The following is a 72,089-nucleotide window of genomic DNA, read 5'->3' as shown; positions in this document are numbered from 1 at the left end:
GATATGTCAAATTGTTTCCAAAAATCATTTATAAAATTAAAATTCTATTTGAACTGTTAAATTCAACTACACTTACTCTCTCAGCCCTCACCATGTCTTTTCCATTATCTCCTACTGCACTTATCACATGCCCAGATGTTGTTCTACCTCACAGAGACTCAGAAACTAAAGAGAGAGAGCGTCATCAGTGGCTTAATAAATACATCAGGAAGACAATGAAACAGAGCCATCCAAATTAGAATTGTCAGTTGATGAAGACAACACAGCTGCAGATCATCCCTTTTCCACCAGCAAACTTACAGATTACTAAGTGGTCAAATTGCTGGCCTATCTCTTAATTAATACCAGAATGTGAAAAGTCATTATTGGAAGTTATTAACTTACAAAATAGAATAATAAAGAAGGTTTTCACTATTTGGATTTCATGTGAATCCTAAGATTAGAGTAGACATAACTGGCTTTTATTAGAGCAAAAGGTTTGAGGATACACAGTATGGAAATTACTTGACTGGCCATTATAAGGGAGTGTTTGCCAGGTGAGAACCTCCTTTGTTAAAACAGGGTCCGGTCCTTCAGTAGAAAAGCCCTGAGCACAACTTTCTAAATGAGAAAGGATGTTTACAAGTGTAGCTCAATCCAACACCCTCAAGTGCCCCATTCCTTTTGAGTTTTCACTTTGATTAATATTGCTTTTATCACTGTTGGCTCCCAGTGAGATGTTGCCCTACTTTTTATAAATCTAGCCATTCATTAGCTACCATTATCCCAGCAAGATAGGCTAGAATTGTCAAGGTGATTATTAGGTAATACTAAGAAAAAAATATACTAGGAAAATATAAAAAGCATTTATCACAAAACGTAAATGTAAAATAAGACTTTGTCCTTGTTTGTCACAGTTTTAGCCAAAGCTTCATAACTGAGGGTTATGAAGACTCTGAAAGACTCTATAAAGCTACCAGAGACTCCCCATCTCTTCAACCAAACATGCTATGAGGTAGGAGAACTAGTCCTTCTACCTCTATTGTCACCCAGGGGATCCTTTTAAAACAAATGCTATGCCTTTCTCCCTCAGCTTGCTATGGACTTGTTGCTTATTACACCCATACTTCCACCTGGTGAAAGGAGAGCCTCCAAGGAAAGACACCACAGATGGTAAACCTTTGCTCAACTGTGACAATCTCTAGGCTTAATATGGTGCCTTTTCCAGAGTAGTGTAGAAACAACTGTCATGTTTCCTCCAGAGTGTGGGGGGTATATTTGAATCAAGAGACCATATTATATTTCTTGCATGAATAATTCTGAATGTTGGAGAATACCTGGATCGCCTCATGATTACAGAGCAGGGACAAAGGGCAGCAGTAGGATAAGTCTCCTTGGTGTAATAAAGATACCCAAGTTTCCTAATGACAAAGCAGATGCCACAGAAGACAACAAATCTGAGCCATTTTGAAGGTATCCCAGCCGAGAAGGGAATCTGCTAAATGAAGGTAGCTCCCAGTGGGAGACTGAGAAAACTTCACAGATTGTCCCCCTGAGAGAAGGTCACCTATGTTACAAGATTGAATTGCGGTGGTCTGTGCAAGGGCTCTGAGGAATGTACATCTGAATCCATAAGAGACCCAGAGATTTAGTATTATCCTCACAGAGGAAATTGAGTAAAGAAAAATACATAAGAATAGCTTAGTGAATGATTGTACTTTTCTTCTAAGTCCTCCTGCCAGTGCTAAAACCCTTGAGAATCTAAGAACACAGGAGGAGGAAGAAGAGAAGTTAAACCACAGTCCACATTCCTTTTCCCCATGGAAGTTTCCCAATACATGGGTCAGGCTTATTGAGGATAAGGGAAGATGTTTTGAGGTTGGAATGGGGTTTAAATTTTCATTAAGATTGGCATGGACCTTTATCACTTTGGAAACGGCTTTATTTATCAAAACCAGACTGTCCTTATAGTTGAATGTGACTGAAAGCTTTGACATCTGTATGGAACCCAGGTTTTCAAGGGAAGAGAAAGGGAAATTTAAGAGAATATTTTTATTTTTTGGAGAAAGAGAGAGAGAGAGAGAGCCAGGGAGAGGGGCAGAGGGATATAGAGAGAATCTTAAGCAGACTACGTGCTCATCACAGAGCCCTATGCGGGGCTCGAGCCCACAATCCTGGGATCATGACCTGAGCCAACAGGCTCAGGTCATGATCTCACAGTTCGTGAGTTCGAGCCGCGCGTTGGGCTCTGTGCTGACAGCTCAGAGCCTGAAGCCTGCTTCAGATTCTGTGTCTCCCTCTGTCTGCCCCTTCCCTGCTCATGCTCTGTCTCTCTGTCTCTCAAAAATGAATAAACATTAAAATTTTTTTTAAAAAAAGGTTGAGAGACTAAAGAAAAGTAAATTCACTGCTTATAGCCCATCTAACTCATCTTAACTAGTTAACTTATTATACATATAAACAAACTTGCCTGTCCCTCTAGTCCTTCATGGCATATTCTGTATGAACAAAACATGCAATCTATTTAGAATACTCAAGTATTCCACACTGAGCCTAGCACTGAAAACAAACTTATCAGACAAATTAATACCATTGAGCTGGACCCAGAAAAAACTTCACTTCAATCTCCTTATCTTAATGATAAAAGTGAAAAAATTTCCTAATAAGCCATAAAAGACAGAAGGTTCTTCACTATCTCATCTCAGTTTACTCTCCTTTCCTATCTACCCTCACTTACCTTGAAGGCTGACCCCTTATGTCTGATCTTAAAAGAACTTGTTATTTTCTTTGCCATTCACAACAGACTATCTTTATATATCTCTGAATTTGTGTGTTCACCTTTCTCTGCTCTTAGAAGTCCCTCTCTAACCTGCTCTGCCTTTTTAGTCCCTAGTGACCCAGGATAAATGTCTCCTCCATTGCAAAGCTTAACTAAATCCCACAAGCCAGAATCTGGCTTGTCTCCCAGTACACCTTCTTCAGATTGCTAGGAAATATAGCATTTATTCCACTACAGTTCCATTAGTTACTTTAATGAAGATGTCCTCAGCCAAACCATGAGGAGAAAGATTTGCCTCATTCATCTGTGTACCCCTAAGTACAGTTTCTGCACACATAGAAGACATGCATTACACACTTAATTCAACATAGGAATTAATAAATAAACACAGACAAAATTACTACAGTATTAAAGCCATTTTCCTTTATGCTAAAGGTGCCTAGGGCTACCAGATGCATTACCAGGATACTGGTGTAAACCAAAAACAAAGAAAAAAACAAAAAATATTTACAAGCAGCCTACAGAACAACAGTATCTGTTTTGATTCTTTCATTTTACAAACAACAAGAAAGAAGTCCACAGCAATCTGGGAATAGACCAAGGCCACTTAATAATGCAGTATAAATATCAACACTGGAACCTAGTCTCCTAATCACTAACTGTAATCAGACTCTTAGACTTCTCTACAACTTCCCTCCAGGTGTATGTATATGAAAGACTTTTGTGAATATGGTTAATGGATGTCCCTTCAGTGCCTAGAAGGTACATATAGGCAATCCATAAATATTTACTTCCTAGATGAATAAACATAAATGTTGTATCTAGTAGACCTTCAAGCTATGTCCAAATTTAAAAAAAAATAATGAGAATGAAGAGGTAACACTACAATTCCAACTGCAAGGTGTCAGTTAAGCCTCAGCTATATTTAAAGATTAATTTCAGTTCAAACACTATTTTACTTCTTATTTTGGAGTGTGTGTGTGTGTATGTATGCGTAATTTTGCTGTCATAGGACAAAGAACTTGAGATCAATTAACCCTAAGAAATTTGTATCTCAAGGACTCAAGATGAGCTTATGTATAAAAGGCAAGACTAGTAATGCAATTACTTTGGAGATGTTTTTCCCAAGTATCACTTGTAAAAAGCATACACATGACTAACTGAAGAATAAAAGAAAACATGGCACAAGTTTGCAAACTTTCATTCTCAAGTATGGAATTAATGTTAACACTTAAATCCAAAATGTCTGTGGGCCCTTGGAGTGGGTCCTTGTGACAGCATCAGAGCTGGAGCCTCTGTCAGCATTATGTGCTGTGGGGCCTGGGCCACCTGCCCTGCCCTTCAGAGCAGGAAATTATGAGAAATAGTCATGGGTTAGAAGAATTTGTGGGGGTGGCATCCTTGGAAGGATACCGAGACAGCACCAGTTGCCATAGCACTATGATCTGGCATTTCCAGTAAGAAAAAAACTGAAATCTCTCTGCCATGCCAGAAAGTGGAGGCGGGAAGAAAATAGGTACAATTCATGAAGCAAAAAAATTGGAAAGCATTAAATCAGACTTTAACAAGTAAGGAAGGGCTACTTTTTAACACTACAAATAAATTAGCTTCTTGACATGTGATCTGATGTCGACCAACTTTTAAAAGGCAAGTCAAGTGTCAGGTAAGCAGCAAAACTTCTCTTGAGTAACTGCATTACTATTATTTTTGTCTGATTTTTTTTTAATTTCCCAACTTATACTGTAGGCCACTTGAAGTTTTTCTTCACTCTTAAGATGCACATCTTGTTCAGCTTGAACCAGAAATATAGAGGGTAGTGAGAGGATATCAGAGAACTTCTCATGTATTAAATTCTTAATCTGCTTGTGGAAAAAAGTCCCAAGACCATGTTTTCTCTGAATATATTTTCAGGAGAGATAAAGTAGCTGGTGTTGCCTCCCTGCTGAATATCTCATGCCAAAACAGAAAACTTTTCTGTATAGTTGGTCTCAATCCCCAAAGAAATTGAGGACAGAGCTAGCTTGGAGATTTAACAACCTGTAATTATACACACCTCCAGCATGAGATCTGGGATCTCTTTACTTAAAATGAAAGTCTGTGCTTTCTCATTTTAATTTTGAGATTATTAATCCCTTTTGTGCTGCATTCATGAATATCCTAGTCTCACTTTCACTTAGGACAAACTTCATATCTTCCCCTAGCCAGCTGCGCATTATAGAATACATAGGGCAAAGAGTTACACTTCACACACTGTATAGTACTTTATTGTCTCTTTAACACTATGAACTCTTGGGGCCCAAAAAATAAAGGTTTAAATAATCATGGTGTGGGTGGAACCCAGGCAACATGATAATTTGGCATAGGAAGAAGTGAAGACAAATAGTGCTATGAGGCGTGCGGATATAGGAGGATCAGGATCCAAATGATTTAACCAATAGCAGCAGGATAGTCGAATTTAGTGAGCAGAAGCAATTGCTTAAATTTTTCTCTTTTTCTTTTTTCTTCTGACATTCTTTCTTCCTATAAAATAAGTGGCAAGAGACAACATCCAGAAAGGAGGATATCTGAGACATGGGTAATGTGGCAGCAATCTACTGGCTGTCATTCAGATATCTGCCAGATGAGTAAGTGTTGCAGACTCTTGTCTGATAGGACATTTGGATATTAACTTAACAGGATTACAAAGAGCACTCCAAAACGCACATTTCTATAATTAGTTCTTTCAACCGAATTTGCTTTATGTTGTCTCTCTGATTTTTGATCAACTGGAAGTAAATATTTTCATAGATACTTCCTGATGTTGAGTAAAATAAAGTATAAATATCTTCCAGTCCAATAAGCATGTAACTCTTGAGCATTGACAAACTCATCTTTTAGTCAAAAGACTTAGACTGAAAAGTAGTAAGTTCTCTCTTAAGCTGAAATTTAAAGGCAGTAACTAAAGTAAAAGAGCTTCTATTAAATAAAATTACTTATGGGGTGGGAGGGAGGTGAGGGTGGGTGATGGGTATTAGGAGGGCACCTTTTGGGATGAGCACTGGGTGTTGTATGGAAACCAATTTGACAATAAAATTGATATAAAAAATAAATTTACTTCAAAAAATTTTTTTCTAATGATTATTTTTGAGAGAGACAGAGTGTGAGCAGGGGAGGGGCAGAGAGAGGGAGGGAGACACAGAATCCGAAGCAGGCTCCAGACTCTGAGCTGTCAGCACAGAGCCTGATGTGGGGCTCAAACCCACAAGCCAGATCATGACCTGAGCTGAAGTCTGACGCTTAAGTGACTGAGCCACCCAGGCACCCTAAATACAATTAATTTTTACAGAATGTACACATCAAGTTAAAGTGTGGATTCTATTTGGACTCTCCAAGAATTAAGTTTGTATTTATCTTTAACTATGCTCCCAAAGACTTTGTGATTTAGGTTATAAAACCTGAGTTTGGCATATAAGGACCCTCAGTATTTGTCCCACACACCTTTCCAGATTTATGCCTTCATAACCTCAGGTCTTCTCAGCCTCTTTCCTCATCCCCTTGGGCCCTTTGTTCTAGCCCAGCAAACTTCTACTCTTCTTTCATTTAACAGGGTCTTTTGTGTATGTTAATTCCTCTGCTCTGAATTGCAGCCTCCTTCTGCTCCAATGGGAAGGAAATTTGTACTTCTAGAATATTCCCGATTTTTCTCAGACAGTACCTCTCTTCCTCTTAACAGAATTTTGTTCTTACCTCAATTTATGTATGCATATGCATTTGTATCCAAGCCATTATAGCACAAAAGAACCCCAAGCTGGGAAGAAAGTTCCTGTGGGGAAAGTCCTGTATCTGAATCATGCCTGTTATCTCCATTATATGGAAACTAGTACAGAAGAGGAGTCCCAACAATGGCTTAACTGGGCAAGTCACTTTAGCTCTCCAAGCCTCAGTGTCCCCAAATGTAAATTCAACTAAATCACTAAATGATGAAGTTTCAAGAATGAAATAATATGTGCAAATGCACATTGTTTAGTCAAAAGTGTCATGTGAACGTGAAGAATTGAAGACCAGTTAACTGTTTCCATGTAATTACTTCTCAAATATGTCCTGAATATTAACACCTTAGTCGCTTAAAACACATGCTGGTTTTCTCTTTGGCATTCTTTTCTTGAAGAAAGTAAGAATCAAAGTTTAAAAAGCAATTCCTTTCTCATCTTTCAGACTAAAAAGGCTGTTTGCATTTTCAAGTTTATAAATATTTCTATCTTCTCCTGATATTTCCAAAATATCAGCCACCCTTATTTTAAAAGCCTTTTGACATTTGTAACAATCTCTTAAGAGTCATGAAATAACGACCAGTAAATAACCTAAAGATTTTAAGTTTTCCCTCTCTTCCATGGCTGGTCATGGAGTCTCAGCTCCTGAGGACTGAGGTCATGCCCTAATCAATCTATTTGCCTTTAAAAATAAGTTGAGTTCCTTTTAGATTTATATAATATCTCCTCTTCAGTATGGAGGTCCTAGGGTCCTTATTTTACAATTCTTAGGAATATTCTATTAGCTCTGTGAGCTTTGCTCTTGTTGGAACAGAGGAAAAGTCCTGTTTGGCACTATCTATAAAGTCATTTGTTTTTAAAGAAAAAGCATGTTATAAGGTTTGTTTTTATTTCACTGCTTCTTTTACATTACTTTTACCTATGTGAGCATTATTAACAGGACTGTAAGAAGGCAGTATCCTCCCATTTGGAGGAATACTTCTGGGTATTCTAAAGACACTCTTTTTAATAGTATCAAATAAATCTCTGTAAAGAGTCTTAGTCCCATTTTCTCCAATGTGGTATGTTTTTACCTTTAAACTAATCAAAGGATTACTTCATCTTTAAAACCATATTTTCTAATTCAGGAATAAAATACAAAATAAAACATTGCTAATGTAGAGGAATTACGCTGTATACCAAGTATGGAAAACACTAAACAGTGTCAATGAATTCACCCAAATGCCCAACAGCTAGTTCCCATAACTGACTTGAAACAAGTCTGTCAACTAAATGAAGATTAATTGACCTTTACTACCTGTACCCAAATTACCTCACTTCGTTTAAAGCCTTTAAGATCTTGGGTGTTCTAAAATCCTTAAGTATACAATAGTAGATGGGCCGTTGGCTAAAAAAAAAAAAAAAAAACTATCTGTGGTAGTCAGCTTTATAGAAAATCAATATAATTCAATTTACTGGCAATATTAAACATAAAGAATTTCTCAACTTAAGCAAGGTTGGCCTTAACCCAGTGATTCTGAGCACTATTTTGTCCTTCCCTCCAAAGTATTGAATGAAGAGAGAGACAGAGAGAAAACGTTGGTGTTCCACCCGGCTTTATCCTCTTTGTTTTTAAATCAGCAAAATGAAAAGCTTTCAAACTGTAACACTGTGATTGAAATTGGCCCCGAGTACCCTATAAATGCTCCACTGTTACTACTGTTCCTTCATTGCTTAACCTCAGAAGAGCTATCATGGGCCAATCTCAAATAAAATACTAATACAAACAATAAGAAGGCTGTGAAAAAGCAAGAGAAACATCTCCATAAGATGCCCACAGAGCAGAAGTGTTTCCAAGATTAATACATTTGTGGAGTCAATTTTAACAGATTTTTGTTTGGGAGTTACTTTTTCTTTGGTTTAATGTTATGGTTTATGTATCATTTTTGTTTTGTAGATTAGAAAATAAATAACTAGTTTCCAGGTAGGCTATGTTAAGAATTACATAAATCATTTCATTACACACATTTGTCCTGCATCAATTTGGGCCCTCAATAAAGTCAATAATCCTGTTAAATTTGTAGGTTAGTTGACAAAGAGTTGAAAAAGGGGAGGTCTCGAAGTTGTCATAATCTGAAAAGGATGTACTGGGCATTTTATACATCATTAAGCCACAGCCTACTTCCAGGAAGTTTCTGTTTACTTAGGTGCCCAAGTAATACTTTAAAATTTACCATTTATGTAAACTACCTGTATATTTACTTTCTAAAAGAACCTATTCTTTAGGACAGAGAATCCTGTAGTACACAACATACATATGCAATTTGCCATCAACATGCAATTTACCTATCTTCACTTTATCTACCATTCACACTACTAACAGGACTGGCATTTTCTCCATTTTGTTGGCATAGTAATTTAATAATCAGTATAGGAAAAGTGAAAATATAAATGAAATAATATTTGAAGAGTACAGACAAGTTGTTCTGTAGAATACATCACTTTGAAATTTTTTAAATACTCCCTCGTAATTAGATTCAATTTTTGCATTCTTCCCAAGAATATTACATGACTGATATGTGTCCTTCTAAGTACAGCAGATCTAGAGGTACATGAGTTCAATTTGTTTGATGTAACAGGTTTGATTCCCTAAGAAGCAGGCTCTGATAGGGAGGCTATATGAAGAAATTTTATCAAGAAGTCCTCTTGGGATCACCACTGGGGAAACGAAGGAAAGAAAGATGGATTCAGCACAGAGAGGTTAGGCTGTGTTGCAATCTGAACAAAAGTCTCAGCCAACCCTATGGGGAGATGTCAAACTGATAGAGCAAGGAGACCAGGCCTGTAGGCACCTGCCTCAACCATTCATTGGATAAGGGCCACACTGGGAAGAGGATGTGCCTATGGGTGAAATGACCTCCTCACCGAAGCAACTCCAAAGAGAGCTGACAGCTAGCTATCTGACAGAAATACTCTAGCTGTGGGAATGCATCCTTCAGTCCTGAAGGGGGATTTGAGTGGCACACTCCAGTATCCACTGCATCCATTTAGTGGTAATGTTAACTTTGATCACTATTTGCTACAGTATTGCTCCATTGTAAAGGTACCTTATTCCCCTTTATAATTAACAAGTAATAATATGGGAGGAGGCTTTGGCATTAAATTGTCTGCTCCCCCCACAAACTTTCACCAAATCATTTTAGTGCCCATTAAGGATTTCTGCCTCAGTCTATCCTCAAAACTATGAAGGATTAAAATGTGATTTTCTACTTGCTTTTTTTTTTTTTTTTATTAATTGGCATTCCACTATAAAGGTCATTCCTTTTCTTGTTATTTTATTAATTCATTCACCTTTATTAGTATAAACTCAAATTGTATTTTAATATAATGAGCTATAATCCAATAGTATTATTATTTATTTTGATGCTTAAGGTGTCTTATATTTGGCCAAGAGGGTATTCATTAGTCTGGCATTGTGTCCAGTTGCAATAGTTAACTGTTATCAGAGAAGATTTATGTAGTCTTTATTACAAATAAAATATATTTAATTCACAGTATTATTTTTAATTTTTTTTAATATTTATTTTTGAGATAGACAGAGACAGAGCATCAGCAGGGAAGGGGCAGAGAGAGAGGGGGACACCGAATTTGAAGCAGGCTCCAGGCTCTGACCTCTCAGCACAGAGCCCGACCTGGGGCTCAAACTCCTCAACTGTGAGATCATGACCTGAGCCGAAGTCAGACACTCAAGTGACTGAGCCACCCAGGCGCCAAAAATTCACAGTATTTTTAAGACATAACACATGCCAATTTTACAAGAATTCAAACTACGCAAGAGTTACCTGTAAAGAACCCATAAAATTATACTTAAGCCTCCAATTTTTCAGTGTCTGATTATAATTGAAAACTGTTTAACTGAGCATTATTCAGTTATTAATATATCAAATAAGAAAAAATACTTGTAATTTTCATATCTCAATATTTTACACATTTTTATTATATCCTATTAATTGTATTTTGTATAATTTTTACATTTTGTGTCTCTTATTAAATATATCTAAATTTAATCTTTATTTAAAAAGTACTTGATGTATTGAAAGTGACAGTGATACTGATACAGTTTCAAGAACTTCTGGATTTTTTCTTGCAATTCTGCCAACATTTATTATGATTGTGATTACGTAACTTAGGTGTTTAGATCTTATTTTCCTTATCAGTAAAATGGAAATGTTTACAATTAGTGTCAAATATGATACCAACATGAAAGCACTTTGCGTATTATAAATATATATAAGCTTTAGACCTTTGCGATGACTACAAATATTTTGTGGAATCATATTTATGGGGAAAAAATGCTGTGGTACACTGAGATTTCTTTTGACATTAACTGTGGATTAAAAAAAAAAAGAAAGAAAAAACATATGAAGAAGTTTCTCCTCACAATACTAGGCTACACATGACAAATAAATCTAAGCATTCCAGGCTAATCTCTATCCCTTGTCTTATTTATCTTACCTATGTTGAAGATGTAATTATTAAGTTACTTTGACTAACTTTTATGATGCCTATCATGTGTTAATCCTGTGCTGAGTGCCTCAAATACAAAAATAGATAAGGCAAGAACTCTGAACTCAAGGAATTTATCTAGTGGGAAGACAGGAAACCACTACAATTTACAACACAGAGTGTGGTGAATGCTATCAGTGATTTGACTGTGAAAACAGGAAACTCAGATAACAGTGGCTTAACAGAATGAGCTTCGTATTTTTACATAACAAAGAATATAGAGGAAGTCAACTCAGGGCTAGTGGAGTAACACCACAACAAGATCAAGGTCAAATCTATGTGATTGTTTTTTATCTTTCATGGTTGGTGGTAATATGGTGGCATAGTTCTAGTGATTGCTTTTCATTTCAGGCAGTAAGTAGGCCAAAAAAAAAAAAAAAAAAAAGTCATCTGAATCTGTGTCCTTTTTAAGTTTTCCTAGAAGCCCCATCCAACAGTGCTCTTACCTCATTGACCAGATTTGTTACCTCTTCTATGGTCACCTCTACTCATGGGAGGCAAGGAAACCAAGTTTTATCTGAACACACTGCTGCCATCAACAAAATTAGGATTCTGTTGTAAAGGGGAAAAAAATAACAGGACAGGCAATTACAAATTTATTTCACAACAGAAGAAAAATTATGCTTACCATGGAAGTATTAACGAAGGTCACCTAAACCATCATCTGATAGTATGTTAATAGGTGTGGACCTTAACTCCTCATCAAAAATACCCAAAAAACTTACTACTTTATCTAGAGATCCTCATACCTGTCAATAGCCCTGCAATCCCACCATCCCTTCCATTAACAAAGTCAGAAATCTAGGAATCATTGTTAACTGCCCCTGTCACTCTCCTAAAAGCCACTTTATTATTCTACTTTTAGATATTATCAATTTGCCAATTTCTCTATTCCAGAGTCATCCCACAACTCTCAACTTTTAATAGGAGCATCCTAATTTGCCTGCTACTTCCACTCTTGCTCCTGACCAATCCATCCTCTGCTCACACAGTAGTAATAATGGTCTCTTTTAAAAATATAAACCAAATCATGTCACTTTGTTATTTAAAATTTCTCCAGATGGGTGCCTGGGTGGCTCAGTATGTTAATCATTCAACTACTGATTTCGGCTCAGGTCATCATCTCATGGTTTATGGGGCTTAGCCCCACATTTAGGCTCTGCACTGACAGCGCAGAGCTTGCTTGGGATTCTCTCCCTCCTCTCTCTCTGCCCCTCCTCCCCCTCAAAATAAATAACATTTAAAATAGTAATAATAATGAAATTCCTCCAGAGGCTTCCAATTGCACTCAGAATAAATGCAAATGCATATAAATATAATAGTATGTAGTATAGTAGTATAAGATTTGCCAAAGAGATCAATTTTCCTATTTAGCAACTATGAGTCCAAGAATGAATTCTCTAACTTGTCTGAGCTACCTTATGTATGATTAAAAAGTTAACTTGATTAATATTAACAGCTCTAACATCCTTTGAAGAGCAAAAGCAGTCTGGGTTGCTATTAATACATTTCTTGTACTTTTAGTTGTGCATATGTCTGTTCCTTTAGAAGGTAAAGATTAGTCACAATAGGATATCAATTTTTTTTTTAGAGTTGCACCTGTAGGCAACCCTGTTTCATAAAGCTTTTCATCAGGGGAGGCAGATGATAGGTTAGCTCTGGAAACATACATATGTATGTAATGTAATCCAAATGTAATATTGGATCTTCTTATGTTCAGAAACTCTTAACTATGTTCATTCCAAGGATACAAGGTACCAAACAAATTAATAAAATTTTAAGTTCTGAAATGCAAACTAAATTTTCTTGATAAAGTTTATTTCTCATTCTTATTCAGAAAACAAATACAAACTGGCTTAATTATCATAGGACTAAAGTTGGTAAACTGTGCCTCCATTTCTTCTGTGCTCCATTTCTTCTATGAAGAAATTAGAACATATTTCAGAACCACTAATTAGCTCTAAAAATTTATGAAAAATAGAAAATAAGAGAATATTCACATTATTTATCCATCCAATAAATATTTGTGCAATATTTTTATACCATGTACATAAAATAAAAATATTCATAACTTTGTGCACTCTATTCTCAATGTTCTTTTATATGTATAGTCTAACCTGTGCAAAACACATTGTGCCAAAAAAAAAAAAAATCCATATGTATTAAATCCCTCAGGCTCTAAGAATAATATGTACCCTGAATCAGTAACTCTGTTTCTTTCCTGACTTGTAGTCTTGTCATCTGATAAAAACAGTGCTTTGTCTCCAAAATCCTTGCCATCCTTTAAGCTTCTATTTGCCATAATTGAAGATGTAATCAGCAGAAATGACTGTTCTTAACAAACATTTATATCAAGTCCTGTCACTGCTCCAAAGGAGCCATTATAATGAATAATTTTAGGAGTAGGTTGGACCCAAAGAAGTCTAAAAGACCATTACAGCCTATTGTGTCAAACAGACTTGCAAGAGAAGAGGTCCTCAATTTGACTTTTAAATGTAGAGTGAAATCAACTCTAGGATCCATAGTATGTATGTTAAGAGTCTCTCAATACACAAAGATGAGTCATTTTATTATAGTTTATCAATGACTCATCTTGTCCAAAAGTGCCTTAATCAGCACCAGGAACAGTCCATCGTTGATTTATACAGCCACTGTCCCTCCAGCCTTTAAAAATGCAAAACTTTATGTTCAGTCATTTGTCAAGAACTATTTTATTTGTGGCACCCTAAAGATGTTCTCTGGCTTTATCTACTATGCCTCAAATTGCTCCAAGTTTCTAGTACAATAAAAGCAGCCCGTTGGCTCAAAAGAGTTATGTATTTTCTCGGTACTACCCTCAATGAAACAACTTAGTTTATCAACTAAACAAAATTGATGCCTTACAAATCTTGAGAAGATTATATAGAAGAATATGATAATGAGAGAAAGAGAGGGTTTTTACTGATAAGGGCAACTGTAGGAAAATTTATCTTTTTTATCCATCCCTCATCACTATGTGGTATGACAAAGACTGACACACCACAGCTTCAGGGATGGACTCTGATATATCTGAACCATTAGGGTCATTTTTAGAATTAGGTATGATAAAATAACTAAGGCCTAAGCCAATCACAACATGAGATTCCACTGGTAATACTTAATGGTTTACAAGTGGGCATGGAACCAAATCACTCCTGCCAAAGAAAGGCTCAGGATGTTTATTTTAGGCTTAGAAGAGGAAAATCCCCTTTCCTCCCCTAGATCTATGCAAACACTGGTAGTCATGGATGCTACAGCTGACAATCTTGTGGCAACAATGACGTAAGCCAGAACAAGTTGAAAATGTAGAGGGCAGCACTTAGAGACCATAGAGACAAGGACCTGCCACCTCAATGACATGATCCAAGTCATACATATTTGGATCCAATCAACCCTAAAACTTGCATTCTCACAAGATTTTCAAGTTATATAAGTGACTAATACCTTATATATTGAACCAAGTTTTAAAGTACTAAATTTTTAATAAGCACCAGTCAATGGGATATCTAGACAGGGGCTTAAGAAATGGAACAAAAAGTATACAAAATATTGGTTTTGTTTTTAATGTTTATTTTTGAGAGGGAGAGAGAGACAGAGCACGAGTGGGGGAGGGGCAGAAAGAGAGAGAGAGAGAGAGAGAGAGAGAGAGAGAGAGAGAGGAAGACAGGCAGAATTCTAATCAGGCTCCAGGCTCTGACCTGTCAGTCCAGAGCCAGATGCCAGGCTCAAACTCACAAACCATGAGATCATGACCTTAGCTGAGGTTGGATGCTTAACTGACTAACCCACCCAGGCACCCCCAAAATATTATTTACTTACATGTGAAGAATAAATTGAGAGCTAAAGAAGCTTTCCTGATAAACTAATTTTTCCTAGGACCTCCATGATGCTATACTTAAAACTTCAATGATTTCTCAAAATTAAAGATGTACAATATGGTTAGACCATAACTGTATGAACACCAAAGATTATAAAGTAATACAGTTTAATCTCTATTTTGAGCCTCCATTCTGCCCAATGTCAGAAAACTTAATCCCAGCTAATGTTAGCCATTTCAAATATCTATTCAAGTCAATTCAAGTTTTTCCTTCCTATTCCTTTTAAAGAGGAACCAAATTCCTGGAAAGCTTACATGGTATTGATGGAGGGCATTGGATTCCTGGTCATCACTTTTCCATGTTGACAACCATTGCATGAACACAATCCTATCTGTCCTCACAGTGGTCATACCTCTCAACTGGCACACTGGTGTCAGATCATTGTTTAAGTTACTCTGTATGCTCTACTCATGAGACCCATATGAATTAGTTCACCTTCTCTCAGCCACATCTAAGTACCTCTGTGTATCAGAGAGAACTCACAGGTGCTCTCCTCTCCACCCTAAGGACACTGGAGAATCAAGAGTGATAGTGCAGTTTATACATCTAAGCCTAAAATACCAATTCATTCTTTAGTACTGCAATAAGCTAATGCAGAAAATCTTGTTTGCTTTCTTGGGCTCTTCTCAAGATCTGAGAACAAATATCCTCTATCCTCATATGCCCAGGTATATTAACTTGAAAGGGGCAAAGAGTAGAGTTTTCTTGAAGACACACCAACACCAAACTCTCTTGAGTTCCTACTGACTCTCCTTTACCAGCTGAAAGGTTTTATCAATGGTAGATGAGTAGATAGGATAATGGCTTCCCAAAGATGTTCACATCCTAGTCCCTGGAACCTACTAATATGCTACCTTACATGGAAAGGGGATTTTAAAATGTGATTAAGGATTATGAGAGGAAGAGATTATCCATCTAAAGATGCTATGTTACTGACTATGAAGATAGAAAAAGGGGCCTTGAGACAAGGAACCAGCTTCTAGATAATTTAAATGTCAAGGAAACAGATTTTCCCATACAGACTCCAGATAAAATGCAGCCCTGAAGACCCATTTTTGGACTTCTGAGCCCCAGGACTATAAAATAATAAGTTTGTTTTGTTTTTGTTTTTAAATTTTTTAATGTTTATTTATTTTTAAGAGGGAGAGAGAGACAGCACGAGTGGGAGAGGCAGAGAGAGAGAAAGATAAAATCTGAAGCAGGCTCCAGGCTCTGAGCTGTCAGCACAGAGCCGGATGCAGGGCTTGAACCCACAAACCCTGAGGTTGTGACCTGAGCCGAAGTCGGACGCTTAACCGACTGAGCCACTCAGGCACCCCAGTTTGTTTTGTTTTAAGCCACCAAGTTTGTGGTAATTTGTTATAGCAGCAATAACATGGCAATGAGTCCTCAAGAATTCTTCTAAAATCTTCTAATTTATGTCTGAAATTGATGTCTTCTGACTGTGATAGCAGTTCCTTGTACTACCAAGGCTTTGTATCTAGGAGTCAAATAGGGATAAGTCTCAGAGACTACTACAAATGTGTCAGTGGAGAAAAATGGGGGTGCAGATTAGTTAATATTCCGTAATAGCATCCCATCACAATGGGTAACAGTGAATAAAATCACACAAGATAGGTATCAGTGATAGGAAATTTATTATGTTTGTTATAATCCACAACACAGTTGTGGACTAATAATCAGTAAAACTCTGGAGCATTATAAGGTTTAAATAACAAACACAGAACACAAGACTAAAACTTTCATGTAGATATTTTGTGTATTTATATCAGTTCCTCATCCAAAGTAACATTCTATTTTAAGGTATTAGGTACATGACTTATCCTAGAAAGTTGTTAATTAAAGCTATGGTCCAACATTGATCTTAGTATTTCTTTGCATCTGTCTCTTCAAAGGAGAACAAAAGCAAAAACAAAACTAAACAAAAAACCAAACTAAAAAAAAAAAAAAATTAGGATACATCAGACTAAAAAGCTTTTGCACAGCAAAAAGAAACCATCAATAAAACAAAAAGACAACCTACTGAACTGTAAAAGATATGTGCAAATGATCTATCTGATAAGGGGCTAGTATCCAAACTATATAAAGAACTCCTACAACTGAACACCAAAAATAAAAATAATAATAAGTAATAATAATAATCCAATTTTAAAATGGGCCTGGGTAGACATTTCTCCAAAGAAGACATACAGAGGACAATAGACACATGAAAAGATGCTCCTCACTAATCCTGAGGGAAGGGCAAATCTAAACCGCAATGAGATATCATCTTACAACTGTTAGAATGTCTATTATCAAAAGAAGAAGAAGAAGAAGAAGAAGAAGAAGAAGAAGAAGAAGAGAAAAAAGACAAAAGAAATAACAAATGTGAGCAATATGTGGAGTAAAAGGGAATGTCATGCATTGCTGGTGGGAAGGTAAATTGGTGCAGCCATTGTGAAAAGCATTAGGGAGGTTCCTCAAGATATTAAAAATAAAAATACCATACAATTCAGTAGTTTCATGTCTTATTATTTACCTGAAGTGAAACTGCTAATTTGAAAAGATATATGCACCCGTATGTTTACTGCAGCATTGCTTACAATAGACAAGACTGGGCCCCTCCCGAAGCAGATCACTGAAGGAGAAGCAAGCTGAGCCTGCCCATCTCGCCCCCATGCACCTTGCCTATCCACCCCAGCTAATACACCAGATCCCCAGCACCACAAGCCTGGCAGTGTGCAAGTAGCCCAGGTGGGCCACGCCACCCCACAGTGAATCCCACCCCTAGGAGAGGGTAAGAGAAGGCACACACCAGTCTGACTGTGGCCCCAGCGGTGGGCTGGGGGCAGACATCAGGTCTGACTGCGGCCCCACCCACCAAAGTGAGTTATTCCAGACAGCACAGGGGAAGTGCCCTGCAGTTCCGCACCACTCCAGGAACTATCCAAAATGACCAAACGGAAGAATTCCCCTCAAAAGAATCTCCAGGAAATAACAACAGCTAAAGAATTGATCAAAAAGGATTTAAACAACAGAAAGTGAATTTATAATAATAGTCATAAAATTAATCGCTGGGCTTGAAAACAGTATAAAGGACAGCAGAGAATCTATTGCTACAGAGATCAAGGGACTAAGGAATAGTCAGCTATTTTAGGAGCTAAAAAAAAAAGCGATAAATGAGTTGCAAAATAAAATGGAAACGACCACGGCTTGGATTGAAGAGGCAGAGGAGAGAATAGGTGAACTAGAAGATAAAATTATGGAAAAAGAAGAAGCTGAGAAAAAGAGAAAAAATCCAGGAGTATGAGGGGAAAATTAGAGAACTAAGTGATGCACTAAAGAGAAATAATCTATGCATAATTGGTATTCCAGAGGAGGAAGAGAGAGGGAAAGGTGCTGAACGGGTACTTGAAGAAATAATAGCTGAGAACTTCCCTGATCTGGGGAAGGAAAAAGGCATTGAAATCCAAGAGGCACAGAGAACTCCCTTCAGACGTAACCTGAATCGATCTTCTGCATGACATATCATAGTGAAACTGGCAAAATACGAGGATAAAGAGAAAATTCTGAAAGCAGCTAGAGATAAACGTGCTCTAACATATAAAGGGAGACCTGTAAGACTCGTGACCAATTTCTCTACTGAAACTTGGCAGGCTAGAAAGGAATGGCAGGAGATCTTCAATGTGATGAACAGAAAAATATGCAGCCGAGAATCCTTTATCCAGCACATCTGTCATTTAGAATAGAAGGAGAGATAAAGGTCTTCCCAAACAAACAAAAACTGAAGGAATTCGTCACCACTAAACCAGCCCTACAAGAGATCCTAAGGGGGATCCTGTGAGACAAAGTACCAGAGACATCGCTACAAGCATAAAACATAAAGACATCACAATGACTCTAAACCCATATCTTTCTATAATAACACTGAATGTAAATGGACTAAATGCGCCAAACAAAAGACATAGGGTATCAGAATGGATAAAAAAGCAAGACCCATCTATTTGCTGTCTACAAGAGACTCATTTTATAACTGAGGACACCTTCAGATTGAGAGTGAGGGGATGGAGAACTATTTATCATGCTAGTGGAAGTCAAAAGAAAGCTGGAGTAGCTATACTTATATCAGACAAACTAGACTTTAAATTAAAGGCTGTAACAAGAGATGAAGAAGGGCATTATATAATAATCACAGGGTCTATCCATCAGGAAGAGTTAACAATTATAAATGTCTATGCACTGAATACAGGAGCCCCCAAATATATAAAACAATTACTCACAAACATAAGCAACCTTATTGATAAGAATGTGGTAATTGCAGGGGACTTTAACACCCCACTTACAGAAATGGATAGATCATCTAGACACACGGTCAATAAAGAAACAAGGGCACTGAATGATACATTGGATCAGATGGACTTGACAGATATATTTAGAACCCTGTATCCCAAAGCAACAGAAGACTCTTTCTTCTCAAGTGCACATGGAACATTCTCCAAGATAGATCACATACTGGGTCACAAAACAGCCCTTCATAAGTTTACAAGAATTAAAATTATACCATGCATACTTTCAGACCACAATACTATGAACCTTGAAATCAACCACAAGAAAAAGTCTGGAAAACCTCCAAAAGCATGGAGGTTAAAGAACACCCTACTAAAGAATGAGTGGGTCAACCAGGCAATTAGAGAAGAAATTTAAAAATTTTGGAAACAAATGAAAATGAAAATACAACAATCCAAATGCTTTGGGATGCAGCAAAGGCAGTCCTGAGAGGAAAATACATTGCAATCCAGGCCTATCTCAAGAAACAAGAAAAATCCCAAATACAAAATCTAACAGCACACCTAAAGGAAATCGAAGCAGAACAGCAAAGACACCCTAAACCCAGCAGAAGAAGAGAAATAATAAAGATTAGAGCAGAAATAAACAATATAGAATCTAAAAAAACTGTAGAGCAGATCAACGAAACCAAAAGTTGTTTTTTCAAAAAAATGAACAAAATTGATAAACCTCTAGCCAGGCTTCTTAAAAAGAAAAGGGAGATGACCCAAATAGACAAAGTCGTGAATGAAAATGGAATTATTACAACCAATCCCTCAGAGATACAGGGAATACTATGAAAAATTATATGCCAACAAATTGGACAACCTGGAAGAAATGGACAAATTCCTAAACACCCACACACTTCCAAAACTCAATCAGGAGGAAATAGAAAGCTTGAACAGATCCATAACCAGCGAAGAAATTGAATTGGTTATCAAAAATCTCCCAACAAATAACAGTCCAGGACCAGATGGCTTCCCAGGGGAGTTCTAACAGACATTTAAAGCAGAAACAATACCTATCCTTCACAAGCTATTCCAAAAATAGAAAGGGAAGGAAAACTTCCAGACTCATTCTATGAAGCCAGTATTACTTTTATTCCCAAACCAGACAGAGACCCAATTAAAAATGAGAACTACAGGCCAATATCCCTGATGAATATGGATGCAAAAATTCTCAATAAGATAATAGCAAATCGAATTCAACAGCATATAAAAAGAATTATTCACCATGATCAAGTGGGATTCATTCCTGGGATGCAGGGCTGGTTCCACATTCACAAATCAATCAAGGTGATACATCACATTAATAAAAGAAAAGATAAGAACCATATGATCCTGTCAATTGATGCAGAAAAGGCATTTGACAATATTCAGCACCCTTTCTTAATAAAAACCCTCGAGTAAGTCGGGATAGAAGGAACATACTTAAAGATCATAAAAGCCATTTATGAAAAGCCCACAGCTAACATCATCCTCAATGAGGAAAAACTGAGAGCTTTTTCCCTGAGATAAGGAACACTACAGGGATGTCCTCTCTCACCGCTGTTGCTTAACATAGTGTTGGAAGTTCTACCATCAGCAGTCAAACAACAAAAGGAAATCAAAGGCATCAAAACTGGCAAAGATGAAGTCAAGCTTTCACTTTTTGCAGATGACATGATATTATACATGGAAAATCCCATAGACTCCACCAAAAGTCTGCTAGAACTGATACATGAATTCAGCAAAGTTGCAGGATACAAAATCAATGTACAGAAATCAGTTGCATTCTTATACACTAACAATGAAGCAACAGAAAGACAAAGAAACTGATCCCATTCACAATTGCACCAAGAAGCATAAAATACCTAGGGATAAATCTAACCAAAGATGTAAAAGATCTGTATGCTGAAAACTATAGAAAGCTTATGAAGGAAATTGAAGAAGATATAAAGAAATGGAAAGACATTCCCTGCTCATGGATTGGAAGAATAAATATTGCCAAAATGTCAATACTACCCAAAGCTATCTACACATTCAATGCAATGCCAATCAAAATTGCACCAGCATTCTTCTTGAAGCTAGAACAAGCAATCCTAAAATTCATGTGGAACCACAAAAGGGCCCGAATAGCCAAAGTAATTTTGAAGAAGAAGACCAAAGCAGGAGGCATCACAATCCCAGACTTTAGCCTCTACTACAAAGCTGTCATCATCAAGACAGCATGGTATTGGCACAAAAACAGACACATAGACCAATGGAATAGAATAGAAACCCCAGAACTAGACCCACAAATGTATGGCCAACTCATCTTTGACAAAGCAGGAAAGAACATCCAATGGAAAAAAGACAGTCTCTTTAACAAATGGTGCTGGGAGAACTGGACAGCAACATGCAGAAGGTTGAAACTAGACCACTTTCTCACACCATTCACAAGAATAAACTCAAAATGGATAAAGGACCTGAATGTGAGACAGGAAACCATCAAAACCCTAGAGGAGAAAGCAGGAAAAGACCTCTCTGACCTCAGCCACAACAATTTCTAACTTGACACATCCCCAAAGGCAAGGGAATTAAAAGCAAAAATGAACTACTGGGACCTTATGAAGATAAAAAGCTTCTGCACAGCAAAGGAAACAACCAACAAAACTAAAAGGCAACCAATGGAATGGGAAAAGATATTTGCAAATGACATATCGGACAAAGGGCTAGTATCCAAAATCTATAAAGAGCTCACCAAACTCCACACCCGAAAAACAAATAACCCAGTGAAGAAATGGGCAGAAAACATGAATAGACACTTCTCTAAAGAAGACATCCAGATGGCCAACGGGCACATGAAAAGATGCTCAACGTCACTCCTCATCAGGGAAATACAAATCAAAACCACACTCAGATATCACCTCACGCCAGTCAGAGGGGCCAAAATGAACAAATCAGGAGACTATAGATGCTGGAGAGGATGTGGAGAAATGGGAACCCTCTTGCACTGTTGGTGGGAATGCAAATTGGTGCAGCCGCTCTGGAAAACAGTGTGGAGGTTCCTCAAAAAATTAAAAATAGATCTACCCTATGACCCAGAAATAGCACTGCTAGGAATTTACCCAAGGGATACAGGAGTACTGATGCATAGGGGCACTTGTACCCCAATGTTTATAGCAGCACTCTCAACAATAGCCAAATTATGGAAAGAGCCTAAATGTCCATCAACTGATGAATGGATAAAGAAATTGTGGTTTATATACACAATGCAGGACTACGTGGCACTGAGAAAAAATGAAATATGGCCCTTTATAGCAAGATGGATGGAACTGGAGAGTGTGATGCTAAGTGAAATAAGCCATACAGAGAAAGACAGATACCATATGTGTTCACTCTTATGTGGATCCTGAGAAACTTAACAGAAACCCATGGGGGAAGGGAAGGAAAAAAAAAAGAAAAAAAAAAGAGGTCAGAGTGGGAGAGAGAGCCAAAGCATAAGAGACTCTTAAAAACTGAAAATAAACTGAGGGTTGATGGGGGGTGGGAGGGAAGGGAGGGTGGGTAATGGGTATTGAGGAGGGCACCTCTTGGGATGAGCACTGGGTGTTGCATGGAAACCAATTTGACAATAAATTTCATAGATTGAAAAAAAAATAAAGTAAATAATACATAGGAGGGCCTGGGTGGCTCAGTTGGTTAAGCAGCTTGGGTTATGACCCCGCAGTTTGTGGGTTCCAGCTAGGCATGGGGCTCACTGACGTCACTGTGGAGATCACTTCGGATCCTGTGTCTCCCTCTCGATTAGCTCCTACCCCACTCACATACACACTTCAGCTCTCTCAAAAGTAAATAAACATTTAAAAAATTAAAGTAAATAATGCATAAAAACAGGTTAAATGTCCAACATTGGAGACTGGTTAGAAAATATACAATGGACAATACATACTCATTAAAAAGGATGTTAAGTATCTATGTGTCCTGACATGGAGAAACACTTACTATATAATGTTAAGTAAACAACAAAACACACCCCTAAAACAACAACAACAACAAAAACCAATTGAAAAACAACTTATATAGCATGGATGTGAAATTAATCGTGTAGTAGGTTCCAATTCCACAGTCAAAAAGTCAAATTATACACACATGACACATTTTTTTTTTATTTCTAACTTAGTTTTTGAAGCCTCATTTCCTTTTAATAGTAGAAAATTTAAATTTGCCAATTCATGTTAAACTTGGATACTTTTAATTTAAAATTATTTTGGTTGGCACATATTCAATTATATCAGTATTCTAAAATGCAAACATTCCTCCTTCCCCTTTCCCACCCACTACTTCATCTTTACCTTCCCTTCTGTCCTTAGGTGATATAAGCCCTTAGAGAACTTCTATCATCCTGACATTAGAGGGAGTTGACTGGGCCACGTTGACAGGCTTCTGTCCAGGCTGTTGTGTACTGACCACACCAGTCCCCCATTCCACAAATACTCCTGCTTCATCACCCTCTGCCTTCTAGGTACCTTGTGCATATAGTTCACTCTGCTCCCTCCTCATTCTTACCAAGAAACCTCTTCAGGACTGTCTGTGGGATACCCATCATTTCCACAACCCTCTTGGGGACAAATGATGTTCTTGGAATCCCTTCTATATTAACAGGGAAGAGTAGAGGGCTCTCAAGGTACTTCTTAAGCCCACTGACAAGATACCTCGTTTAGTCATTGCTAGTAGTTATCAGGTTGAATGCAGAGATTCTTCAAAAAACTACAGGTTCCACTAGTTTCGTGAAGGGAAGCTAGCACTAGTTTCTTTGTTGTGGGGTCTCCCTTCACTCCTGTCATCTTCAACATCTTCCTCACAGTACTCAACTGTGAGTGGATAGGTTGTTGGGTCTCTGCTCAGGGAACTACCATCAACTTAAATCTGCTTCTTCCTATAGCTGATGCTTTTATCTCCTACAAGATTATCAGATTCTTTTCTCAATTAGTAGGCTTATTTCTTTACATTCAATATCTAACTTCTACAGTGAAAAATCTTTTCCTCTCACAAATTCCACATTTTGTAAATGAAAAAGCATCTGGTCTTACAAAAGCCATCCAACTTGTTTTTCCTCTGTCTCTCTCTCACATATATACACCTTCGTGTATATATATATGAGACAATGTCCATAAGGAATACAAAATGTTATTCTTGGTATCACTGGGGGGTTGGGAATTTAGTTGACTTTTTCATTTCTTAGGTTTCTTTCTATAGCCTAAATTTTTGTATTGAGTACATTTAATTTGTTATAATTTTTTATAGATTTATCCTTCATAAAATTTTCTCTTTCAGATAAGCAGAGAGCCCGGGTGTTAAGGATGAGAAGCTGGTTGTTAAGTAATATTCAGAACTCTTTTAGGAAGCCAGGATGTCAAGCTGTGTGATGCCACCAGTTCAAGTACTGATGTAAATACCTCTCAAAAATAACATTCTTTTTCTATCTACTTCCTGTGCACCAAAGAACAATTTAGCTCACTCTTCTCCTACATCCATCTAAAAATCAATACCCAGATTCTGGAAGCTACTGAGATTATTTGGAATCTCCCTCAACTAAAACCTCATCCACAGGGTCTTTATGAATTTCCAATTCATATTATTGAATTCTGGATGTCACAGAACACAAGGATTACAGACCAAAAAAAAAAAAAATGGTGACAGATGTAGGTGTTAATGCTATCTGCACTGATTATAATAGTTGTGTGTCTTTGCGCAAGGTAGTTATCTTTTAAGTCAGGATCCTCATCTATGAAAAAAAAGTAAATACTAGTGCATTATCCAACTGATTATGAAAATTGGTGCATAAAGTAAATGTAAAACACTAAGCATATAATAGATTTCCCATAAAAGTCAGTTACTAGCATGAGAACTCAAAGTACTACAACTATCTGATCCTACCAACTTTATTCTATTATTATTCTGCTACCTGTTACCAGGGTGTGATCTTTTCTAATAATAGCAAAGGTCCTTTTGTACTCTATCTCTGCAGGAAACCCTGAAATAAGTAATTAGTACTGCCTGGTCAGACAGACATGGTTCAGCTCTGTAACTGGCCAGTGGTATGAATTTGAGCAAATTATTCCACATCTTTGAAATTTATAAGCAAAATGTGATTATTAACCCCTGTATTCAAGGGTTGTTATACTAGAATTAATGGAAAATAATGCTTAGTACAGTACAAACATATAGAAAATGTATTACATGTGACAGTTATTTCTTGGTGAGCAATATGAAACCTTGCTCTCTTCTAATTCTCAGACAATAGCATTTTTCTTTCTAAATTATCTATCTATTAAAGAAACATCCTTTTGTGTTTTCTCAATTATGCAAAGGAAATACATTTCTCATCTAAACACCTACCAAAAAGTATTAACAAAAAGTCTAAAAACCAACAAAATATGAGACACTAAATAATTGATATAAATTAATTCTCACTGAAGATCATCTGGAGTGCTTTTAAAAATATTCAAATAAATAATGTTTTATGTTAAGTGCTTGATAGTATTGGGGGGGGGTTAAGACAGCATTAAATGCAGTGTTGTGCATCATTTCCATCGGAAACAATAATAAAGAAGATTGGCAACTTTCTACAGCATGATGAGATCATCCTAATGTAGGAAGGAATATAATGGGTTGCTTTTCACCTTTTCAAGATGAACATTATCATGCAAAACCAGTATAACAATGAAATAATTGTGTTCCTAAGATCTCTAAGTAAATCATCATTTCAACCAATGCTAAATGTGTTTTATGAACATACTTTAGGTAGACTGGCAGCCTCCAAGAGCAGCTTAGCACAACCAGCCAATTCAATCCTTTTTAAAGGGAGCTATATATTTTCTCTAATACAATGTGACTGCTTCAACCTTTTAATTTAAACCCAGTCTTGGCTTTAATGAAGGATTATCCTGGCAGGAAACCAAACTGCATTTTTAGGGTGTGTTTTAATGTGTGTATTCTCTGTCGTCAATCAGAAATATCATAGTTGTGGCAAGTAAAAGGATACATATTCCATTCCATATATTTTTTTTCTTTTTGGTACTTATGCTTACTGGAAAATCTTGGTTAAAATATTTAGCATCAGGAAGTATTATTATCTAATTTACTTCTGGAGAAGGTAAAAAAATTTAATGATTTAGATTGTATTTGTATTTTCCACTAAAGATAAGAATCTAAAATAGAGGTTGGCAATTCTCTAATCCTACAAATGCCAGATAGCAAATACTTTGGCTTGGTGGGCTGTAAGTTTTCTGTCCCATCTACTGAACTCTGCCATAGCAATATGAAAGAAGCTATAGACAATACACAAATGAATGAGTATGACAGTGCTCCAGTCAAATTTTATTTACAAAAAATGGGTGACCTAGGCTTGGACTGTGATGTAGAAAATGTATCTTAATTAAAAAATATATATAAAAAAATTCACTGTACAGAATACACACTGTGTGGAATTCAAGATTTAATCAAAATAGGCAGTCAGTTACCACTAAGCATATTCCATGATGAGGGTGCATGGGGCAAGCTGAGGGCAAAGTACAGGCTAATAGCACTCCCCAACTAGGTGGAATATGTGGGATATTCCTCAGACACTCCTGGCTACCCAAGAACAAAGGAAAGGGGTTTAGGTGCTTGTTATGGTGATATGGGAAACAAAGGCAAATGAAAAATTAAATTCCCTACTGCCTACAACCCATTGACAAGTCCTTGAAAGAGGCAGTGACCTCCCTCTAGGGGCTCAGCTGCCTCACTGATCACACTTTGCTAGGCACAAAAAGGAATCCTGGCTTAACATTATTGTGATCCCCCAAGACCTAGAAGTCAATTTTAACATATAAAATTTCCTTTGGAAACTTTATCTCAACTCCCTCAAGATATATGCTGGCAATCATACTCCAAGTATATGGCCCCCTTATATACATCTGAAGGGTCTCTTGACTGAGTTTTTACTAAATGGTAATAAATGGTGTTTTCCTAACAGCAGTTACCCCCTCAAGGTCCTGGAAACATTGTTTCCAAAATACCTTAGAGACTTAACTCTATCCCTAATCCCCTCCAAACCTAAAGGTATATAATCAGTTACCCATCACAACCCCAGTGCAGCTCTTCAGGCCACGGGTCCTGTCTCCATGCTTTAATAAAATCACCATTTTGCACCAAAGGTGTCTTCAAGCATTCTTTCCTGGCCGTTGGCTCCAGGCCACCCCACCTTCACCCCAAAACCCCATCATTCCATATCCAAGATTCAGTGTGAGATGCCATGAAAGTACAACAGTAATGTAAGAACAAATTCTTACCCTCAGGAAGCGCATGATTTTCCCAGGGAGCCAAGAGTGGAACAGAATAAATTGACAGCAATACTAGACATTATGTAATCAAGGATTAAATAGATAGGCTTAAATTAAGCTCAGGTCTTTCAGGACTCTACTTGGTGTATACATTTATTTAATACATTTCAATTAAACAAATTAAGAGTAAATAATGCTATTATCCCTAAAAAAGTTGACAGTTTATCAGTTAACTTAATATCCAGAATTACCTATTATTCTATATATCTACATTCTTGACATATTACCACAGAAATTTTTTTCATTGATATGTATTCTATGGATCCAACCCACATGAAACTGACTTTAAAATTGTATTTCAAAACTGTCTGAAAAAGATTTTTCACCTTTTTAATATTCACACTTCAGAAATTCCTATCAACTTCTCTGAAACGTATAATTCATCCTTGCAAATTAGCTAGAGTTCAGAGACCTAAGCCCAGGAGGGAAGAAAAGAAAAAAAAAAAAAAAGAGAGAGAGAGAGAGAGAGAGAAATTAAATAAATAAAGAAGAAAAAGAAATCTGAGGATATATTCATTTAGCCTGCCACCAGATTTATTGTTAATTAGCAAGGAAAATTTTAGATACTTTGGGGTTTTTAAGCCTCTCCAATAATGTGTCCAAAGTTTTGAGGTTTTTAAACTATTGTCTTTGATATAAAACTCCATAATTATGAAGAACGTTTAAATCCACATCTCAGGAGAAGTATTGCTGCCAGAGATTTTTGACTAAGACCTGTCAAACCCTTGCTCTGAAGGACAAGGTATGATATCTGAAAACAAGGGGAAAAAAACCTATAGTATTCTGTTCTACATTTTCAGCTTTGAAACTTAATTGTTACATAGTGCTTATTATGCATAATCTATCCTATCTCCTGCAAAAATTCTTTTGAATTTGCTTTCCTAAAATGAGAATTGGAATTAAAGCTAGATCATTCATAGGTTTAAAAAAAAGTACTTTTAAAGCAGCAGAGCTTTGAATAATTTAAATCATCTGAGGATAACTGGTAAAAGTGGTCTTCATGTCAAAGTGACCTTTGCCATTTGCCCAATGCTAACTTGTATGCCACCATTCACTCACCCATTGGCTGACAATAGCCTCTGAATGGTCTTGCCCTTGTTGACTTATTTCTTTCAGATGCTTTACCAGGATTTTCTTTTCATCCTCCCTATACAGTGGCCCCAGAGAAGCAATTGTCCCTGGTTCTATTATGCAACACATGCCACAACAGATTTAGCTTTTCCATTTATATTTTAAATGGTTCAGGCAAAGATAGGAAGCCATCAGTTCTTAACAGACAAAAGGAGAGTTAAATTAATGAGTTTCTCATCAAAGTGTGCCAAGTATTCTATTGCTGTGTTGTACTTTCTTAGATTCTATGAAATAGGGTAGCTACCTTGGGTTGGCTGTTTGAACTGATTGACCCCAAGTGACACAATTTTGACATAATAGGGATCATTGTGTGTTTTAGCAATATGAGCTTTCTAAAGTTACTTTCTTCTGAAATAGAAAAGTTGATTCTGACTGGTGACTATTTGTTTTCAAAATCATTTGTTTTTCCAAATAATATTGAAATAATCCCCCAAATAACTCCAATACTCACCAAATACAGTTTTTCTTTCATATACCCTTGAAATTGTAACTAATTTAAAGAATAAGCAACATCTTGGCTTTATAAGTTGTGTTTCTAGAATGCAAGTGTTTATGAACAGTAGTTATTTTTCCGTGCAGTATCACAGCAGCAGACCTATGCTTTGTTGTTTCTGTGATAACATAGGCATTTCCTCATATTGTACATTTCTAAGTTCATCTTTTCTGTTCTTACACTTCAAATCTGCCATCTTCACCCTTGATATTTATTTATTTATTTATTTGGTACAGTGTAACAGAAAAGAGTGACAGAATTTGAAAAATAGACATTGCTTCCTAAAATTGGTGAGATGTTTTTAAGAAAAAAAATTACAACTCACAAGTATTTGAAGACAAATTCTAAAATAAGTCTTGTTTTTCAACGTCTTACTGGAGACAGTGTGACATCGAAGAAGAAAGATGGCTGTGGAAACATGGATTGAAATTGGAAAACTAGGTTTCCTCACTAGTAACCATAACCTTTGGCAAATTAACAAATGTTATTTTTTTTTTAAACCTCATTTTACCCGCTGGTAAATTTGGTATAATAATAGCAATCTACCTGACAGAGTTGCTGTAGAGATAAGTAGTTTTGACAAATGCCTGACACATAATAGAGGCTCCATAATTGCCGCTAATACTATTAGCAACAGCTGAAAAATAAAACTTAAGATAGCTCTGCCTTGGCCCTTGTCACCTTAGCTGGGTAGAGATATCTCTAAAGCAACCCTGTAAGTTTCTGAAGATAAAGTGCGAGTGACTCGGAAAGCAAAATGGCCTGCCTCTCCCAAACTCCTCTGAACCGTTCTCCAAAATCTACTAGTGAGACTCTCTTTACTTAAGGGAACTATAAATTTCTTTTTAAAATCATGAAAATCCAGCTTGAATGATACACACCTCCTGGTTCCAGCTGGGAATCAGGCCAAGAGAGCAGTGTCATAGGCAGCTGTGTATATCTAAACTCCAAAGAAGTGTCAGTTATATACTTTCATATTTACAATATCAGTCTCCAAATAAATTATTTGTTCTCACTGTTCTGAAGAAAACTTGGTACAGTTCTAGCATGAGAGTTTTGCTATTAATTTGTATAGTATTTTGTCTAATCTCAGCATAAAGGTAATTTCTTTTGTTAACACCTAAGCTAAGTTTTGATGTGCACATTTTGAACCCTCTTTTTGTAGTTATCTGTTCTGACCTGGTATGTTAATTAGCCTGCATTTTTAGACCAAAAAAAAACATTACTGCCACTCTGCAAGATGAGGCTCTCAGAGATGTGGATTCTTCACTCTCAAAAGGCTGTCCTATGGGGAGTGGGAGGGAGGGGAGGGTGGGCGATGGGCATTGAGGAGGGCACCTGTTGGGAGGAGCACAGGGTGTTGTATGGAAACCAATTTGACAATAATTTCATATTAAAAAAAAAGAAAGCAAAAATTAATTATAAGCATGTTTAACCATTGGGGAAAAAAAGGGTTGCCCTAGAAAGGAGGAGGAGTGAGCTATATATTGCTTGAAACTGGTAGAGATGCTTGCATAGAGGTTTACCCTGGGAAGCCTACTGAGAACTCACAGTCCAATAAATGGGCAGTTGCTGCCTCATTTGGAAGGCATTAACTTAACAAGCTGTTCCTTTATCTCTTTCATTTCAAAGTTGATGATGACTGACAATGAGAACATAAATAAAAAGTAAAACTCCAGTGGGGAGACATCACCATGAAAAATGTAAATACACGGAACTTGGAAGATGCAAATGTTAGGTAAACACAGTAATGTAAATTAAGAGGTGGCTTGCAAACTAATAAATTAAAATACAGAATTTAAATTTAGGATAATAATCCTACCAGAGAAACTAGAGCAAATGTGTATTGCATATTGCACTTTTATGTAGTAAATCACAAGCTAAATATGCCATCAAAATAAAAGGTCATAATATAGGGCACATCTGATTGGGTTAAAAGTCCTTAAGTGTCTTCTATTATTTTAATATGAAGACAATAAGTAAGATTCATTTAAAGTTTACTATCAGTGATGTGCTGGAGATGGCTTACATAGGGTAATGAGTGCCAGTTGTGCATATCGCTTTCCAAATGAGCCTCCAGTGATATTATATTGAGGGTATTTGCTCCAGGGTGGGAGTATCTACTCCGCAGAAATTGTCAAACATTGTAAATCAGAACTTCTGTTTGGAGAGCCACTTGTTAACCATTTACCAGCACACCACTGCCTACTACATACCAGAAGCTGTTCTAAGCAGTTTAACCCTCAAAGAGTCTTATGAAACAGGTAATATTAATTATCCTTTATTTAATGACAAAACAATGCACAGAGAGATCAAGGGGTTTTCCCAACTTCAAACAACCTATAAATAACAGTCATGATCCAAATGGCTGTTACCTGATTTGGCCTGCATTTTTTTAATGTTCCTTTGTTTATTTTGAGACAGAGACAGAGAGCATGTGTGCACATACATGTGCACACACAGGGGAAGGGCAGAGAAAGAATCCCAAACAGGCTGTGTGCTATCAGTGTACAGCCCCGATGTGGGGCTCAATCTCATTAATCGTGAGATCATGACCTGAGCTGAAATCAAGAGTTGGATGATTAATCAACTGAGTCACCCAAGCACCTCTGGCCTGAACTCTTTTATTTGTTTGCTTGTATCACTTTTATTATTATTTTTTTTCATTTGTTAGTTAACATATAGTGTAATCTTGGCTTCAGGAGTGGAATCCAGTGATTCATCACTTGCATATAACACCCAGTGCTCATCCCAAGTGCTCTCCTTAATGCCCATCACCCATTTTCTCCATCCCACCCCATCTCCATCAACCCTCAGTTTGTTCTCTGTATTTAAGAGTCCTTATGGTTTGCCTCCCTCTCTGTTTTTATCTTATCTTCCCATCCCTTCCCCTATGTTCATCTGTTGAGTTTCTCAAATTCCACATATGCGTGAAATCATATGATATGCCTTTCTCTAATTTATCTGATTTATTCCTTCCAGTTCCATGCATGTTGTTGCAAATAGCAAGATTTCAGTCTTTTTCATTGCTGAGTAGTATTCCATTGTGCATTTATACCACATCTTCTTTTTTTTTTTTTTTTTTTTTTTCAACGTTTTTTATTTATTTTTGGGACAGAGAGAGACAGAGCATGAATGGGGGAGGGGCAGAGAGAGAGGGAGACACAGAATCGGAAACAGGCTCCAGGCTCCGAGCCATCAGCCCAGAGCCTGACGCGGGGCTCGAACTCACGGACCGCGAGATCGTGACCTGGCTGAAGTCGGACGCTTAACCGACTGCGCCACCCAGGCGCCCCTATACCACATCTTCTTAATCCATTCATCAGTTGATGGACATTTGGTCTCTTTACATAATTTTGGCTTACACTTTTAATCATTCCTCTCTTCTACCCTATTTTTCTATACCAAGTTCGATTGAACGTTTTTATATTTTGAGGGATTTAGACATTATCTATGTATTAATGAACCAGAATGTTCACCCACCAGTATTTTTGTTTTATTGTAATAAAAATGTTCAACATTGAAAACATATTTATCTTCCCCATGGGTTATTCTATTAAACATATTTCCTTAAGTCTTTAATAGAAAAGCCCATTAAATCCAAAGCAAATAGATATGTTACATGTTGACCTCTACTCAGTTCCAAATTGAAGAATGAACAATTTACATACTAATGAACTGCATGTGGAGTCAGAAGAACAAAGTAGCATCCTTGAAAAATACTTGAAGCATCCTCCATTAAAAGGCAGAGAGTCAAAAAACCACTTTCTACATGTACATAGGATGAACATTTGCCTTCCTGCTAAAGGTTAAAGTATCCACTTTTCAGTACTGATAGTATTTAGCCAATAATTTTAATAGTCATTCTAATTCTGGAATTTTTCTTTGGACATCTATTTTATCTGCAACGTCTTGAAAGAATCAAAGTTCAAGGGCAGGTCATTAAGCAGCATTGCTGTATTACCATATTTTTTTTTTTTCAGAATCTCCATGAAAAATCATCCTCAAGGGTGGCTCCGATTAATGTTTCACAGCCAATTCTTATTAGAATATTGCATAAAGGATGTGAGGGGACCTGGGGAATCAGGATATAGACAGTTTGGGCTTCACGGGCTTGTTAAAAAAAAATCATTACAAATGTTGATCTCATATCTAAATCCTGAACTATAGATTTCTTTACTTAAAATAATAAGTAAAATATTCCATTCAGTTAAAAATAAAACAAACCTTAAAATCATATTTGATCATTTTAAGAAAAAAAAAACAAAAACAAAAAAAAGAGGTTCTTCAAGAAATGAGTAAAACAGGGCACCTAGATGGCTCAGTCTGTTAGACATCCAAATCTTGGTTTCAGCTCAGGTCATGATCTCATAGCTTCATGAGTAGGGGCCTCGGTGGGTCTCTGGGCTGGCATCACAGAGCCTCCTTGGGATTCTCTGTCTCCTCTCTCTCTGACCTTCCCCTACTCATGCTCAGTCTCTCTCAAAATAAATAAACTTTTAAAAAAGTGAATAAAATAAATAGCTGAGATTGATGGATACTTTCTTTTGGAAACAAGTCCTTGGTTCACTCACTATTAGTACCCTTAATTTGGTATTTCAAAACTACTCGTGGAGCCCCCAAATTGTACTGATATAATGTGAATTATGTAGTTTCTGGCCAGTAGGCTTTCTGACTAGCAACACTCATGGAACAAACACTCAGACAACAGAGACCTATACATGTTCAGCGTCTACCATACAAAGTACATGAGAGTATGTAATGTCCTCAAATTTGGTTGCTTTTGAAGCAAAGGACACAGAACTTTGAACTGGATAAAAGACATAAGAATACTAAAAGGAACGGAAGAGATAAAATGGGGTAACCCCAGAAGGGATGTGATTTAGGGAATCGTGTATGACCAGGAAACAGTGTTATATCATAAGGCACCTAAAGGACTTTGGAGGACAGAAAAAGGATATAGGAGCATTTGACTTTTCTAGAGGAATTTTTCTTCTTTCTCAATTTTAATGAGTGATGGCCTTTAGGGATCAAAATTAAGTAGGTCTCAATAAGGCCAAGAATAAGCTTTGCCTAAGCTTTGCCATACTGATGGAGTATGAAAATACTCCATCAGTATTTTCCAGCATTTGGTCTGTGGACTGGTAATATCAGAATCACTTATTTATAACACAGATCCCTGGGCCACCTCATCCAGTTGTGCTTCATAATTTCAAACATACTGAAGTTAGGCTGAAATAAAGGATAAAGCACAGCAAGGAAATAATAATCCAATAAAATCCAATCCAAATTTTATATTTTAAAATCTTAAAATATAATTTGACAAGCAACAGGAAATCACAGAATGGTCTAAACTTAGCAATGATAGGGGAGGAATGTGAGATTTGAATCCTCTACATATGAAGAAATCTTGACAAAATTTTGGCAGTGGCATATAAGCCTAGGACTAAGGAAGTGAAGGTAAGGAGATGGGACATGAGTGACTGTAATGAAGACATCGAGGTATAGGTTTTGGAAAAAAAGAGGTATCAGCACATATTAGCATTGTTATAAAAGTAGAAATATCAAAAATGTATAATATTATGAGGAAATATAGAAAAAAAATTATATGCCTCAAAATCCAAAGCAGTAAGAAATCTAATAATGTTCTATTTGTTTTATAACATGCTTGTTTTAAGAGATATGAAAAGATATGCTCTATATTTTTAGTATTTATACATCTACTTTTAGAATAAGCATTTTTTCTCTTTACTAATTCAATCAAGAATTTCACTAGACAAAGAATATTGTCAAAATGTCCTTACTACCCAATGCAATCTACAGATTTAATGCAATCCTTATCAAAATACCAACAGCATTCTTCAAACAACTAGAACAAATAATATTAAAATTTTCTGTAACTACAAAAGACCCTGAATATCCAAAGTAATCTTGAGAAAAAAATAACAAAGCCTGAGCTATTACAATTCCAGATTTCAAGATATGCTATAAAGCTATAGTAATCAAAACAGTAGGTACTGGCACAAAAATAGACACTTAGATCAATGGAACAGAATAGAAAACCCATAAATAAACTCTCACTTATCTCATCAATTAATCTATGACAAAGTAGGCAAGAATAAATGGGGGCAGGAGGAAGACAGTCTCTTCAATAAATGGTGATGGGAAAACTGGAAAGCTACATGCAAAAAAATGAAACTGGGCCACTTTCTTACACTATATACAAAAATTAACTCCAAATGGATTAAAGACCTAAATGTGAAACCTAAAACCATAATACTCTTAGAAGAAAACATAGACAATAATTTCTTTGACACTGGCAGTAGCAACATTTTTCTAGATAAGTCTCCTAAGGCAAGGGAGACAAAAGCAAAAAAAAAAAATATTGGGACTACACCAACATAATAGTCTTTTGCACAGTGAAGGAAACCATCAACGAAATAAACAGGCAACCTAATGAATACAAGGTATTTGGAAGAAGTAGAAGATATTTGCAAGTAATATATCTGATAAGGGGTTCTTATCCAAAATATTCAAAGAACTTATACAACTCAACATCAAAAAACCACACAAATAATCCAATTAAAAATAGAGGATCCTAATAGACATTTTTTTCAAAGAAGACATACAGACGGCCAATAGACACAGGAAAGATGCTCGATGTCACTCATCTTCAGGTAAACGCAATCAAAACAACGAGATCTCATCTTACATCTGTCAGAATGGCTAAAATCAAAAAGACAAGAAATAACAAGTGTTGGCAAAGATAGGGAGAAAAAAGAATCCTCATGCACTGTTGGTGGGAATGTACACTGATAATAGGCACTGTGGAAAACACTACGGAGGTTCCTCAAAGAATTAAAAATACAAATACTCTATGATCCCTTAATTCCACTACTACATATTTATCCAAAGAAAACAAAAACATTAATTCAAAAAGATATATGAACGCTTATGTTTATTGCAGCACTACTAACAATAGGCAAGATATTGAAATAACCCTGTCCATCAATACATGAATAGGTAAAGATGTGGTGTGTGTGTGTGTGTGTGCGTACATATACATATAATGGAATGTTAGTCATAAAAAAGAATGAGATCTTGCCATTTATGACATCATGGGCAGACTTAAAGGGTATCATGTTAAATGAAATAAGTCAAACAAAGAAAGACAAATACCATATCATTTCACTTATATGTGAATGTAAAAAAAAAAAAAAAGAACAAACAAAATAGAAACAGACTCACAAATAGAACAAACTGGTGGTTGCTAGAGGGGAGTTGAGTGGGGGGACAGGCAAAATAGGTGAAGGGATTAAGAGGTACAAACTTTCAGTAATATAGTAAGTCATGGGGATGAAAGTACAACATAGGGAATGTAGTCAATAGTACTTTAATACTTTTGCATAGTGACATACATATAATAACTACACTTATGGTGATAGGCATTGTATAATGTATATAAACATCAAAACACTATGTTGTACATCTGAAAGTAATGTAATATTGTTTGACAACTAAACTTCAATTAGAAAAAAGAATTGCATGGACAAAATACCTTTGCTCGACCCCGCCTTCTCTCATTCACTCTTTCTCTTTGACAAGAAACCATTTGAAGATTTTCTAAAATCCTTGATAACCATGGGTTCCATGTCAAGTTAGGCAAACTCAAGTAGGTCACGTGTGACACTTCAGAGTGTTAATTTTCATTTAAACAGGACAGAAGAATTCAGTGTAGAATTTTGGTGAAAAACAAATACAGGGCAAGAATTATTCACATTTCCTAGTTCTTTGTGCCTTTTTTAGTAATTTCAAACTCCCATCCTAAATTAACAATTCTGTTTTCATTAAATAAATTCAAAAGTGAAAAATAAAGGCAATATGAATGAGAATATTTACTCATAGCATTTATTGGAATTTTAATTATAAATCCAGCATATTATTTTAAAAATTATATATCATAGAAGTTAGAAGTGTGGAGAAGACTTACACTTATATATATATATATATATATATATATATACACACATATATATATCATATATTATGATATTGTATGTATATTGTATGATATTTTATGTATATATTGTATATATATATGATGTACAAACTACATATAAGAGGAATTAGAACTAAGACCTAACTACCTAAGTTTTCTTCTGGGCCATAGGTCTAATATTCTGTAGAGACAGTTTTGTAGGAAAAAAAGCAGATAAGATCTGATTCTCCAATTAATTTACTTTTCGTCATGAAGACAGTCATCTAAGCTTTAAAGATCTCAGTTCTTTCATCTGCAAAATGGGGACTGAGCTGGGTGATCTAAAGGGGCCACTACAAAGTTAATCATTTATCCCTTTACATTTTTCCTATGTGCACATAACCAAGGTAAGAATAAGATTTAACTATTCTGGAGTCATCATGGAAATATGCCTGCTGTCAACATTTTTGAATTAGAGAAGGAGAAATGGGAATGTTTGGAATATTCTCATCAGAAACTAGATACTTATAGTTCTATCAGAAATATATGAAATTACCTCAAAGAATCTGGACTTTAAGTCATTTTTAACTCTCTTTTAGAGTCAAAGAATAATAGTAGCTATTTAAAATTTCCAAGTAGTAGGGCACCTGGGTGGGTCAGTCAGTTACGTGTCTGATTTCGGCTCAGGTCATGATCTCATGGTTCATGGGTTGGAACCCTGTGCCGGGCTCTGTGCTGATAGCTCGGGACCTGAAGCCTGCTTTGGGTTCTGTGTCTCCCTCTCTCTCTGCTCCTCCCCTGTTCACACTCTTTGTCTCATTCTTTCTCAAAAATAAATAAACATTAAATTTTTTTATTTAATTTCCAAGTAGTTTTTCTGCTATCTTCAAGAGTAATTAAAGGAAATTTACATTAGAGGAAGATTTTTCCTTTCGGCGTGAAGAACATCCCAGTGCTATTAGTTTTACAAATACAGAGTAAATACCCTCTTCTGGAATGAAGTTCTAAACAATGTGGATTCAAAGGATTAAAACACTGTCCATAAAATTTCAAAAGCTTACCACTGAGTTGAGGAGAAATCCTAAAGACTATGTCCTCCTAAGATAAATGTAAATTGTCAAATACATGTTTAAACTGCTGTCTAGTAGTTTACAGTCTTTAAAAGTGGTAGGCAGTACAGCCAATATGTGCTGAATGGCATTTAGCCGGGGTCACCATCGCCACCTTGAGGGCTGGAGCAGAAGAGCAAATCCACATGGATTTCTCTCTCTTCCTCTCCATCCCCATTTTTCTTTCTCTTTCTTCTTTCTCCTCCTCTCTCTCTTCCTGTTTTTCAACAGAAACGTCCAAATGGGATGGATAGTAAACTAGTAATAGGCAATGAAAACAGATGGAAATAGGCTGATAATACGGGTTTTAATATTTCTTATTGTCTTTATATTTTCATAGTTTCCAATTTTTCTACCATAAACATAAACAATAGCAATTAAGAAAATATTTTTAAAGGAAACTAACATAAAATGTTACCTTCCAGGAACGTAGCTTAATTTTGTAATATAGAGTAAATAATAGATGTCCTTGTTTTAAATAAATTAAAAAGAGTAATAATGTTTGGATTAGGGGAGAGTAACTTTGGAAAGAACAATGATACTATTTAATAGTTCCTTAATTGGTTTAGTTTTGTTCTCTTTGACACCCTCAGAACTTGTAACTCTCCTGAAAGCCTCTATGAGATTTCTAACTAGCTCAACATATAAAATTGTTAATCTTCATGAAGCAATTTAGCCTCTGTAAAAATTAACCCAGAATCCCACAATATAAAAATACCCAGTGCTAAGTCCAATTTCTAAAAATAGCCCTAGAATAACCCTGCCAAGAGTAGGCTCCTTCATGCTATGTTATTACTTTAAGGATAGTTATAACACAGCAAACATCTCAGACCTTGCTTGGAGCTGGTCTGTCCTCAATGCTATCTTAAATTTCTGTATAGAAATATGTGAATCAATGACTACTTTACTAAATATGAATATGGAAAAGACACGTTTCCTCTCTGGTCAGAAATAAACACCAGTTTACATCTCACAAAACCATTTACTGTCAGAAAAAGTTGATATATAGTGAAAAGTATGTATATAAATCAGATTTATTACAAACTAGATAAAAAAATATTTAACCTATTCCAGTTGGATAAGGTCAACATACTGGCTAAACACCTAGACTATGACACACTGGAGACACTTAAAATGCATTGCAGATACAGATTGCAGATACTGCCCCTTTCAACATTATATTCCAGATACATACTCCATATCTCTCTGGGTAGACTGAACACAGTTGGTTTTCAGTTAATATGTGTTATATTGAATTGGATTTAGTATTAGAAGTGAAAAATCATTTGATATACAATTCCTTAACAACAGCAACATGGGACAGCTGGGTGGCTCAACCAGTAAAGTGTCCAACTCTTGATTTCGGCTCAGGTCATGACCCCAGGCTCATGGGATTAAGCCTTGCATCAGGCTCTGTGCTGAGAGTGGAACCTGCTTAAGATTCTCTCTCTCTCTCTTTCTCTCTCTCTCTCTCTCTGTCTCCCTATGCCCCTTTCCCCCACATGCATGCTCTCTATCGAAAAACAAAACAAAACAAAAAACAACAACAACAGAAACCTTTAACAAATACTGACACTTGTTGGGTTCTTCCCTGTAGAGCTACTCAAAGCCAGTTTCTTCAACTGTTTTACTTAATGCACTACAGAGTAATTGCCTTTTCATCTGTGTTTATCCCCATTAGAAATTAAGCTAAGGATGAAGAAAAAGTGTATCATTGCAACCACTGTATGCTGCTCTCCTATGCCTTCCACTTAGTGCTTCATTCATTCATTCTTTTTTCATTCATTCACTCATCCCTCTATCTATCCATTCAATAAATCAATGAAGACTGAAAATATTTAAGGACAATTTGCACATTTCCTCTCAATCTTCTCTTCACCCAAGTAAATATTCTCATCTTTTTTTTTTCTTTATCATTCTTCTGTGACATGTATTCTTCTAGCCAACACAACCAAAAGGATACTAGGATACAGCCAGGTTATGGTAGTAGGAAGAACTATTTCCTCTCTTATTCTAAGCCCAGGCTTCTTTGCAATATAGGCACTCATTCAAAACAAATAGATAAATAACTGAGCCTGTTTTGCAATAGCATCCTAAGTTTAAAAAAATCTAATATCTAATTATCTAGTATGGTAAATTACAGTAAAAAATCACAGTTTACTGAAAAGTGTGTTCGAGGAAAGATATATATACTATACCATGTGACACAATCTTTCACCTACAAATACTATTTTACTATTGTTTTGTTTTAATGTTTATTTGTGTTGAGAGAGGGGAGTAGAGAGACAAAGGGAAATAGAGAATTTCAAGTGGGCTCCACACCCAGCACAGAGACTGATGAGAAACTCAATCTCATAACCATGAGATCATGACCTGACCAGAAGTCAAGAGTTGGATGCTTATCCAACAAAGCCACCCAGATGCCCCCTATTTTGCTTTTCTAAACTTTAAAAAAAAATTATCATCATTGCCCTTGAGGTGTGAGTCCCATTCTACAAAGAAAGAGGTGGCCTCCCCTTCCTTGACCTACTCCTTCTTTAAGGCCAACCCCTGCCTCCCTTCTTCAGGACCTGTACTTTCTAATGCTTGAAGCTTTCTTCCAGCCCCTTTTAGCAGGAGGGTTAAGAGGGGAGGTGGCCCCCCTTTCTCTCCTTTCTCTTACCACCTTTCCCACTCTGTTTTAGACTTCTTGATGGTCAATCTCTGTCATATCCAGTGATTCTTTTGGTTTCTGTTCCCCAACTGCCCAAGGGGCTCAGAACCCCAACATTGTCATCCTTTCACTATGTTATTTTTTGGAAGTAGATGGAAGGGACTGAAATTGTGGGGGAAGTTAAGAGTCACATCAATAAAGAGGAAACCACCAAGCTGAAAAAAAAATTATCAACATTCAACTTCCAAAGACCAAGGGCACCTCACCGGCTCAGTCAGTAGAGCAATTTTTGATCTCGGTATCATGAGTCTGAGTCTCACATTGGGCATAGAGATTACTCAATAATAAAAAATAAAAAACAAAAACAAACAAAAAACCTCCACAGACCATAGACTGTTTTCTAGAGATAAAAATAACACCAGCAAAGGCACTATATGTATATACATACTTAGCCTTTCAGTGTGACATCATGATCATCCCTAAAATGTACAACAGAATACTAACTTGATCATCAGTCTTGATCTCTTAACTCCTCTGCACTTAATGAGCCTGGAACTTTTCAACTGAGAGCTCACTGAATTTAAAAAATAATAATAATATGACTGAGGATAAACATTGCAGCAATACTCTTAAGAGTATTTCATGGTCCACATCATGGGGAAGAATCAGGAGAAGGGAGTCCATCAACCACACCTGAGGAAATGGTGCTTTTCAAAATGCTGACCCTGCATTATGAGGACTGGAGTCACTAGCCCCACATCATGATGAGTGCTAATTTTTGGATATCAACAGTGACCTTCATTATTGTACATCTTTTCCTTTCATTAGTCAATTAGTATTCACACCATCTATCTTGGTTGTGTAGAAATAATCCCTCAAACATTAGGCAGGCTTCCAGATGAATCTCTAATGTGAATGGTTTGGCACAGAGTCAATGAAAGGTGATTTTATGTTATACAACAAGCTCATGTCAAGTTATTTCAGTGGCACTTCACTAAAATGTACGGACTTTGTGATTCATTTTTTAAAAGCTCTGTGGTTGACATGCCCTCACTTGAACAAAGTTTCTTTCCAGATCATGGGGCTTTTTCACTAATGTCTGAAGCTGCATCTTTCTTCTTTGGTCTCCATTACCTGGGGGACCAATTGCAAGCAAAAAGGAATTCATTTTAGCAAACCTTGTGACTTCTCTGAATCCACAGAGCCTTCCAGAAATCGAGGCTTTGTGCCAGCTCATTATTATCCTAACCATGTGGATCCTCCACTGAGCAATTAGGATATAAAGAGTTTTATTATCCTAGAAAATAGAAGAATGCAATAAAATGCTCCATGAAAAGGAAGAGCATGAAAATCTGAACTTTGTAGCAGTTTAGGCTAGCCTGAGAAAATCCTGTATTCACTGCAGATACATAAAAAGAGAGTCATGGAAGTGAACCAGAAATAAGCCTGGAAACTTCTTTTACTTCTCTATTCTCTTCTTGCATTCAGCTGCATTATTCACAGCCATTTGCTTTACCCTTGCAGATACGGGGTTATGCTTTCTGTTTAGGAACTATTGTCCAAGGCTTAATCTGATGGAAGTCACTACAGCTTTTTTCTGTTGTATCATTCAGCACTGAGCTGAATTCTATACAGGACATTTTGAAGTCATGGAAGCCACTGAAACAGAAAGCAAATAAAACTTTTAAGAGACGTAGGTCAACTGAACAAAAACTAAAATACAACTATGAACTCAAAGAAATTTTCAGGTCTAAATTTAAGATGACATCTTTCTTGATTTTATGCTTAATTATAAGCATACATCCTTAATAAAAACCCTCCCACCAATCTTTACTTCAACATTTAGGTAAATTCTGTATTGTTCAAATGTTACCTTTTCCATGTTAGTGGTAGTGTCCTATGTAAATTTTAACAAGCTTAAGAGCTGGGACAACATCAAACTAGCCCGTCTTTCTTGTGCACACACACACAGGGCTCATACACAGACATAAATACACACATCATCTACATTGGTAACACTTGAATCCACATCCTCAAAAATATTTACTTCTAGATAAGAACAGATCACATGGTAGTTGTCTGTATCTCGAACTATTCCAAAACTGGTTCAAAAACTCTGATTGGGGAGGGAATACATCATCTGGTATACAAAATACAATAAAACTGGGAAGCATATTTGGACAACTCTAGTAAGGCAAATAACTGACTCACTTTATCATTGCTGTGGCTTTTTTTCTGGAAACTGAAAAAAAATTATTCTAAGAATTAGAAGAGATCAGGAATACAAAAGCATGAGGAGAATGATAAATGGCCTTTAACATACATGTACCAATTGAAGTGGATTAGCCCCTCAACCGCACATCCACCTTCAAAAACCAGGTCATTTGCTGCCAGATTTCTGGAGAGAGGATTACCTAGCATTTCCATATCTGCCACACATTGCCTAAGCATTTATGCTTGATCCATCCAGTCTCCCTACGAAAGCTTCTTATCTCTTCCCTCTCCATTTCAAATTTAGTTTCTCAGCCTCTCCAACCATCTCCATTCCACCATTCAGTCAAAAGCCAAAATCTTACCTTCTATACTCACAAAGCTAAAGCTATCAACTAAAAAAATTAAAAGCCCACTCCGTCACAAAGATGTATCCACCAATATTCCTTGAGCATATCTACACTAGATGAGAGCTAGCATTAATCCAGTCTTAAGGAAACTGCCCCTTCTGGCCTATACAATCATTATAACTATTTAGCTCTTCTCACTCTTTAAATCTCAGCATAACTGTCACTTGCTTAGAAATGCTTATCTGGATTCTTTGACATGGTCAAATCCCTGTTTCATGTATTTTTTAAAAGTTTTTTTATTTTAACAGAAAGCAAGAGAGCACAATCAGGGAAGGGTCAGAGAGAGAAGGAGAGAGAATCTCAAGCAGGCTCTGTGATGTCAGCACAGAGCCCAACTTGGGGCTCAATCTCATGAACCATGAGATCACAACCTGAGCCGAAATCAAGTCCAACACTTAATCGACTGAACCATCCAGGTGTCCCTATTTCATATTTCCCTGTAGTCCCATGTATATCTCCTTTGTAACACAACACAATTTAAATTTACAGTAAGTTGTGTAATTGTGCTTAGTATCCACTGCATACACTAGAAAACAACATGCACAAAGGCAAGGACATTGCCTCATGTTTTCCCCTCACAGTATCCCCAAACCTAGCACATAGAAGATACTCAATTAATATTACATGGATAAATGAATGATTGAATAAATGAGTCTATGTTTATGGGTTTATATAGTTTTTGTTCATAAACATATCCAAATATTCATATTAACAAAGTTATTTTAAATTATTACTTTAATACAAACTTAAATAAAAAATAATAGTCTCTGATGGACGTGCTTTCACAGGCATGGAAACAGAAGTGGCTAAAGATCTGAATTTATTCACTCTCAAGGTGGTATTACATCCAAATTTATATGAAATGGTTCTAATTTTTGTAACGGCATAATTTTGCTGAACACCATCCTCCGCTTTCAAAATTGTTTCAATTTGACCAGCAAATTAAATGGTCATCTTACTTGTCATAAAGGCAGTTCTTGGAACTCTTTGTGAAATATGTGCTTTACCATAAGAGAGATATATTCCAAGGTTCCAATTTTATTTTTTTATTTAAAAAAAAAATTTTTTTTTAGTGTTTATTTATTTTTGAGAGACAGAGAAAGACAGCATGAACGGGAGAGGGCAGAGAGAGAGAGGGAGATCCAGAATATGAAGCAGGCTCCAGGCTCCGAGCTGTCAGCTCAGAGCCCGACGTGGGGCTCGAACTCATGAACCGTGAGATCATGACCTGAGCCGAAGTCAGATGCTCAACTGACTGAGCCACCCAGGCACCCCTCCAAGGTTCCAATTTTAGATATTTGCTTTCTCTTTAGATGTATATGGAAAGTGTAAGTATAATGATAGTCTATTAAAATATAAAAATATTTTGGATATTGTTGAGCTTAGAGAATTATCAGATAAATACCAAATGTGGGGCATTCCGTGTTAAATAAATTCCAATGTAGGCTATTTCATTAAGTGAAGTTTCCCAATTGCAATCTGACAGGCCAAGCTTTATTTTTTTACCCCACTATTATATTCAGTTTTTCTTTATACTTTAGAAGTTGTTCTCTACCAGAGCTGGCCCCAATTCAATATTCAGTTAAGTCGCTCAGGGAAGAGATGTAAATGACCTGCTGGGCCATAAAGTCCAAACCACAAAAGAGTATTCTAATAATAACGAACACCTTTGTGTTTTCTTTGGCAAAACCTGGATACAATTCCAAAAGAATACTCAGTTGTTCAAATAATAGATAAGATAGTAACAAATTTTATTTTATGTATGGTAAATTTTCAGAAAATGAATAAACTAATAAATGCACAGTCCCTTTTTATAAACCCTCCTCCAAATTATTTCAAATCATAAATGCACCTTATTTCTTTATGTCAGTAAAATAACATGGAAAATGTAGAGGATTTAAGTATTAATCATCTTAACTTTTCTACATTTAAATTAGTGTGTACAATAGAAAAGTCAATTTGAGAATACAATTGAAAAACAGGAAAAAAAGAAAAACATGGGTGTGAATACATTCTTGCTTCTTTTTTCAAATGCTAGTGAGAGTTACTCATTGCAAATACTGTCTTAGGATTTTTTTTTAAGTTGTTGCTAATGAAACAGAAAAAAATTATTCATCAATAATAGGATACATTATTAAAAAGTGTCAAAACACCTATCTTCTTTATTTTAAGGTATTTTACTAAAATATCAGTGTAATATACTCCTAAATGGACATGTTTTTAGTGGATCTGACTACTGTCAAAGAAGGACCTTGAAACAGAGAAGGCTTGAGAAAACCCAAATGCTTCCACATTAGACTCTTACAGTAAGAGAATATGTTAGTATCCTTCACTGGGTCCTTATTCCCCCAATAGGTCTAATTCAAAATTTAATTGCACCATTGATAAAGGGTGGGGAGGGAGTGTCCCTACAGCTACTCAGAGCTTGGGTGCTACTAGCTAGCTGTATCACACCCAGAGTTTCCAGACATGGAGAAAAATATGCCTGCTTTTTGGATAAAGGTCCTTGAGGTAAACCCAAATTTAGAGCACAGAAAGCTCTGGGCAGAGAGACAAGCCTATCACTGGTCAGTAGGGAGAAATCTACATTCTTACCCTCACTTATTCATTTATTAACTTACGTCTATTGAGGATCCACAGTGTGCCAGGCACTGTGCTGGGTCTAACACCAAGGGAAGCAAACACAGTTCCTGCCCTCATGGAATCTATGGTGCAGTACAGAGAGGAGATAGGCATTAAATAATCCCACCAATATATGTATAAACATGAAATGAGATAGAAGCTGGCCCAGACAAGGGGGCAGGAAGTAAACAAAGCCTAATCCATCAGATCTGGAGGATCATGAGGAGATAACTAAGCACACAGCTGGTGGCAGGAAGGGATTGTCAGAAATCACATCCCAGTTCCAGGGAACAGCATGTGCAAAGATCCCATGACAGGAGGCAGCATTATGCACTCACAAAACAAACATGAAACTAGAATACAGAAAATGAGAGGAACTATGGCCAGCCTAAAAAAAGAAACTGTCAGAAGATGTGAATGTGATCTTTCCCAGAAAATGCAGAGTCAACATCCAGGAGCTGCTATTGCTACTGGGATATGGGAAGGTGTTTTCCTGGAAGGCTCAGTAAAACTTCAGTTCCTGTGGAATAGCTGCCAATTTAATCACAACATAGGCAATTATTTCTATGAAGAAATGAGAAACAAATTACAACCAATTTTGTTGCTACTTGTGTATGTTTGAAAAAACATTTCTCACTACAGCCATGTAGCAGAAAATTAAGGTAGTTTCTACTTCAAAATCAGACTGTTTCCAAATTGTCCTTCTACCACTTACCTGCTACATGACCTCAATTAGTTCACCTCATTTGTGCTTTAGGTTTCTTAAATTTCAAATGGAGAAATGTTATTATATGCCCCATAGAATACATGTCAGATATGGAAAATTCTTCTAAGATTGTTGGACCCTTAAACATGCAATAAACACTGATCATTGCTACAGCAGGCCCATGCAGCCATCCATCCCCCTGGTGCTGTCACGGTGACTGGCAAATAGCTCACGGCTGTGCCTCTCCTGAAAAGTGCCTTCAGGGGACAGGAGCCAGCTTGCGCAAAAATGCTACATCCTTCAGCTAATTTTGACTGAGAGGAGGTATAAAGTCCTGCCCCACCCCAAAGTGTGACAACTCTGTGGTGTTAGTTATACCCCAGAACTCCCTGCAGGATCAGGCTGAGACTTTATCTTTACCTGACTACTTCCCCTGCCTTATCCTGCTTCCCTCACCTGTCTTTCAGCTTTCTTCAGAGAACACTCTCAGTAAATCACCCCTCTCTGGCTCTGCTTCTCTTTTCTGCTACTCTTTGAGACTTCACATTCATTTTTGCAAACTAAGAGCTCAGTTCAGCTGACTTCCAAAAAAACAAAAAAAATAGGTCTTTGTTATCTAACAGTTTCACACTTAGTGCCCAGTTAATGCCTTTTACAGGTTTCTATTATTGTACATTTATCGGCTTACGTCTTTAACAATAAGCTGCCCTAGCCTGTGAACTTCAGAAGAGCAAAAGTTGTACATTATCCAGCTTTTAGTCCACAGGACACAGCACAGGGTCTCACATTAATAAGAACTAAGCAATTAACTTGATCTACTTGATTATAAAGCATGAGGTTGTGCAACATGCACATCATTACATTATTGTCAGAAGTGAATCTCCCATGCAAATAAACGATACGAGAGCACTTTCACTTTGGAGATTAACCCAGCCTAGCCCAAATGACACTTTTTCTATTCCAAGTTGCTGGCTGATCTGTTTGCTTACACACCAAGTTCACTAATGCTGCCTTTCAGGATTTTCTGCCTCATTCTTATACACCTTTATAACAGACTCTAAAATCCTTGATGTCATTGCATGCTGAGAAACAAATCAGGCAAGAAACCATTAAAAATCCTTTGACATTATGAAAATACTCCCAGAATGAAAAACACTCCCAAGAATGTCATTGTGTCCTTGAAATTTACCTTAAAAATAGTATTATCTACAATATACTGACACTCAACACAATTCATTTGGCACTACTGCCCAACAGGGAGAAAAATATTCAGAGGATAATTTTGAAATAGGCAACTGACACCTCATTATTTCACAACATAGGCCCAACAAAGATTAATGGGGATTTTTTTTTTCCAGAGAGACAGAGAGAGACGGAAAGAGAGAATCCCTAGTAGGCTCTGCCTACAAGAGGCTTGAACTCACATAGGATGAGATCTTGACCTGAGCCAAAATGAAGAGTGGGACACTTAACCAACTAAGCCACCCAGGCACCCCAGTGGGGAATTTTAAATAAGGAGATATTTGCAAATGAAGCAACTGACTGATGGAATTCTCTATCTGATGAAATGACTGGAAGAGAAGCCTGAACTCAGAAAATTCAATCAGCTACAAGGTGATTCGGAGTGCATATGCATGGCCTTATTTACATACAGCATTTTCTCCAGCTGCAAATGTAAAATGTGAATCTATAATATTCATCTACTATATTCACATGTGCGTGCAAATAGCATATCTGATGTAATAAAAGATATTCTGATTCCTTCACTGTCATAATCAACACATTTATATTCATGTCTCTCCTATTTATTCATCCCAAACACCAGAGCCATCAGGAGGCACTAGGCAGGACTTTTAACATCCCAAGTCTTGTTTTCCTCCATAAAATAGGGATAAAGCTTATTTAGTCATCTAATCTAAATATCCTGCAGCTCAGCAATAAAGAAAAAAATATGCGAAATTGAGCATTTTTTTTTCCTTTAAACTCAGTAAAAATGAATAGAACCTTCAAACCAAAGAGAACAGGCTGGGAAGAATGCATGTTGAAAGCTGATTTAACCAAATAATTTAGATTGGAATGTCTGATCCACAAGATAAGTATAAAAAAAAAAATAAGACCAACACAGTCACATTTTCCTCTAAGAAATAGCAAACACCTGGGCACATACTATACAGCCTTATTTTCAATAGGGAACAGTGGCTCATCCATTAAATACATTCTTAATTTTGCTATGGACAAGAACCTAGAATATATATATAAGTTTGTCTCTGAGAGAAAAACGTACAAGGCAAATTCTAGTGTATAAATTTTAAGCACAGTGTGAACAATAATCTACTTTTCTCCTTGGTAAAAATGTGAAAAGCACTTTTGTCTTCTCTTAATTAAGGGCCACATGCTGACTCTGTAGTAATCAAAGGTCTCATTAGTCCCAGGGAAATTTTGGTATGATCACATTATGTACAGACTGCATACATATATATACATATACATATATATATACATAGACATATATATATGTATGTGTGTGTACATATATATATATGTCTATGTATTCCACATATTTGCATCTTATAGGAGTTGCTGCAATTAAATTCCTTGACTGAGGTATGATTTGTAGAAATTTGTGTCAGTAGTTGAAATATGAAATCTGTTTTTTTTTTTTTTCTTTTTTTCCCTGAGAACTATAGAGTAGGTGCAGACAGATTAAGATGTGTTAGGCACTAGTGAGCTCAAGTAAAACAGAAAGACAGGTCTTATTTTGATACATGGTTTAATATCTTTTCCATGGACAATCCACCTTGAGAAACTCAGTGTGATGTTTAAGTATTTACAAATAATTTTCTCAGGATTTCTAACATCATTTCTTCATTGATAGCTTCCTATTCCATAAGGAAGAAGATAAGCACATATTTTTTGAAACATGTATTGAACACCTCTTCCTTGCCTGGCATGGACTGTTTTACCTTATCAATTTTTATCATACTTATGATATAAAAGATGAGGTGAAGAATGGAAGCCACAATCTACAATAATCATCAAATTCATTTTGCTGGTGAGAGGTAAGCAAAAGAACTTAATACATTTTAAATAATTTGTTAAAATTTTTAGTCCACTGTCTTAAGAAAATATGGTCTAATACACAAATTTTGATTCAAGAGATTCAGAAACACATTCTAAAGATATTTTAAATACTTTTTAGAGCACAAATGGGATTATAAACTTGTTGGCTTTCATGTTAGACTGTAAGTTTCTAGAAAGAAGGGACCGTATCTTATTGAACTTTCCACTTATAAAAGCACTTAATCACTTTAATGTTCTTTCTTTTTTCATTAATTGAATGAAGTCTGCATGTGTTTAGTGCTGAATACATGTTTACTGAAGTAGAAAATATTTTTGTGGCAGTTAACTTAGAGGGACCTCCAGTGATTCCCACCTACTGATGTTTATACCTTTGTGCAATCTCCTTAGTGCAAGTGGAACCTGTGACTTGCTTCAAATCAATAGAATATGCAAAGGTGATAGCTGGTCACTCCCATGATTAGGTTAAATTTTATAAGACACCAATTTTAGCAACTGGAGAAATAGACTCTTCCTGCTGGATTGTTGAGGTGAATCCTTATATCAGAAAAATCCATGTAGCAATAAACTATAGGCAGTCTCTAGGACTTAGGCAGACTCCAGCCGATGCCAGCAAAATACCAGCCTCTTTCATGTACGGTTAATGGGAAACCACCCAAACCAATCTTTTTGGAATTTAAGAAAAAAACCTTATGACTTAACAAAATTTCTTGTTGTGTTGTTAAATTATTCCTGACCCTTTCTGAGAAATAAAGTCATGAATCATAGAATTTTTAGAGCTTAGTCTCCAAAGGTTGCAAATACATGCTCACAGGACAAGACAAGGAATATAAATGAGCAAACCAAGTCAGCTGTAGGAAAACCTAGTGGTGCAAGGGCTGCATAAATGGCAACTATCATTATGCCTCAGTGTTTGGAATCGAGCAAGGGGCAGCAGGAATGTAGCACACTGGAGAGCACATGATGCATCTAAATGGCTCAGTAGCTGCTTGCCCACAAGTGCTTATTGGTCCCAGTGTTGCTAGATATTGAGAATTTTTTCAAAATACACCAAAACCATAAATTATTATTAGGACCCCCCCCCATCTGAACTCTAAACATTGAATAACTAATTATTTTAAGTTTTTAAGGCCTGCCTCCATAACAAGGTGCTGTTAGAATAAAACATTCACTCTATTTTGACCCAAGCCTTCCTCTAGAGCTGAGGAAATCAAGAGCCAATATGGGTAGATTATCTGTAAAAGGCCCTGTAATTAGGAAACAGAAGATTTGGTTATTATAACCTCAGCTCATGCACCTGGAAAGTACAATATGAAATTAGAGATTAAAGATTCACATGCAATCCTTTTTAAGTATAAATTATTAATTTGTGTCAATTGACTAAAACAAGGTACAGCTAGTTTTATAATGGAAATGATATGCTTATGAGGTTAAAGGACTCTTTCTACCCTTTATTTAGTGATTCAAAAGACAAAAGCAAAGTATATGCAAAATTCATTCAGTCTAAGCATGACAAATCACTATTTACCAGTCATGTGCAAACACTAACATTGTTTTAAATATCCATACACTTCAGAGTGAGGCTGTCAGCTTTCTCCTTTGTCTAAATCACACTGCCTTCCACTAACAGTGAGTGAATGTCAAACCATAGCTGCAGCTTCTTGGAATCCAGCCAATTAAGGGATTCACAGTAAAGGTATTCCTCCCTAGAGTTCACAAGGAGTAATGGGGCAAAAGCAACCCAGCATTCCATCTCTGTGCACAGAGACCCTCAACCTTTCACTGAGCTCCAGCTTTGATTTATGAGTTGGTGGCATATGGCTCAGATTTCAGAAGGTCTGATAATTTCAGTGATAATTATCTAGGTGTGAATGTGTGGATGATCAATAACATTATTGTGTCCTGGATAGTCAATAGGTATACACGTTCATATTATTTACAATTCAGGCAAACTGACCAAGAGACATGTCTAGAATGCCTCATGTGGAAGATTAAACAAGGTAAGAAATGTATCAGCTGCTTTTCCTTTTCAGGGAAATTCAATCAATGTTTAGATGTGCATTATATAGCTGTGTTTATTTAGTAGAATATTAAGAAGTTTGAAATGCCTTTGAGTCATTATTTACACCAACTGAGGGAACAGTAATATCGTCAGTATAAAACAGTGACTAAAAAAGCATTTGGATTTGGCTTTTGGTACATTATAGTTTTTCACGCCTTGCATTTACCTCTACTAAACCTTTATTGTAAGGATGAATCACTAAATAGCTCTAGAGAGAAATGGGAGGCACTGGGAAAGTGAAACATATCTTCATTTGACTGAACAACTTCCATTCATTAAAAATGAGACTGGGGTCTATTGGCATGTCCTTTTAACCCACCCCACCCCCATTTCATTCAAATTTCTGACTCCTAGCATAGCATTCACTCTGGGGAAAAATTTATTTCTTGATATTAAAAATATTTATTAAAGTAATGTGTGCATAAGGCTCAAACAAAAACTAGTAAAAAAGCCTTATTTTAAAGGACAGTAATTGTTATGCTTTTTACATCTCCTATTCCTGCTGGCAAAGGGAAAACCATTTTAATTTTGCTAATTGTTTCTGTTTCTGTTGTAATACTGGTAATCTTACAAAATCTTGTATCATTACTTCTAGGTGTATTAACCTTTATACATCATTTATTGGCTTTTTGCAGTGATAAAGTAGGAAAAAACTGATGTCCTAGCAGGATTACGCTGGCTCATAATTGAGTAGAGTGATCAATCCATCCTCCTTCTCTTTGCATGATAACATTTCAAAACTAAGAGGAAAAATGTTCATGTATCATGTTTTTCTTTAGAGAATGTCTTTTATCTCATTGGTAAGGACTCTGCTATTCTAGCCATCAGTGAATTGGGATTCTACAGAGGCAGTTGAATGCTGAAACCAAAAAATGTCATTAAAGATATTCCCTAGCAAGTCAACTACAACTATTAACTTCTTCCTTAGTCCCTTCTTAGTTTTAACCCTAAGCAAATCATTCTAGGAAATGTTTTAGGGATTCCCTAATCTATTAAATGATAACTTTATTTATAGACATACATGATTTCTAGAACTTCCTGACTTCTTTCTCATTTGAGTTTCAGCCTCACTCATGCCTCTGCCATGTTTTAGGTTACACTTTAATTATTCTACCTATAGGACTCACTTTCCTCAGTCTCATTTTTCAGCCATTTGGTGATAATAAACCAAGTCAGTCTGTCTTTCTACTGTAATCTCACTTCATTTCTATCCGCATTGAGACATGATATACTGGAAAGCACGGACCAACAGGAACCAACAACCTAATTTCCATTTCTTAGTTTCAATGTATGGCTTGGGACCCATCTAGAAAAAAAGAGCATTGAACTAAATGAACCCTAGGCCCTGGGTATCTGCCCTACTTGATGCCATCACAGTGGTTAGCTTCATGGCTCTAAGAGCTGATATTTAGTCAATATGCACAACTGTGGACACACCAGGTATTTAAACCAGTTTCTGTTGTCATCAGTCAGTGCTCCATCAGAATAATCCATTCACCCAACAAATATTTACTGAATTTTTAATTTGAGCATGATGGTCACTAGGCCTGAATATGTCTGGCTCTGCTGGCAACTTAATGTGTGACTCTAACCCAACCATTTAACATATCTGGGTTTCAAATCTGGAATACTCAAAGTCCTTTTTGTTCAATTGATCTGAGGCATCAATGATTGTACTGAACTCAGTGACATTCACTTTTTAAAGTTAAAGGAAGTAAGTAATATTTTTATAAAAGCCATATAAGTTAGTTTTAAATTATAAATAAAGATGAGTAAAGCCAGTTGCATGAGGAAAAGAGTACAGCCATTTAGTCTTTGAATAAATGTCCAATTATCTGTATAATCTCATTTTCAAGTTTCTAGCCATATTTATACATTCGGTTGATTGGAATTTGAGTCTTGAGGAGAGATCTTGATTTGACAGAGTAAATATAACATGTGATCTTGGAAATAAATAATTCCATTGAACACTGCCAACCACAATTCCACTCTTTTTTCAAAACGCCAGTCAGGTTCTAACTCCACAGCAAACAGATGAGCATGTGCTCTGTGCCAGGTCTGGGAGAGCTCCCTGGCACACCAAAATGTGTCAAAAATTATCCTCACCTTCAAGCATTTTAAAATGCAGGAGTGTGACAGGCACAAAACCCCAGCAGGTCTATAAAAGGCCATGGCTTGCTGAGTCCCTATATCAGTGGCATCACAGGAGCAGCCACTGTGCGGTTACACAGAAAAGGGCTGCCAAAGGAGACGGGATCTAAGTGTCCTTGATTTTTTTGAAAATCAAAAGCTAATATATACATACACCATAATGCATACATATATTATTATACATACATATAATACGCATTTTATTAAAAATCAAGAGCTAATACATACATGTATGTGTGTAATAAATATGCACATGTGTGTTTATAGGTGTATGTATACAAGGTGAGTGAGAATGAAAAGACATGAGGACCCATTCTCATCATTAGATTAAAATATTTAATTTATATGAAGTGCTTTGAACAATTCCTGGCATATAGTATGGACCACCAAAGGATGAGCTATTAGGTTATGGGAACCTTCTGATGCTGACAAAGTCCAGTGCACTGGTGAAAGCAAGTGATTATTGAGCTGCATCATACTCCCAAGCCTTAATTCTCCTGCCCTTCTCTCTGGGCACATCTACCTAGCAGAAACTCAATGGATGGGCTTACTCTTCTGGAACACAGGGTGGACATATGAACCAGTTAGGTCAAAGCATCTCACTTTCCTATTTTGGGGTCCTTCAAACGGCCAGTAATACTGACCACACTGGATTTCTTCTCTACATTTTTCTCAAATCTGTCACTGTCCTACTTTTTTCAACAGTGCAAAATTATTTTTTATGCAAAAAGAAAAAGATCATTGATAGAAATGTCATTGTGTGAAAAGAGATAATGTTTCCGAACAAATTGGGTAAGAACCTTAGAATGAAATAATTAGGGATTTTTAAGTACTTTAATATATGTTAACAACAATAATTAGCTGTAGTTTTATTTTTAACATGTAATCTGTTGAATAAATTTTGAGATTTATGCATACTATTTTTCCTCTGAAAATTTTTTTGGAATTCTAACAATATACAGTTTCTGATTTTGTCTTTTAAAAGCTAGTTGCAGATAAGATTTTGCTCTCATGCAAAAGGTTAGCATTTGCTCAATTAAAGAGAGTATATTCTTTGCAATCTCTAACAAATTCCTTTATTAATTTCTCAAGAAAATTCAGTAGTAGGTGTTAGGAAATAAAACTTCTTATTGTATTCTTTTTAAAAAAAATCCATATAGGGAGTTAATAATCTTGTTTTTTGAAAAAAAAACTTAAAAGGAAATGATACTTTTACAATGAGTCTGAAGACAGAACAACAACAAAAAAAATTAGCCTTTCGTAATTTATAAGAAAAGACAGAGGGAGATGTATTTTTATGTTGTCGAGAACAAAACCTCATAAACATTCCATCCATGGCACAAATCTCAAAACCTTTCAAGAAACAATTAAGTGAAGCACATCTGAATGTGCTGTGTTGTGAAAATGCTGAATGAAAAATCTGTGGTGTATCCCCACTTCACTGCAGGTGATGGCTGCTGCTGCTTTTCTAATGAAGTATCTTCCATCAGAAAGCTTTCAGCCAAAAGTAAGAGTCCTTTCTCTAACTGCAGATGTGTGGCAGTAGGCATTATCTGAGCCAGTAGAGAAGCTGTTCACCAGATTTTAGGAGCTAAATATTACAATAAAAACCAGTCAGTCCTGCAGTCACAATTTCTACTCAGCTTTGACTAGCAAGCGGGAAATCCACTTGCAGGGTCCTGGTTCCCCTCTGGCTTCTTTCTCAGCTTTGGACTGCTTTTGCATTACCATCTCCACTGTTATTTCCATTAACCAATTATTTCCTGGGGCAGAAGAAACCTTAAACCAGCAACTCTTTCATGCTTAATCTGTTTTCAATTGCTCGATGGTACAGCTATAATGGTATTCTGTGCTGTTAATTTGTAGACTTTATTAACCAATTTTTATTAGCTATTAATTTGAAAAGCTTGTTTGTTAGTTTTTGTAGGCCTGTAACTAACCCATGCAAGATTTGCAGAGGGGGAAATAAAGACAAAGGAAAACCAATGCACTACAAGAATGGGAAATAGATGCAGGATTACACCCTTCAATCAGGAGATTGCTGACTACATCAGAACAGAGCCCCCAGTAAATAGAATGGTTGTGATGAGACCTTGTCGTAAGCAATGCTGTAAAAGGATTACTGAAGACATTAATTCAGAAATGAGAGTATCAAAAGTGACCTGAATAAACCAGCAGTGCTCTGTAGCAAGATGAGCAACCAAGAAAAGCCAGACAAGTCACGTTCTACTTTTAAGACTTTATAAGTACTTCTCAGTGCCTCCCTCCACCCACTAAAATATGGCCCCAGTCCCCAAAGAAAAGCAATGACCCTTTGTAATGTTTTAGTTACTCATCAAAACACAGGCTTGTGACTTTATGCTTAATGCCTCTCAGTTTGTGAAAATCTGGGGAATTGGCTTGAGGTTTTTTCACCAAATGTGAGAAGGCAATGCTTTTCTGTATTTCCCTCTCAGCTTTGCTGATTTTGCAAAAGTCTCTCACCCTCTGTTTCTCCATCTGCACATCAGGGAAACTGCAGCAGCCACCAACCTAATTCATGGGGATGTATGAGTTTTTAATGAGACAATATTTATATAGTGCTTTGAGCTTCTAGGGAAACTCTGCTATATAAATACTAGCTATTCTCAAGGTACTATTAGCATAATCTACTGAGTAAAATGAGGACTTTTATTAAGGATAGCAAACAAGAAAAATGGTTCTTCAGCAAAAGCTATCGGGGGATTACCCTTAAAAACATTAATTTATCCTCTTTCTCAAATTCCTGTTTTAGTATGAATGACAAGTGGGGAGTAGGTAGGAATAGGTACAACTCAGTTAAGACTCACTAGACCCAGGAGCACATCTAAAACTGGGTGCCTACTTTAGATTTGACCTCTCAGCAAGGAAAGAGACACTTAACGCTTCTTATTTAGATTTAAAATAGAAGTTGCTAAGTAAGCAAACACAATTGGAGCAATACCTGATGGTATAGCTCTTTCACTTTTGAATTAAATAATATTTTCTTTAGGAGTCATGTTCCATGTTGATGGCAAAAACTGGAGAGTGTAATGAAGAAGGAGATAAAGGAAGACCAGTAGACCATGTGCTAGGGAGAGACAAATACAAGTTGGCAGCTATAGGAATAACATTAGCTTTATACTTCACAGTTAACTAACATATCAAATTCATTCATTCCATAATACCATCTTTGAAGTCCCTGTTATTATATTATCCTCTGCATCAGTTTGCTAGGACTAACCACAGACTGGGTGGCTTAAAAAACAAACTTATTTTCTCAACAATTCTAGAGGCCAGAAGTCAGATATCAAGGTGTGAGTAGGGTTGATGTATTTTGAGGCCTTTTTCCTTGGATTGTAGATGGCTATCTTCTCCTTCAATTTTCACATGGTCTTTCCTTTGTGTGTCCCTATATTCTAATCCCTTTTTATAAGATCACCAATCATATTTGGATTAGGGCTACCTTAATACCTTTATTTCATCTGACATCTCTTTAAAGGCTGTATCTTCAAATACAGTCAGTCTTAGGTATCAGGGGTTAGGACCTCAATATATAAATTTAGGGTTGAGGAGAACACAATTCAGCCCATAACATCCCATTTTACAATAGAGAAATTAACATAAAGAGGATAAGTGATTTCTTTAAGAGCTTTAGACCCCTTAAATCAATTATCTGATGGCTCCAGTCTTGAGTCTTGAATTCTGACTCTTGAGTCCTCACTCTTGTGGGATGGAAGGGCTATAAGGGTCTTCGTGTGGGAGAGAAGCCATTCTCAGAAGTCAGAAATGGCTTTGCATGCCTTCAGGAGACAAACTAATTCAGCTGAAGCCATTAACTAAAAAAATATATCTATACCATTTTAAAGGGAAACAAGCATAGTCAAATATTATTTCTTGTCATTCAAAAGTATTCCTAAATAGGCTAGTCATAGGCTTATAAAAATAACTTGGGAGGATGGCAGGGAGGGATTTCTTGGAGATGGCAGGGGCAGGTTATCATTATTCCTACTTAATCATATGACACGTAGAATTTGCAGTTACTCCTTAAAATACTTTTCCAACTCTATGCCCATTTGATAGTTCCATCATATTTCCATATATAAGATTTTATTCCCCCCAAAAGAGTAGTTATTTCCATCTGTTTCTTCCACCACCTCAACACAAGACGTAAGGAGGCACCTACTGAGAGGGTCCAAACATCTGGATAAAGTTTATCAACCAAATGTTTCAGAAAATGCAAAAGAAATGTCCAAAGAGTATTAAGGCATGGAGTGTTAAGGCATGGCAGGTTTAATAGCAGTGAGCTGGATCTCATTTTCTCAAAATTCATTCTTTACTACTTGTCCAAAATGACCCCCTATCCACCTTATTTAAAAACAAATGTTCCCTTCCTGTGAGCATTTTACATTTAGTCTGTATCATTTTTATTCATTTTATCTTGAAAATCCTTGAGAAAAGGGACAGAGCCACCTTCTAGACCAGAAAGACAAAGTAGGCATCATCAGACCTGTTTCTACTCTTAACCACTAACCAAGTCATTGAGCCTTGCTTTTTCATCTGAAATTTGCAAGTAATAGCGCCTGCAGGGCCAGTTTCATGGGTGTGCAATAACATAGGGGCCCAGTCTTAAAAGGGCCCCATGTTTGGTTTAATGCTCTGCTGACATTGTTTTTGAAATTCATCATCATTCTTTTGAACAAGGAAGCTCACCGTTTCATTTTGCACTGGATCCCACAAGTTCTGTAGCCAGTCCTTCATACCTGCCCTCCCTGCTTCACAAAGCCTGAAAAACTGTTTGGTAAACTAAAGAGCTCTAACTGTATAGGATAAGTCAAAGTTCACTTTCACAGTATGTGAATGAAATAATGAAGAAGTACCTCCAAATTAAACTAGCAGTGGGAAAAAAAAAAACCTGGAAACTTGGCATCCAGCCCTGGACTTGTCACTGTCTTGGTGGCTTGCACAAAGCATTTATCTCTTCATACCCTCAAGAGTTCATCTGAATGATGATTTTTTTGTTTCTCTTCTCTGGTGACATTAGTGGCATAGTGCCATCTGGGAAGATTTTTAAAAAATTGTACACACACACACACACACACACACACACACACACACACACACACAAACCAGTTCTTGCATCTTACCCTCAGAAAGTCTGTAATTTCATTGTTCTGAGCTAAAGTCTGAGTAAACTTTGGGTATTGGCATTTTTTAAAGATCCTAGATGGGTAAAGAATGTGGAGCAACTAGAAGCTGAGTATATTTTGGTATAACTACTTGAAAAATGAGTCGTTGTATACACTGAACACACACATATACCATGGTTCAGAAATTCCACTTTGGATATATGCCCAAGAAAATATTTACATATGTTCACCAAAATATTCATAGCAATATTTATGGCAGCACTATTTGCAATATCTAAAAACTGTAATCAACCCAAATGTCCATCAATAAAAGATGTAAATAAATGGTGGCATATTCACATACGAAGCATACGACAATAATGAGAATGAAGGCATTACTGCTACTTGCAGACTCTCACAAACCTAGTGTCGAGCAGGAAAAAGAAAAAAAGACACAAAAGAACATAAAACAGTATTATTTATTTCATGGATATAAATTTCAAAAATATGCAAAAATATTTTACAGGATTCAACATCAGGACAGGAGTTACTTTTATAGGGCAGTAATGACTAGGAGGAGTAAGAGGGCTTCTAATAAATAGGAATGTTCTGTTTCTGAATTTGGTAATGGTTACATGGTTATATATTCATTTTATGAAACTTAATAGAGCTAAACACTCATGGTTTGTACATGTTATATTTCAATGATAAGTTAATATTAAAAATACCTGCATAATTTTAACATGCAGCCCAAGGTTGAGAATTACAAGACTAGACATCTACAGTATTCCTTACAACACTGAGCATTTTTCTTACACTTTTCTCAGATCTTTATCTCTTTTAAGATTAACAGTAATAGTGTCCCTCATGTTTCACTGATACTTGTTTCTTTTCACTCAATTCTCACATGCTCACCTTCACTACAAACAGGTCCCTCCATGTGCTGGTTCTGTAAATTTTTTAATATGATAGTTAAAACGTCAGTGATTCAATCATACACAAACTGTTTGATCACAGAAACAAATATTTCTTTATATCAAAGTGTTTAGTTACTCATTTGTTCATTATACATTCCACAGATAATCAATAAAGAGAAGGAAGAAGGTCTTGGTGCAATAACCTGGTACCACTACATGCACCAGGCTTATGCAAACACTGTCCTGAGGACAGCAGAGTAAGTATGCTTCATTTTGTCCAGTTACCCTGGAGATTGCCTGTCTCCTCAGCAACTCATAAAAACAGATAACAGGCAGTCCACTTGCTCTCTGCTGGTGAAGAACATGTTGGAGAAATCTATTCGAAAAACCAACAAAACACCTAGGAGAACTTAGGGATGAATTTATCAATAAAGATCAATAGTGCTGCTTGCATGTTCTACAGCTCTGAGCACCCAGTCTAAACGTGCAAGTCAGGTAATGGCTGCACTGCTGGCATCAGACCCTTTCAGCCTTTTGCTCCTTAGAAAGCAGAATCCAAGAGATTTGCATGAATAGGATCATAAACACAAAGCCTCCACTTGCTGGATAGCACTCAGAACTGCAGGGTACTCAGCTACATTGCTGTCTCAAAGGGGTCCTATAGCCTCACTGAGATCCAAAAACCCAGGACAACATGAACATGTCATGACCACAATGAAAGTTTTATGGATTTTTCTCAGAAAAAAAATTTTATTAATAAAAGTATATCTACTGTGGCACACTAATCGCATATTTAAGGTAATTTTCTTGTGAATTCAAAGGCATGGAAATAAGAAATGAGGCTTGTGGCTGATTACATTTTACACTTTGGTAGCAGAGGTGGCATTTACACTTTAAAGAAAAGGGGATTGCCTTAAAGGCAACTAGAATGTTTAGAGTCTGTTTAGAGTCCCATGCTCCTCAAGAGGAAAGGAATACCATGTTTATATACTCAAGCTGCTAAGGTTGAACTCAAAGCAGTAAGAGGTGTGATAAAAACCTTAAAAAACCACATTTTTTTAAATCAACTATGTTCAAGTCCCAAAACATATGGTTTCCTGGAGAAATTGTCTAAAAATTATGTTAACTTTGCATACACTTTTGTTAACAACACTCTCATTCTAACAACCCTTCAACCAATAAAATGAAAATCTCTCCAAAATGTTTTGAAATTTATCACAAAAATGCACAATAGATAGGAATGTTCGGTTTCTCAATTAGGTAATGGTTAGATGGGTATATTTAATTCGTGAATCTAAGAACATAGATTAAATAAGGGAAAATTCTCTTTCTCCCTTTCTCTCATTGTCTCTCAATATATATATATTCCAAAGCTAACATAAAAAACTTAAGTATTTTGGCGTGCCTGGGTGGCTCAGTCAGTTGGACCAACTGTTGATTTTGGCTCAGGTCAAGATCTCACAGTCATGAGATAAAGCCCCTGCAGTGGGCTCCACGCTGAGCTTGGAACCTACTTGAGATTCTCTCTCTCCTTCTCCTCTCCCCGCTTGCACTCTGTTGAGTGCCCTCTCTCAAAATAAATAAATTTAAAAAAACTCCAATATTGCCCAATAAGTTTCTTAATTTGTAATTATAAACTTATAATTGCAGTTGACTAAATTTTTATACAGGTATTATTAATTTGCAATGGGGATCAGTATTGAGGAATGTCTACTCCATTGATTTAAAATTATTTTTTATGGGCACCTGGAGCCTGTCTCAGATTCTGTTTCCCTTTCTCTGCTCCTCCCCTGTTCATGTGCGCTCTCTCAAAAATAAACTTAAAAAAAAAAATAAAATAAAATTATTTTTTAGGAGCACCTGAATGGCTAAGGCAGTTTAGCTCCCAACTCTTGATTTTGGCTCAGGTCATGATCTCACAGTTCATGGGTGGGAGCCCTGCCTTGGGCTCTGTGTTGACAGAGCAAAGACTGGTTGAGATTCTCTCTCCTCTTCTCTCTGCCCCTCCCCACTCAACTTCTCTGTCTCTTTATCAAAGTAAGTAAATAAACATGTAAAAAAAAGAAACTTACAAAATTATTTTTTAAGTCCAGATTTAGTAATATCAATGGATCATATTACTCTTCATTAACAATGTTCAATGAATACCTACTATTTATAACACTCTGTCCTTGATGTTATAGGAGATAGATAGATGCCTAAGCAAGGCCTTTACCTTCAAAGTACTTACACGTTTTAATGGGTGAATACCAAAGAAATAATGTGATACATGCAATGAATACTTTAACACTTCTGACTCTGAGTAGCTCTGAAGTTAGGCAGTTAGAGAGATTTTTTAAATAGACTTTATAGAGTGGTCAACTTAGATAACTGAAGTGTCTTCCAGAGAAAGGGAATGATATGAACAAATTCACAAAACAATGTTCTTCAAAATGGGTCAATTAACAACCTGCATCACAACCCCTTTAAGAAACTAGTAGTCAAATCACTTCTGGATTGAGTAAGTCATTTTAAAGCTGAAGAATATACTATTTTATTTTAATTCCACTTTGGTTAACATACAGTGTTGTATTTTTTTAGCTGCACAACATAGTGATTTAAGAATTCCATACATAACCCAGGACTCATCACAAGTGCACGACTTAATCCCCATCACTTATTTCACCTATCCACCCCCCCACCTTCCCTATACATTTTTATATAGCATGTCAAGCAATCACTAACAACAAGAATAAAATGCAAATAATATACTCAAATTAAAGACTAATATAGAGAAAAGTCAAGGAGGCCTGGGGAAGTGGATTGAAATGGTTGATTGGAAAAAGAGCATGGACTTCTTTTTGTAAACATGGGAAAGTTAATTAATTTGAGCAGTGGAACAAGGAGGTCAAAGAATTGTTCACTGATTCAGCAATGGTGTGAAGGATAGAATGGAGTAGGTAGAGTAATAAATGCAGAGTAAAAAGTGAGATGACCACTCTTGTTGTCCAGACATGAGGGACTATGTTCAGTTGGGGATGAAAGTGAGGCAAAGGAAGGAAATAAATGGATATTAACACAATTAGAAACAGACTGCAATGTTCACAACAGAAATGGAAAATTCTCATGTCAGTCTATCACCATGTTGAGTGCAAGGCATAGGCTAAGCTATTTGACCACAAGATAGCTGTTTCCCCTCATCTGATTAATATTTCCTTTCTTTAAGGGTTGCTATTTCTTTACCAATGATAATTCTATCAGCATTTAATTCCCCCTTTCAGATAAAAATGATTAAGAATCCCAATTACTGAATGCCATTGTTTTTTTATTGAGATATAATTGCCATACAACATAAGTTTAAGAAGTAGAGCTTGTAAGTTTGATACATTTATGTATTACAGTATGATTACCATCATGGATACAGCCAACACCTGTTAGGTCCCATAATTCAGTTTTTTTTCCTTCTTTCTTTTCTTTCCCTTTCTTTCTTTTTTGTGGTGAAAATAAAATCTAGTCTCTTAGCAAATTTCAGTTTTCTAATATAGTATTGTTGAGTATATTCACTATGCTGGCATTACATCTCCAGATCTTACTCATCTTCTAAATGCAAGTTTTTACCCTTAAAAAAAATCTGCATAATCTTTTATACACACACCCCCAACTACCCTCGGTAGCCATCATTCTACTCTATTTCTATGTGTTCACCTATTTTTAGATTCCACATATAAGTGAAGTCCTACATTTTTTGTCTTTCTATATCTGACTTATCCCACTTGATGTAATTAATGTCCTCTTCTTGATAGTATTTGAGACCAAGAGTGTACTTCCCTAATACCTCCTCAGAATCATCCAGAACAAGCCCAAACCAACAAAAAACCCATCCAACTCCCTTCACTAAAATATTTCTGAAGTTTTTCTAGAGTCTCCCTTGCTGCAAAGTAAATAAACCTAACTTTGACCACAGTTATGTTCCACAGTGGACTTCAATATATAGGATATCAATAAAGACAAATCAACAATAAATGATTGGTCAATTGAATAAAGGAGATAAAAAATAACTTCAATGTATGAAGACTGAGCTAATTTTAGACTTGATAAACTTGAAGAGACAGCATCACATTCAGAGAAAATTTTGAGGACATAACACCTTTATGGGCCACTGGCAGTGGAAAAGATATTGAGAAGAGGTAGAGATAAAGCACCCTTATGCCGAGGTGTGCTTCATCCCCACCTTCAGCCCGACACAATACCCTCCTCCTTTTCCAACCCTGTATAGCATTCAAAGATTAAGGCATCCTCAGTTGTTTCTGACTAAGCACTTTTTTGCACAACATCAATGGAGAGATCAGTAAGTCATTATGTAGATTATGTTATTCAGCCTTAAAAAGGAAGGAAATCCAGCCATTTGCAACAACACAGATGAACCTGGAGAACATGCTGGTAAGCAAAATAAACCAGACACAGAAAGGAAAGATAAATATTTCATGATCTCATTTATGTATAAAATCTTAAAGTCAGAGTAGTGAGAATGGTCATTACCAAGGACTGGTGCTGGGATAAATTGAGAGATTTTGGTGCAAAGGTACAATCTTTCAATTGCAAGATAAGTTCTGAAGACCTCATGTAATGTATAATACGTTGCGTTATAGATCTCCAATGTTCTTAACACACACAACCAAATGTTAATTTCCTTAATTGAGGTTATCATTTCACAATATATACACCTATTAAAACATCACATTGTATACTTTAAATATACATATAATTTGTCAATTTTATCTCAGTAAAGAGGGGGGAGGGGGAGAAAGTCAATGAAAGCAATGAGCTAGTCTCTTTTCTCTGCTGTGTTCCAAACACCAGATCTAGCACATCACATAAGCACTCAACACATATGTGTTTAATGAGAGAAGGAGAACAACAAATGTGCTAGACCACAGAATGCTGAGAATTTGGTTAATCCCCATCACTGCTCTAACTGTGGGAGCAATGGATAGAGTTTCTAGTGACAAAAATAAATACGTAGAGTTGAATTCAAGTATTTTATAACTGAATCCAACAGAAACCTGAAAGACATCAGGCACACAGGATCTGAGGGAACATCAGCATTCAAACTATTCAACTCAGACAAACAGATGTGGATTCAAATCCCAGTAATACCGTTTCATGTCCCAGGATAACTACTATCAAAAATAATCAGTGTAGGGGGGAAGAGAGGGAAGATGGCAACGTAGGAGGACGCTGGGCTCACCGCGTGTCCTGCTGATCACTTAGATTCCACCTACACCTGCCTAAATAACCCAGAAAACCGCCAGAGGATTAGCAGAACAGAGTCTCTGGAGCCAAAAGGAGACGAGAGGCCCACTGAAGAGGGTAGGAAGGGCGGCGAGGCGGTGCGTGCTCCACGGACTGGCAGGAGGGAGCTGGGGCAGAGGGGCTGCTCACCTGCCAAGCAGAGCCCCCGAGTCTGGCTGCCAAAAGCGGAGGGGCCTGATGGACTGTGTTCCAACAGCAAGCACGACTTAGCGTCTGGGAGGTCATAAGTTAACAGCTCTGCTCAGAAAGTGGGAAGGCTGGAGGACAAAGGGAGGGAGAGTTGCCGAGCCCCCAGACGACAGAGCTCAGTTTGGTGGGGAACAAAGGCGCTCCCAAGCGCCATCTCCCCCGCCCATCCCCCAGCCAAAATCCCAAAGGGAACCAGTTCCTGCCAGGGAACTGGCTCGCTCCCGCAAACACCCAACTCTGTGCTTCTGCGGAGCCAAACCTCCAGCAGCGGATCTGACTCCCTCCCGCTGCCACAGGGCCACTCCTGAAGTGGATCACCTAAGGAGAAGCGAGCTAAGCCGGCCCCTCCTGCCCCTGTGCACCTTGCCTACCCACCCCAGCTAATATGCCAGATCCCCAGCACCACAAGCCTGGCAGTGTGCAAGTAGCCCAGATGGACCGGGCCACACCACCCCATAGTGAGTCCCACCCCTAGGAGAGGGGAAGAGAAGGCACACACCAGTCTGACTGTGGCCCCAGCGGTGGGCTGGGGGCTGACATCAGGTCTGACTGCGGCCCCGCCCACCAACTCCAGTTATACACCACAGCACAGGGGAAGTGCCCTGCAGGTCCTCACCACTCCAGGGACTATCCAAAATGACCAAACGGAAGAATTCCCCTCAGAAGAATCTCCAGGAAATAACAACAGCTAATGAACTGATCAAAAAGGATTTAAATAATATAACAGAAAGTGAATTTAGAATAATAGTCATAAAATTAATCACTGGGCTTGAAAACAGTATAGAGGACAGCAGAGAATCTCTTGCTACAGAGATCAAGGGACTAAGGAACAGTCAGGTGGAGCTGAAAAGCACTTTAAACAAAATGCAAAACAAAATGGAAACAACAACGGCTCAGATTGAAGAGGCAGAGGAGAGAATAGGTGAACTAGAAGATAAAGTTATGGAAAAAGAAGAAGCTGAGAGAAAGAGAGATAAAAAAATCCAGGAGTATGAGGGGAAAATTAGAGAACGAAGTGATACACTAAAAAGAAATAATATACGCATAATTGGTATCCCAGAGGAGGAAGAGAGAGGGAAAGGTGCTGAAGGGGTACTTGAAGAAATTATAGCTGAGAACTTCCCTGACCTAGGGAAGGAAAAAGGCATTGAAATCCAAGAGGCACAGAGAACTCCCTTCAGACGTAACTTGAATCGATCTTCTGCACGACATATCATAGTGAAACTGGCAAAATACAAGGATAAAGAGAAAATTCTGAAAGCAGCAAGGGATAAACGTGCCCTCACATATAAAGGGAGACCTATAAGACTCGTGACGGATCTCTCCTTTGAAACTTGGCAGGCCAGAAAGGCTTGGCACGATATCTTCAGTGTGCTAAACAGAAAAAATATGCAGCCAAGAATCCTTTATCCAGCAAGTCTGTCATTTAGAATAGAAGGAGAGATAAAGGTCTTCCCAAACAAACAAAAACTGAAGGAATTTGTCACCACTAAACCAGCCCTACAAGAGATCCTAAGGGGGATCCTGTGAGACAAAGTACCAGAGACATCACTACAAGCATAAAACATACAGACATCACAATGACTCTAAACCCGTATCTTTCTATAATAACACTGAATGTAAATGGATTAAATGCGCCAACCAAAAGACATAGGCTATCAGAATGGATACAAAAACAAGACCCATCTATTTGCTGTCTACAAGAGACTCATTTTAGATCTGAGGACACCTTTAGATTGAGAGTGAGGGGATGGAGAACTATTTATCATGCTACTGGAAGCCAAAAGAAAGCTGGAGTAGCCATACTTATATCAGACAAACTAGACTTTAAATTAAAGGCTGTAACAAGAGATGAAGAAGGGCATTATATAATAATTACAGGGTCTATCCATCAGGAAGAGCTAACAATTATAAATGTCTATGCGCCAAATACCGGAGCCCCCAAATATATAAAACAATTACTCATAAACATAAGCAACCTTATTGATAAGAATGTGGTCATTGCAGGGGACTTTAACACCCCACTTACAGAAATGGATAGATCATCTAGACACACGGTCAATAAAGAAACAAGGGCCCTGAATGATACATTGGATCAGATGGACTTGACAGATATATTTAGAACTCTGCATCCCAAAGCAACAGAATATACTTTCTTCTCGAGTGCACATGGAACATTCTCCAAGATAGATCATATACTGGGTCACAAAACAGCCCTTCATAAGTTTACAAGAATTGAAATTATACCATGCATACTTTCAGACCACAATGCTATGAAGCTTGAAATCAACCACAGGAAAAAGTCTGGAAAACCTCCAAAAGCATGGAGGTTAAAGAACACCCTACTAAAGAATGAGTGGGTCAACCAGGCAATTAGAGAAGAAATTAAAAAATATATGGTAACAAATGAAAATGAAAATACAACAATCCAAACGCTTTGGGATGCAGCAAAGGCAGTCCTGAGAGGAAAATACATTGCAATCCAGGCCTATCTCAAGAAACAAGAAAAATCCCAAATACAAAATCTAACAGCACACCTAAAGGAACTAGAATCAGAACAGCAAAGGCAGCCTAAACCCAGCAGAAGAAGAGAAATAATAAAGATCAGAGCAAAAATAAACAATATAGAATCTAAAAAAACTGTAGAGCAGATCAACGAAACCAAGAGTTGGTTTTTTGAAAAAATTAACAAAATTGACAAACCTCTAGCCAGGCTTCTTAAAAAGAAAAGGGAGATGACCCAAATAGACAAAGTCATGAATGAAAATGGAGTTATTACAACCAATCCCTCAGAGATACAAACAATTATCAGGGAATACTATGAAAAATTATATGCCAACAAATTGGACAACCTGGAAGAAATGGACAAATTCCTAAACACCCACACGCTTCCAAAACTCAATCAGGAGGAAATAGAAAGCTTGAACAGACCCATAACCAGCGAAGAAATTGAATCGGTTATCAAAACTCTCCCAACAAATAAGAGTCCAGGACCAGATGGCTTCCCAGGGGAGTTCTACCAGACGTTTAAAGCAGAGATAATACCTAGCCTTCTCAAGCTATTCCAAAAAATAGAAAGGGAAGGAAAACTTCCAGACTCATTCTATGAAGCCAGTATTACTTTGATTCCTAAACCAGACAGAGACCCAGTAAAAAAAGAGAACTACAGGCCAATATCCCTGATGAATATGGATGCAAAAATTCTCAATAAGATACTAGCAAATCGAATTCAACAGCATATAAAAAGAATTATTCACCATGATCAAGTGGGATTCATTCCTGGGATGCAGGGCTGGTTCAACATTCGCAAATCAATCAACGTGATACATCACATTAACAAAAAAAAAGAGAAGAACCATATGATCCTGTCAATCGATGCAGAAAAGGCCTTTGACAAAATCCAGCACCCTTTCTTAATAAAAACCCTTGAGAAAGTCGGGATAGAAGGAACATACTTAAACATCATAAAAGCCATTTATGAAAAGCCCACAGCTAACATCATCCCCAACGGGGAAAAACTGAGAGCTTTTTCCCTGAGATCAGGAACATGACAGGGATGCCCACTCTCACCGCTGTTGTTTAACACAGTGCTGGAAGTTCTAGCATCAGCAATCAGACAACAAAAGGAAATCAAAGGCATCAAAATTGGCAAAGATGAAGTCAAGCTTTCGCTTTTTGCAGATGACATGATATTATACATGGAAAATCCGATAGACTCCACCAAAAGTCTGCTAGAACTGATACATGAATTCAGCAAAGTTGCAGGATACAAAATCAATGTACAGAAATCAGTTGCATTCTTATACACTAACAATGAAGCAACAGAAAGACAAATAAAGAAACTGATCCCATTCACAATTGCACCAAGAAGCATAAAATACCTAGGGATAAATCTAACCAAAGATGTAAAAGATCTGCATGCTGAAAACTATAGAAAGCTTATGAAGGTAATTGAAGAAGATATAAAGAAATCGAAAGACATTCCCTGCTCATGGATTGGAAGAATAAATATTGTCAAAATGTCAATACTACCCAAAGCTATCTACACATTCAGTGCAATCCCAATCAAAATTGCACCAGCATTCTTCTCAAAACTAGAACAAGTAATCCTAAAATTCATATGGAACCACAAAAGGGCCCGAATAGCCAAAGTAATTTTGAAGAAGAAGACCAAAGCAGGAGACATCAGAATCCCAGACTTTAGCCTCTACTACAAAGCTGTCATCATCAAGACAGCATGGTATTGGCACAAGAACAGACACATAGACCAATGGAATAGAATAGAAACCCCAGAACTAGACCCACAAACATATGGCCAACTCATCTTTGACAAAGCAGGAAAGAACATCCAATGGAAAAAAGACAGTCTCTTTAACAAATGGTGCTGGGAGAACTGGACAGCAACATGCAGAAGGTTGAAACTAGACCACTTTCTCACACCATTCACAAAAATAAACTCAAAATGGATAAAGGACCTGAATGTGAGACAGGAAACCATCAAAACCCTAGAGGAGAAAGCAGGAAAAGACCTCTCTGACCTCAGCTGTAGCAATCTCTTACTCGGCACATCCCCAAAGGCAAGGGAATTAAAAGCAAAAGTGAATTACTGGGACCTTATGAAGATAAAAAGCTTCTGCACAGCAAAGGAAACAACCAACAAAACTAAAAGGAAACCAACGGAATGGGAAAAGATATTTGCAAATGACATATCGGACAAAGGGCTAGTATCCAAAATCTATAAAGAGCTCACCAAACTCCACACCCGAAAAACAAATAACCCAGTGAAGAAACAGGCAGAAAACATGAATAGACACTTCTCTAAAGAAGACATCCGGATGGCCAACAGGCACATGAAAAGATGTTCAATGTCGCTCTTATCAGGGAAATACAAATCAAAACCACACTCAGATATCACCTCACGCCAGTCAGAGTGGCCAAAATGAACAAATCAGGAGACTATAGATGCTGGAGAGGATGTGGAGAAACGGGAACCCTCATGCACTGTTGGTGGGAATGCAAATCGGTGCAGCCGCTCTGGAAAGCAGTGTGGAGGTTCCTCAGAAAATTAAAAGTAGACCTACCCTATGACCCAGCAGTAGCACTGCTAGGAATTTACCCAAGGGATACAGGAGTACTGATGCATAGGGGCACTTGTACCCCAATGTTTATAGCAGCACTCTCAACAATAGCCAAATTATGGAAAAAGCCTAAATGTCCATCAACTGATGAATGGATAAAGAAATTGTGGTTTATATACACAATGGAATACTACGTGGCAATGAGAAAGAATGAAATATGGCCTTTTGTAGCAATGTGGAACTGGAGAGTGTGATGCTAAGTGAAATAAGCCATACAGAGAAAGACAGATACTAGATGGTTTCACTCTTATGTGGATCCTGAGAAACTTAACAGAAACCCATGGGGGAAGGGAAGGGAAAAAAAAAAAAAAAGACTTAGAGTGGGAGAGAGCCAAAGCATACGAGACTGTTAAAAACTGAGAACAAACTGAGGGTTGATGGGGGGTGGGAGGGTGGGGAGGGTGGGTGATGGGTATTGAGGAGGGCACCTTTTGGGATGAGCACTGGGTGTTGTATGGAAACCAATTTGACAATAAATTTCATATATTAAAAAATAAATAAATAAAATAAATAAAATGATTAATCTAAAAAAAATAAAATAAAATAAAATAAAATAAATAATCAGTGTTTAATGGGTATAGAGTTTTAGTTTAGCAAGATGAAGAGTTCTGGAGATTGGTTACACAACAATATCAATGTACTTAACACTACTGAGCTATATACACTTAAAAAAGTTTCAGATGGTAAATTTTATATTACATACATTTTACTACAATTAAATGGGAAAAAAAAACAAAACAATGGCACCTGGTTGGCTCATTTGGTTAAGTGTCTGACTCTTGATTTCGACTCAGGTCATGATCTCTTCATTCGTGGGATCAAGCCCTGCATCCAGCTCCTCACTGACAGCAAGGAGCCAGCTTTGGATTCTCTCTTCCTCTCTCTCTTTGCCATCTTATCCCCACACCCCTCTTTCTCTCAAAATAAATAAACTTAAAAAAAAAAAACAGCAACAACACATGACAAGGGAGAAGGATGAGTTGTGTCCACTAGAGATTACCCTGACTCAGAACTAGGCCAGCTTCCATAACTGTCCAATATGTAGTCTCTTTAGAGTAGTGCTCTACAGCTATAGTTTTGTAGACTGTATAAACAGAGTGACCAATTTAAGTTACTTTAGGAAAAGCTGTTGTCCTCAGAATTATTTCCCAGAAAAAAGGAGCCCCTGGCTTGGTAGTCCCAAACATGAAGAACAGACAGCTGAGAATGTTCAAGTAGTTAAA

This window comes from Panthera tigris, chromosome A1, assembly GCF_018350195.1.
Source record: "Panthera tigris isolate Pti1 chromosome A1, P.tigris_Pti1_mat1.1, whole genome shotgun sequence".
In the NCBI taxonomy this organism is placed as follows: domain Eukaryota; kingdom Metazoa; phylum Chordata; class Mammalia; order Carnivora; family Felidae; genus Panthera; species Panthera tigris.
The sequence above is the reverse complement of the archived record's forward strand: the minus strand, read 5'-3'. Positions refer to the sequence as shown.